The following is a 72,089-nucleotide window of genomic DNA, read 5'->3' on the forward strand; positions in this document are numbered from 1 at the left end:
TGAGGGAGTGCCGTCTTTCGAATGAGACATATAACTGCCAAGTCAGGTGGACGTAAAAGATCCCACAGCACTATTTAAAAAAGGAGCAGGGGAGTTCTCCCCGGTGTTCTGGCCAATACTTAACCCTCAACCAACATCACTAAAACAGATGATCTGGCCATGATCACATTCCTGTTTGTGGGACCTTGCTCTGCACAAATTTGCAGCATTTCCTACAATAGTGACAACACTTCAAAAGTACTTAATTGGCTGTAAAGTGCTTTGGGACATTGTGAGGGACACTATATAAATGCAAGTCTTCTAATATATGTGGGGTGGAGGGAGTTTCAAAGAATGGGAAGATTGCAATGAAGATGAGCAGTCACAGAAGGAGAACAAAATGAGATTAGCATCTTTAGTTTGCATTGTCAGGACTTGTATAAATGTTCACAAACAAAATTGTCCTCCACAAAAATTGTAAAATAGTTTTGCCAAAACAGCAGTTATATACAAATAATTCTGATTTAATAAAAATTCTCTCCATTATTTTCTGCTGATTTTTGATTTTGTTTTAAGTATCAAGGGCTAAAGTTACACTGCTGGTAACATTGACATGGGGAAAAACGACAGCGCTTTGCAAAAGCATATTCATATGTGGTAAATGGAGAACTGCTTAACTGCAGCTTAATAATTGAGAACAGTTGACAAGCCACAAGTTAAATGGAAAATTAGCATAATACCAGTTCCAAAGGTGCAGTGTAATATCCACCGCACACTGGCAGCTGCAATACAATAGCACTTAAATGTTACAACTTTAACTATGTTAATTCCACTGCTAGTGGCCAGTTCAGCAATATTTCTGCATAACTATCCCAGTGCTTGCTATTTAAACAAAATGATAAAACATAAGAAAACCTTATTAAGGGTGCTGTTTTACTGCAACTATTCGTCTCCAACCCATATCTGTAATATGCAATGTGCGGATGCAAGTCACACTTCTGATTGAACTGCTCGCTAAGTTCTCTCTCTACTGCTTTGAATGTATACCCAGGGCTCCGCTCAGCAGCTGGCTAATTTTTATTAATGTGAATAATGGAGTGTTCTTTTAAAACATTGAAACAGTTGCTTCAGTGAACTCCCAGGCACTTGTGAAATGTAGCTTTGGACTGGGCTGCATTGATAGTGCACCCAGTACGATTCAAAGCAGCACGAGATTCTTTTGCCAGGAGACGGTCTTGCATCTCTCAGTTTAGTGCACTAAGGAATCAGGAGGTTGACCTGACTCTTTAGTGGTACTATCACCACCATGTCGCTGCAGATCTGAAACCGTGGGTTTTATGTTCAGGTTTAAACAACATATTTTTTTTCAGACTCCCCCAAGAAGCTGTGGATGTTGGGTCAATTGAAATTTAAGTCTTGAGGTCATCAGATTTTTGTTAGGTAAGGGAATCAAGGGATGTGGATCAAAGGCCTGAGTTGAGATACAGATCAGCCATTATCTGACTGAATGGCACAACAGGCAAGAGGGGCTGAATGGCCTACTGTTCCTATAAGATCTCGTGTTTACAAACATACCCACGAGTGGCTGCTACTAATACAACTTTAGGGGTTTCTATTTACTTACTGGATTTTGTAAAGGTTTGATATATCTTACAAAAGATTAAATGGAGTTGAGGTACAGATCAACCATGATCTAATTGAATGGCCCACTCCTGTTCCTATGTACATACACAAAATGTAAATGTTTACAGTGCACCTCTGAAACCTTGAACTTAATCTGCAAGTATCAATTGACAGATATGGCTCAATTTCCAAAGCATCATAACAATATTCTGTACTAAATTTAGATTACAGCTGAATTTGTTAGTTGACATTTAGATTCACAATTGAGTGTAAATGGTTTGAATTCCACAAGCCGTTAAAGTCTTTAAAAATGGTGCATCACAGCAGCTTTAAATGCAGTCTACTATATGTTCCGAGGCCATCAAGTGATTGTGAACCATAAAATGAAACTGATCAAGCCCTGGAGCTTCACTGCATGCAGCACCTAGAAAAAAAACAATAATTTCAGGAAAACACAGTTGCAGTTAATGTAACACATCAGAAATAGGCTTGTTATTTTTAACCACCTAGTAATTCTTATTAAATGTTTCTAATGGTTTTGAGTGGTACATAATTCTAAGTGAATTAGATTGAATGGATAATATTATTTTAAGTTAGAAGTCAATTTTTAAGTATTTGTACAGTTGAATGTAGCGGCTGAAGAGGTTCCCCCCACCATCACTTAAACCATTTTCAAGAGTGTTTTTGTCTTCCTTTTAGTGAGCAACTATATATTATTGATTTCTGACTAACATGCATGAGGCAATAATGAGCTTTCTCAAACTGGCTCCAATGTAACATTGCCTGAAATTTAAAAGTAGCAATGTATATCAAGATGAAAAGCTGCTGCCCCTTGATAATCAATAATACTGATTATTAGCCATGAAAGTTGTATTATGTGAATAAGTTATAAAGCTTACTGATGAGACAATAAGCACAGTATGCAGTAGAATAGTATATATACTCTGTGCAATTGCTTTGATAATCCATCTGGTTCAGCTTTTATTTGTACCAGATAATCACTGTCTAATGTCAAAGTTCAATTTTCTCTCCACCTGGGCAAACATCATTTGTTAAGAAATTTCATTGGTAAGAAGATAGAGAATTGCATAAAGCAGCTGTTTCAAAAGTAAGCTTTATTTTGCAGTACCTATTAAACAACGTGGTTATGGTCGACAGTGATAACCTGATCCTAGACCTGCTTTTTCTGCCTGTCCTGATCAAAATCAATCAGGGCTTTCTATTATCCAGTAACCCCCACTGGAATCAGCACATGTAAACATTGAGTGAGAACATAACTGGGCTCCGTTATAATGCTCTTCACTGTCAAATATATAGATTCACTCATAAAGAAAGGCCAGTTGGACAAAATGCTGGAGAACTTTAAAAAAAAATATTCTCAGCACCTGGGTGACACTGGCAAGGCTGTATTTACTGTCCATCCCTAGTTGCTCTAAGAAGGTGGTGCTGGCACTTCTTGAGCTGCTGTAGTCCAAGGTGATAGTGCTCTCACTGTTGATGCCTGTGGATCTGTAACCCAGCCATAGTAACCCTTCAGCAGAGGAGGGGAGAATGCAGTGGTGCAGGTACTGCCTGGGATGATTGGAAATGACCTGAACAAATCTTAATACCCATGCACAAACTCAACGTAGTATTCAATCCAGCCAACTTCCCCTGCCTCCTCACCATTTAAATTGCATAGCTCAGGACCAATGGAGTGGGATATTCTCACATCTTGCAAAGTTGCAAATCTTAGTCTACATGTGACTGTACAGCAACTTTATAGTAAATCTGGTGCAAGGAAAAAAGGTTTTGGAGAAACCTCACTTTTAGAGATCAGTGAGTCCTCCTCTATACTCAAGTCTTGATATGCTAACCTTACAAGACCCATGAGAGTTGGAAGCTCAACACAGATATGATGTAATAAGGGCTAAGTAGTGATATGCTGTAAGTAATGGCACTGTCTTAGTATAACACCTTTTTGGATATCACTGTTGTAAAATTAAATTCTCAACATATCCTGCAAATACAAGGACAAGTAAGTTACAACCTGACTGTTCAGATTGTCTTTTGTTGCACATTTAAGAGTCACAGTCTGTGTTGACAGCTTGGATCAAGACTCTATGATCTCTTGGGGGGGACCTACCAACTTATGCATCCGCAACCCAGAATGTAGTTTTCTAGCCTATTGGTTCATAATGCACTAAGAGAATTGGTTGAAGGAGGCTGTGGATTTGAAATCTAAGATTTATAAACTGGGTAGTTCCTGAGCAGAACACAAGGAAGGCCATGTAAACACGTTACAGTACTTTCTATTGCCACTATGGGATTCAGTGATATTGATATGTCACACCTCAATGCCCTCTCAGGTGGCAGGAGGGTGGGAAATTTGAAGTATTATTTCACTATAGAGTAGATCAATACTTAAGCTAGAGCCACCCAAAATTGTGTTTGAAAATACGGCTTTGTGATTTGCTGAACACTGCCTGTTTCAGGTGATACCCTCATAAATCAATGCCTTTAGGGCATCTTCAGTGGCAATGTAGCATTCAGCTTCAGCAGTCAGTCTCTCCACACACATACAAATAGGATATAGTGCCCATGTGCAGAAAGGGAAAAAAGGTAGGGTTGCAGTCACTAAATCTTAATGTATGCTAAGGTCTCTTCCCTAGTAGCTATAGTTCATGCTTTGTTCTGGACCACAGTACTGTTCTCTAGAAGAGATATACCTAGGTTAACTCTGTGCAAAAACCCTTAACTGCAAAGTCACAATTTGCTTCAGTTTTTTTTTAAGTTTCTGAAAATTAGTGCTAGAAAAAGGTGGTAGGTCTCCCTGCCCCAGTAAAACTATATACTAAAAAAAATTCTAATGGAAGGTTGAACAGAGCAAAACTTCTACAGCTGCATAGAATAGTCAGGTGACATCATTGTTGGTTTTGTGACTGGGTTATTTAGATTTTAACTCAAGTGCTAAGAGAATCAGAAATGCTGTGTTCTTTTCTTAACCCATTAATGAAAATGGTGAGAAAAATGTCCAAGAACATTTAATCCAGGTTGATAAAAAATTCTAAATCCAGAATATCATGCAGCCAATGTACCATTCTCTGGCAATACCTCTATTAATCTGAGTCCAGCATCTACTTCATTCTTTTGACAAAACCTTCTTGTTACAAAATGTCACCTTGATCAAAATATAGTTGATTTGATATTCAGATCCCAAATACTCTATCCTGTGGTGTTGCCATAGTGCATTAACGCACAAACATGTGGGTTTGTAACAAATTCCCAACAGATAGTGAATAGCATGAGATAGTTAATCAGAGAGCCAGCATGGATTTGTGAAAGATAGGTCATGCCTGACAAACCTGATTGAATTTTTTGAAGAGGTGACTAAAATAGTGGACAGGGGAATGTCAATGGATGTTATTTATATGGACTTCCAGAAGGCATTTGATAAGGTCCCACATAAGAGACTGTTAGCTAAGATAGAAGCCCATGGAATAGAGGGAAAAAGTATGGACTTGGTTAGGAAGTTGGCTGAGCGAAAGGCGACAGAAGGGATAATGGGTAGGTACTCACATTGGCAGGATGTGACTAGTGGAGTCCCGCAGGGATCTGTCTTGGGGCTTCAATTATTCACAATATTTATTAACGACTTAGATGAAGGCATAGAAAGTCTCATATCTAAGTTTGCCGATGACCAAGATTGGTGGCATTGTAAGCAATATAGATGAAAACATAAAATTACAAAGCGATATTGATAGATTAGGTGAATGGAATTCAATGTAGACAAATGTGAGGTTATCCAATTTGGATCAAGAAAGGATAGAACAGGGTACTTTCTAAAATGGTAAAAAGTTAAAAACAGTGGATGTCCAAAGGGACCTAGGGGTTCAGGTACATAGATCATTGAAGTGTCATGAACAGGTGCAGAAAATAATCAATAAGGCTAATTGAATGCTGGCCTTTATATCTAGAGGACTAGAATACAAGGGGGCAGAAGTTATGCTGCAGCTGTACAAAACCCTGGTTTTACCGCACCTGGAGTACTGAGCAGTTCTGGGCACCGTACCTTCGGCAGGACATATTGGCCTTGGAGGGAGTGCAGCGTAGGTTTACTAGAATGATACCTGGATTTCAAGGGTTAAGTTACGAGGAGAGATTACACAAATTCTCTGGAGTTTAAGGTTAAGGGGTGATCTGATTGAAGTTTAAGATATTAAGGGGAACGGATAGGGCGGATAGACAGAAATTATTTCCACTGGTTGGGGATTCTAGGAGTAGGGGGCACAGTCTAAAAATTAGAGCCAGACCTTTCAGGAGTGAGATTAGAAAACATTTCTACACAAACGGCAATTGATACTAGCTCAATTGCTAAATTTAAATCTGAGACAGAGCTTTTTGGCAACCAAAAGGTATTAAGGGATATGGGCCAAAGGCAGGTATATGGAGTTAGATCACAGATCAGCCATGATCTTATCAAATGGCGGAGCAGGCACGAGGGGCCTACTCCTGTTCCTATCTTTCCTAAAACGAATTCAGGCAGCCATTCAAACTGTTTCTTTTCCAGCAGGTTTTCTTGTAAGGTATTTATTTGTGTTTCAATCTTATACAGTGAAAATACTTTGTAAAAGAACCACAGTAGATTTTCAGCATTTTATTGAAAAAATATTACAGTACACCAAAAAAGGTGAAACTTAACATTCCTTTATGTAGAGCTACATGTGCTCAATTATGCCTCCTTCCTTTCAGTATCATATTTCAGATTACCAGTGGGATTAGGGAAGTGAATAGAAATACAGTAGAGTACACCACATTTGGTATGTGCTCCTGTATAGCCAATTCAATTCACTCCACATATCAAGAAACAGCTGAGTGCACTGGATATAGCAAAGGCGATGGGCCCTGACAACATCCCAGCTGTAATGTTGAAGACCCGTGCTCCAGAACTAGCCGTGCCTCTAGCTAAGCTGTTCCAGTACAGCTACAACACTGGCATCTACCTGACAAAGTGGAAAATTGCACAGGTATGTCTTGTCCATAAAAAGCATGACAAATTCCAATCCAGCCAATTATCAACCCATCACTCTACCCTCAAATCATTACCAAAAAGTGATGGAAGGTGTTGTCGACAGTGCTATCAAGCGGCACTTGCTCACTGATGCTCAGTTTGGGTTTCGCCAGGACCACTTGGCTCCAGACCTCAATTCAGCCTTGGTCCAAACATGGACAAAAGAGCTGAATTCCAGAGGTGAGTGTGACTGCCCTTGACCTCAAGGCAGCATTTGACCAAGTGTGGCATCAAGGAGCCCTAGTAAAATTGAAGTCAATGGGAATCAGGGGGAAAAAACTCTCCAGTGGCTGGAGTCATACCTAGCACAAAGGAAGATGGTAGTGGTTGTTGGAGGCCAAGCATCTCAGCCCCAGGGCATTGCTGCAGGAGTTCCTCAGGGCAGAGTCCTTGGCCCAACCATCTTCAGCTTCTTCATCAATGACCTTCCCCCTATCACAAGGTCAGAAATGGGGATGTTTGCAGTGTTCAGTTCCATTCGCAACCCCTCAGATAATGAAGCAGTCCATGCCCGCACGCAGCAAGACCTGGAAAACATCCAGGCTTGGGCAGTTAAGTGGCAAGCAACATTCGTGCCAGGCAATGACCATCTCCAACAAGAGAGAGTCTAACGCAAGAAATAGGAGCAGGAGTAGGGCATATGGCCCCTCAAGCCTGCTCTGCCATTCAATAAGATCATGGCTGATCTTCAACTTCAACTCCACTTTCCTGCCCGATCCAGATATCCCTCGATTCCCCTAGAGTCCAAAAATTTAATCTTTCTTAGCCTTGAATATGCTCAATGACTCAGCATCCACAGCCCTCTTGCATAGAGAATTCCAAATATTCACAACCTTCTGAGTGAAGAAATTCCTCCTCATCTGTCGTAAATGTCCTGCGACTATGCCCTCTAGTTCTAGACTCTCATGCAGGGGAAACAGCCTCTCAGCATTTAACCTGTCAAGCCCTCTCAGAATCTTGTACGTTTCAATGAGATCACCTCTCATTCTTCTAAACTCCAGAGAGCATAGGCCCATTCGACTCAACCTCTCCTCATTAGAACAACCCTCTCATCCCAGGAATTAATCTAGTGAACCTTCGTTGCACCACCTCTAAAGGCAAGTATATCCTCCCTTAGATAAGGAGACCAAAACTGTACGCAGTACTCCGGGTGAGGGCTCACCAAAGCCCTTTACAACAGTAAGACTTCCTTACTCTTGAACTCCAACCCCCTTGCAATAAAAGGCCAATATGCTATTTGCCTTCCTAATTACTTGCTGTACCTGCATGCTAACATTTTGTGTTTCTTGTACTAGGACACCTAAATCTCTGAGCACCAACATTTAAACAGTTTCTCACCATTTAAAAAATATTCTATTTTTCTATTCTTCATACCAAAGTGAATAACCTCACAATTCCCCACATTATACTCCATCTGCCACCTTCTTGCCCACTCACTTAACCTGTCTACATTTCTTTGCAGACTGTGTCCTCCTCACAGCTTACATTCATAGCTTTGTATCGTCAGCAAACTTGGATACACTATCCTCGGTCCCTTCATCCAAGTCATTAATATAGATTGTAAATAGCTGAGGCCCAAGCACTGATCATAGAAGTACCCCACTAGTTACAGCCTGCCAACCTGAAAATGACCAGTTTATCCCTACTCTGTTTTCTGTTAACCAATCCCCTATCATGCTAATATGTTAACCTCCAACCCCATGAGCCCCTATCTTGCATCACAACCTTTTATGTGGCACCTTATCAAATGCCTTTTGAAAATCTAAAAGATACTACATCCACTGGTTCCCCTTTATCTGCGCTGCTAGTTACAGCCTCAAAAAACTAATAAAATTTGTCAAACATGATTTTCCCCTCATAGAACATCATGATATGATTCAGCAGACTCAACATGGTTTTAAGTGCCCTGTTACCACTTCCTTAATAGTGGATTCCAGCAATTTCCCGACGACTAATGTCAGGCTAATTGGCCTGTAATTCCATTTTCTCTCTTCCTCCTTTCTTGAATAGCGGTGTTACATTTGCTACCATCCAATCCGCTGGGACTGTTCTAGAATCTAGAGAAGTTTGCAAGATCATAACCAAAGCATCCACTATCTCTGTAGCCACCCCTTGGATGTAGGCAGTCAGGTCTAGGGGATTTATCGGCTTTTAGTCCCATTAGTTTCTCAAGTACTTTTTCTCCACTGATAATTACTTTAAGTTCCTCACTCAGAACACCTTTGTTCCCCACTATTTCTGCTATGCTTTTTGTGTCTTCTACACTGAAGACAGATACAAAATATTTGTTTAAACGCATCTGCTATTTCCTGATTCCCCATTATAATTTCCCCTATCTCAGCCTTTAGGGACCAACGTTTACTTTTGCTACTCTCTTCCTTTTTACATACTTGTAGAAGCTCTTACAATCATGGGAACACCACCACCTGCATGTTCCCCTCCAAGTCACACACCATCCCGACTTGGAAATATATCGCCGTTCCTTCATTGTCGCTGGGTCAAAATCCTGGAACTCCCTTCCTAACAGCACTGTGGGAGAACAGTCACCACACGAACTGCAGCGGTTCAAGGCGGCGGCTCACCACCACCTTCAAGGGAAATTAGGGATGGGCAATAAATGCTGGCCTCGCCATCCAGTGAACGAATAAAAAAAAAATCAGTTTTTATATTTATTGCTAGTTTACTTTCATATTCTATTTTTTCCCTTATCAATTTTTTGGTCATCCTTTGCTGGTTTCTAAAACTCTCCCAATCTTCAGGCTTACTACTCTTCTTGGCAACATTATAGGCCTCTTCTTTTAATCACTTTTCCCGTAGAGTTTTTATTTCTCAATGGAATGTATATTGAAATATTTCTTTAAATGTTTGCCATTGCTTTTCAACCACCATACACTTTAATTTAATTTCCCAATCTACCTTAGCCAACCCTCCCCTCATACCTATATAATTGGCTTTATTTAAGTTTAAAGACTCTAGTTCCTGACTTAAGTACATCACTCTCAAACGCAATGTGAAATTCTATCATATTATGATCACTCTTCCCCAGAGGATCCTTTACTGAGAGATTACTAATTAACCCTGTCTCATTACACAATACAAGATCTAAAGTAGTCTGTTCCCTGGTTGGTTCCATGACATATTGCTCTAGGAAACCATCTCAAATGCATTCCATGAACTCGTCCTCCAAGCTACCTTTGCCAATTTGATTTGCCCAGTCTGAAGAATAAAGTCCCCCACGATTACTGCATTACCTTTGTTACAAGCTCCTATTATTTCATGATTAATACTCTGTCCAATGGTATAGCTACTATTAGGGCCCTATAAACTACTCCCGCCAGTGTTTTCTGCTACTTGTTATTTCTTATTTCCACTCATAACCGCCTCCCCTTGACATTCAACAGCATTACCATCGCTGAATCCCCCATCAACATCCTGGGGGTCACCAGTGACCAGAAACTTAACAGGACCAGCCACACAAATGATACAAGAGCAGATCAGAGGCTGGGTATTCTGTGACTCACCTTCTGACTCCCCAAAGCCTTTCCATCATCTACAAAGCACAAGTCAGAAGTGTGTTGGAATACCCTCCCACTTGTCTGGATGAGTGCAGCTCCAACACTACAAGAAGCTTGACACCAACCAGGACAAAGTAGCCCGCTTGATTAGCGCCCCATCCACCACCCTAAACATTCACTCCCTCCACCACCGACGCACCGTGGCTGCAGTGTGTACCATTTACATGGTGCACTGCAGCAACACGCCAAGGCTTCTTCGATAGCACCTCCCAAACCCACAATCTCTACCACCTAGAAGGATAAGAGCAGCAGGCACATGAGAACACCATCATCCGCGCATTCCCCTCCAAGTCACGCACCATCCTGACTTGGAAATATATCACTGTTCCTTCATCACCACTAGGTCAAAATCCTGGAACTCCCCACCCAACAGCACTGTGGGAGAACCTTCACCGCATAGACTGCAGCTGTTCAAGGTGGTGGCTCACCACCACCTTCTCAAGGGAAGTTAGGGATGGGCAATAAATGCTGGCTTTGCCAGCGACACCCACATCCCATGAATGAATAATAAAAAAAATTGTCAGCTAAAACAATTCCTTTTGATTGGGGAATAGTTACACTCCAAAGTAGTCCAAACAATCTTAAATAGAAACCTTGATGAAACAGAAGTAGTTCCAAATGAAACAGATTTGCAAGTCTTTAGTGCAAATCCTAACAAATTTGTTATTTGGAAACAATTAGTACTAAATCAAGTAGCTTTAAGTTCTGTAACGCTCCTTAAATTCAATGCAGCATCTGCTCAGGTGGACGGAAAAGATCCCAAGGCACTATTCAAAGAGCAGGGGAGTTCTGTGTCCTAGCCAATATTTATCCCTCAAGCAGATGAAAAAAAACTTGCATTTATATAGTGCCTTTCATGACCTCAGGACATCCCAAAGCACTTTACAGCCAACGAAGTGCTTTTGAAGTGTAGTCAGTATGTTTGTACTGTAGGGAATCTGGTCATTTATCTCATTGTTGCTTATGGGATATTGCTGTTCGCAAATTGGTTGCTGCATTGTCCTACATCACAACAGTAACTACACTGCAAAAATACTTCATTGGCTGTAAAGCACTTTCGGACATCCTGAGGCTGTGAAAGGCACTATATAAATGCAAGTTCTTTCTTTACCCAATGTTAGTCATCAATGCAATTCATGCTAAAGTTCTGTAGAGCTAGCTGGTTTAGCAATTCTCTGCTGCCAACAGTAAATTAGTTGTAAACGTAGCAGCTTATAGTAAAGATATCCATGTAGATCAGTACAACCATTTATTTAATCAAACACCATGTAGTCCCAGATAACAAGGGTCAAAGCTTACCTTGCAAATTCTTTCAAAGTTGCTAAATCAGTTTCCAAGTCCAGATGTATACAACATTTCCTCCCCAAAAACAAGTTGCATTGCCTTAAAATAATTTATATTTAAAAATATTTTAAATATTAAATAGTCCCAATTTAATAGCTCTCAGCATTTATTCTCCAACATTTTTAACAGCATCATTTAAATCTTGTAATCAGAATTCAGTCCCCTTTTAACTTTAACCTTTGAATGAATCTTTCAAAACACTTATTGTTGTACAATCACTGGAATAAAAAGATTATCTCAACTATCTACCAACATGAAACACAAACAGTCTGGATGTAGAATGCCATTGGTCCCTTAACCTTCCAGAACATCAGCCTTTCCATTTTCTCACTAGGAACTAGCTTGTTCTTAAAAATGAGCCCAGAATCCAGACTCCAGATACCCTTTCTGCCTTGAACAGAGCTCTGTACTGCTTCAGTATGAAGTCAACTCATTTGGCAATATATCCCAACATCCTGTTCCAAACAATGTAGGCCAGAAAACAAGGCATGTGGTGAGTGTCAAGTCCACTAGCATCCTTAAGTGTCTCAACATCCCCTTTGGCACTTGGTACACGTAGCTCCTATTTTTACTGCCAATATATACTGCCTTGCATTGTCCATTGTGAATTTCATTGACCACTGTTCAACCCTATTGAGCCTTCTTTCGAAGATCCTGGCTGTCTCCAAGTCCATCCCAGACCCATGGGTACCCATTGAATACCCTGTCCCCATTTCGACCTAGATCCCCTTATGCTTACCCTTTATTTCCTTTCTATTAGCCAGCTATCAAGCCACGTCTTACCCTTTATATCCACTGATCTTATTTATAAAGAATCTCACAGGACTTTGAACAAAGGCCTTCTGGAAGTCCAGGTACTATGCCACCTGATCTCTCCCATCCACCATATCAATTTGTCATCGCCTCAAAAAGTCTATGATGTTAGTCATGCAAGATCTACTCCTGAGGTTTTGTAGGCCACCATTTAATTGTCTTGCGAACACCAAGAAAACATGAATTTACATCATTGTATATCTGGGTGTCAACGGTTTCACTGCACTTACGCACAGGCCAAACAGCAAATTTCAACTACAGTTAAAGTCAGTTAATCAAAATGTTCCTCTAGACATCATTGTAAAGAGGCTTGTAAACTGGACAAGTGTTGTAGTCTTTCACAATATGAATTTATTTTGTAGACATTCTGCTCGATATAGTTAAGTTCAAGAAAAGTTTACTCAAGGTTATTTATGTCCTGTATGGCTTTAGCTTTTCTCTCAAGAAACTGGTTTCAGGCATCTTATTAACAGGTTTTATTTTAAAGACTTACCATAACTCCCAGTTGTGTTGGCACAGATAAGTGCACCAAAAAACTTTGGGTAATATTTTTGAATTCTTGCAATAGCCTTCTGGCAAGCTGTTGTTGGGTCAACCCCTAATCTCATATATTCCACTGCTTGGTAGCTAATTTGAAAGGCAAAAACATCAAACTAAGATAATGCCCACATTGAAAACATACTTGAACAGCAAAATCACACATTCTGCAGCACAAGCTTACCAAGCATATTTAGTCTACAGTCAAGCACAAGACAAATTTCTATTAAAGCAGTAACATGGAGCCCATTATGATTATGAGAGCAGGCATTTGACTTGATCCCAGGCCACAAACGCTGCTTCTTTAGCATCAAAGCAGACTGGGTGATGTACAGTCCAATATCCCCAAGCCTTCTCTGGGAGCATGATTGAAATTGGAAACTTGTGTGGAGAATCCAAGGTGCAAACCCACTTCCTACCCTCCATAGTGCAACATATTGGGCTGGATCTTGCTGGAGTGGGACATGTCGCAGCATACACTGTTAGCTAGACTGTTTCCTGCATCCTTCAGCTCAAAATGTGTGTGCCGTAATTTGCTGGAAATGTGAGCTGATAACGGCGCGGTGAGGGCAACTGGGACCTTAGTGAATGGCAGGGCCAACAGTGTATCTCCTTAACCAATGAGATTTAAGGATCAAGAAAGAAACAGGAATGATGGAGAAGGAGGGTGAATTAGAATCAAATCAGATACAGAAAGAAAGATTGGATTAAGGAGATAGGAAGAGAGAGAAAGGGTAAGAGTTTTTTTTAAATTTGACATTTTTAAAATCACAAACAATTTACTACATGCAGGGATGAGATTGAACAGTTTAAAACTGTTCCCTTTCTGGGTTTGGCATTGCATTAACAATTATCATGTCGGTAAAAAGGTACTTACGCTGTAAGTTTCAGCCCTGACTTTCTGCAGCAAGTTTAATCGTGCAAATCCAATCAGTTCTTAAAAATAACGGGGAGGCTGTGGGCGAGATGCCCTGTGTGTGAAGCAAATGATGGAGCGGCATTAAATCGACCAGCAAGTCCTGGAGACTCTCAACTCACAGCGTATCTCTTAATCCCCTGGACTTGCTGGCTGCTTTGCACATTAGTGATGGCTTGTGTTGTTAACACGCCGTTACTTTTTCCAGCAAGATTCGGCCCAATAGCATACCAATATCCTACAACACTTAAAATTCTTGTTACCCACCTGTGATTATGGTTAAATAACCTTTTGTTCCCATGATGATCACAGTGTAGAAATGTGACACAGTTACATACTTAAAAAGGTTACTGCTGCTGCTCGGTCTATTAAGGAAGTGAAATTTATACAGTAAATCCAAGCCATGCTTTTAAACATTGGCTTCACTTAAAAGAATGATGAGTAGTTAAATGTTGCAGCTTTATTCAGTCACCTCATTATGGTGACGGGTTTTAAAAACACATCTTCCACTAAAAGTAAATTTGAGCACGACATACCTTGGCAGAAATCGCATCATAATATCTCCAATTCCAGTAGCAGCTGCAGCTCCAGCTGTGCCATCAGCATAAGCACCTGCTCCAGCTATTGGCGAATCCCCTACGCGGCTGTAAGAAATACAAATAGAACGTCCGATGATAATTATCATTTTAAACAAATGCACATCTGGATTGCCCCAGAGATAAGATTTCACTGTTGAAAGTTTATCAACCTGGTGCACCAAAGCATGTAGCATTGAGCAAGTTTCCACCCCCCCCCCACCACCCCATGATTCCCTAAGCATAGAGTGAATCTCTCCAATCTCAGCAGAAATTTGGGGGTTGGGAGAAGCACCAAATGTACTCAACGATTCACCAAGCAGTCACACCACACTGTTCCCAAATGGTCATATAACACTTACTCCAGAGGCAGATTTAGTTGAAACTGGGACAGAGGTGCACTCTAAATGGGAAGTCAAATATTAGCAATATTGGGCTCCTATCTAACCTTTTTATTAGTCTCAATTACAATGCCAGAGTTTTTTTTTTGAAGATAGATTTTATTTTCATTTTCTCTTGCAATATATTGTCCTACCATTATTAGTGGTTTCTCTTTCATTATCCCAACAGAAACTATTCTATTAGAGTGAGGGAGGAAAAGAGAATGGAATTATTTTTATATACCAGGGTAACTTCTCTCATGTCCCACAGTTCCAAAGATTTGCATGCAGAGGACTGGGTGTATATCATCTGTTTCTCCACTTTTTTTTTGTTCTTAGGATGTAGTTAACAACTATGACACACAGTCACACTTATTACCCATCCCTAGTTGCTCCACGAATATTTGAGTGGCTTGCAAAACCACTTCAGGCAATAACTAGAGTCATATGTAGGCCAGGCAAGGGTAACAGATTCCCAGACATGAGTGAACCAGTTAGCTTTTCACAATTATTCAGAAGCTTTGATAGCAGTTGTTTTCTGTAACTTGCTCATAAATGATCAGATTTATTGATTTCAACAACTTGCTATGATGGGAATTGAACTCAATTCTTCAATTAATATACAAGATAAATGACAATATTACAGATGCTGTGACATAAAAGCACATAGAGGCAGGGCAGTGCTGAGTTACTGGTACCATAACTTTGATACCCATTTCACTGTCCTCTTCAGTCCAATGTCCATATACATGGACTTGCAGCAAGGCTGGGTGGAGGGAGGAAAAGAGATGGCTATCGGCCAGGAGTAGGAATCTTGGTACAAGGCTAATTGCAGCACCCAGCAGCAACCCTGGCTATGACCTTACTACTACAACTACAACTTGCATTTAATAGCACTTTTAACATAGTAAATGTCTTGAATGTATTAAAACATCCCAAGGAGCTTCACAGGAGCATCTACAGACAAAATCTGACACTGAGCCACATAAGGAGATATTAAGACAGGTGATCATAAGTTTGTTCCAAGAGGTAGGTTTTAAGGAGCATCTTAAAGGGAGCGGGGTAGAGAGGCGTAGAGGCCTAGGGAGGGAATTCCAGAGCCAAGACAGCTGAAGGCACGGCCACCAGTGGTGGAGCAATTAAAATCAGGAATGCACAAGAGGAATAGAGTTCTTGGATTTTATTAACTAAACACTAACTAGGGATTGAACCTGGGACTTTCCTGACCTAGCTACTCAAAATTTTTAACAAGCTAAGTCGTCAGGGGATGTTAATACTAAGTTTTAAAATCAAATTCTTCAATAAATATGCAAGGTAATGACACTATTACAGATGCTGTGATAATACAAGCAGTGCTGGGTTCTTTTCAAACCAATTTTAGGGGCACAGTATTATTCATTAAACAGTTCTAAACACATTTAGAAACATATGTTGAGACCAATAAACAGCCATAGCCTTATAAAGTATGATCAGTTTTACAATATAGGGTAATTTTCAACTTTGCTGCCTGGGAAGTAATGTGGTGGAGCAGACTGCCCACCAGATTTTCACTCCATAGTATAACTGTCCAATCAATTTGGTTTTACATTTCTACTTAGTTGCAGCATCATCATGCCAGTACTGGTAGCTGTGATAAAAGTACAAAGTAAAAGAAAATACATTATAGAAGTAAACCACTAAAGATAAACTTGCAAGAAGTCATCTTACCGCAACCCATAATCCAATAAAGAATGACATTTAGCATGTTGCTTACAACAAGTCAACTCCAAATATTGACTGAAGTTTATTCAAAATTGTTAATATTAAGATAGGCAAGGATATAGTCTTAGGTGGAATAGATCTGGCCCAAAAGATATCGACTTGAGGGTCCTCAAGCGTGGGTGAAAAAGAGAGACGTTGTTCACGAGAAGCTTTAACAGAGCAGGCTCGAGGGGCTGTATGGCCTACTCTGGCTCCTATTTCTTATGTTCTTAAACGCAAGAATACATACCCTGGGATTTTATGCCTTAGACCGTTAGTAGACGTCCCCGCAGCTATGCTTCCGCTTTTATCAATCACAATCATACCTAAATTAAAAATCAGTAATTAAGTGAAATCACACATGAATCTCCAAGTCTTCCTTACAACTGCAAAGTGTCTTCATGCTAAAAGTCCCATTTACAAGAGATAGAAGAAAAAGGACTTACCAATGGTGTCGTGGTTGTGAAAATTGACCTCCTGTACTGGCATTCTCTGTCTTTTTGACCACAGCCCTTTCATTCGCTTGTATGGTCCACAAGAAGTTTTAGCATTTGGAGACACATTCTATAAATATCAATTGTTTTTCCACAATAGGTTATTAGTTGACAGTAATCTAAAAATCTGTTTCTTTATTTCAGACCTGGCAGCACATCTTAAAAGCATCTAAAATATTAAAGTAGGCCTTGTCCTTCATAGAAATGACACTCACCTTCCAGAAATTGGGCTGGCACTTTTTGCCCAGCCATTCTGAGTGCATGGACAGAGATGTATTCATTGTTAATTCTTCACTTAGGAAGCCCATATTCTGAGCAAAAATAGATGCTGTTGAAAAAATATTGTAGTTATAATGGAGCATTTAAAGATGTCTGGATACATTAATATTGTTAAATGCATTAGTATTGCAATGAACTTTCTAATTCACTGCCTTTTAGCCACTTAAATATGCTTTGGAAGCACGGTATTTTTTCATATGGGAAAAATACTCTGGGAGACACTACTTTTTGTTTGAAAGTACTTCCCCCAACCCTTTTATACAAGATGATATTAGCCCAGGAATGTTCATTTAGCATTTTTAAATATATCAATTTTCTTACCACCATGAAGACCTTGGAGTAGAGCCTTGGCTGTCTCAGCCATGTTACCAGTGAACATCCCTGAGCATTGGTATAGGATACGGCAAGGGCCATAAATTCATATTAGCCCCCCCCACCAAGAGCTAATTCAGATCTGTTTGACCCCAGGAAACCAAACATGCTGAGGAGGCAGATTCCCAAGATTGTAGCAAGATTTCCTGGGTTTGAACAGTTCTAGATCGGCCATTTCCCTATGGACACAGTTGGGAGCATTGCCCATTAATACCATCAATACAGCCCATCAGGAAAGGAGACCTGACCCAAGTAAATTCAACATAAAATCGCTGTCAAAGCAAGTCAATTCCACTCTACTGTATAAAATATTTTTCTTACATCAATAGAGACAGCAGGCAGAGTTTTCACAGAATCATTAAAGCTTGTGTCAACTACCTATTATCTCACTTGATTAGTTAATTATTAAAGATCTGTTTCTAACCTAATTACCAAGATCTTGAGTAAACATTTTGGAAACATCTGGAGATTATATATAAAAACTTAATACAAGCACTATACTATAGCATATGATTGATCATAATTTGCTTATGTTTTACCATTTTATAATATGAATCTTTATCCTTTACAAGACATTATACCCCACATATTGTTTCAAAAAGGTCATTCTGCCTTCCAACTGTATTATTTGTTGATAGTTAATTTTGAACTAGTCTCCTTACTACGTCTGCATATTCCGTTAAAAAGAGTATCCTCACAGGAACTGACTGACTCTGGGAACTTAAAATACAAATTGCCATGCCGCATAAATGAATCCGTTATGTTCCCATAGCTTTAATGTTAAAGTCACTCCAATAAAAAAAAAAGTTAAAATAAATTGCAGCTGGCCTTTTTCTTTTGGACTAGTTAATACATCCATTCAGTAATGAAATCTAAAATGAGAGATTTTGTTTTGTCTTGAATTAACCATTTTTTTTTTAAAACAATCATCTTTTATTTAAATGCCTCTCACAGTATTAGCCGTGGCTCAGTGAGTAGCATTCTCACCTCCGAGACAGAAGGTTATGGGTTCTATTCCCATTCCAGAGACTGGAGCATAAGATCTAGGCTGACACTCAGTACAGCACTGAGGGAGAGCTGCACGGTTGGAGGTGCCATCTTTCGGATGAGACATTAAACTGAGACCCCATCTGTTTTCTCAGGTGACATAAAAGATCCTATGGCACTATTCTAAGAAGAGCAGGGGGTTCTCCTTGGTGTCCTGGCCAATATTTAATCCCTCAACCAACATCACAAACAGATTATTTGGTCATTATCACATTTCAGTTTGTGGGACCTTGCTGTGTGCATTTCCTACATTACAACAGTGACTACACGTCAAAAGGTACTTTGGGACATCCTAAGGTTGTGAAAGGCACTATATAAATGCAAGTTCTTTCTTTCTCAAAGAACAATGGGGACTAGGGATTACCTGCCTCCCCCACCAACAGTGAATGACTGCTGTGTTCCATCACAGCTCGAGCAACACTGATCGCACTTTTAATTCTTCGAAGGTTTCCAACTGCTCCAACCTCGATCGTGTTACTGAAGAAGAGTTTTTAAAAATATATTTAATTAGTGATGAATCACAATATTTTATAACATTATCTGCTGATTAAATTATTGAGAGTTTTCATTCCCCCTACATTTTCACTCTGGCCTTGACATTCATGTCTGCTGTACTCTCATTAAAAATGTTAAATCATAAAATGTCACATCACATGAAATCTAGTGTACAAATCACATGTAACATTCATACAAGTTGCATTTAATACCTTGAACTGCTTGCAATTAAATTAAAATGCATTTCAAAAATCAAGAGTGCAGTCACATACAAGAAAATGGAGAACATCAGAAGCAATTCTAGGATTTGGACATAAACTGTTTCAAAAAAAATTGAGCAATGCAGAGAGAGAGAAGAGAAAGAGGAAGCACACCCTCATCGTACCATCCGGTGATTGCACCCACATTGAAAACTAAAGTAGTGGACTGAAGCAAAACAGCGAAGCAAAGATATTGAAAACTGATTTTAATTTTCACAGGTATTTATAAAAGGTTAGTGGCCTTTTGGGTTATTACTAAAGGGCAGTCATGACAACAAGTGTAATTCATTGCATATTTGGCCTTAAAAGCCAATTTGTAAATAGATACATTTCCCAGTATTCAGCACTGATCAGGTACATTACTTACCCATTCATAATCATAGCATCCAGTGTTGTCTCTCCATGTTCATCTGGGCTTCCTCCATATCCCACAGTACCACCACACTGGTCAATTTCACACTGACTGCAACCTTTTTCCACTGCATCCAAAGCTGAACCTCCAGACTGAAGAGTGCTCCATGCTAAATGCAAAACATTTAATCCAAAAACAGTAGAAAGCAGTTTACACAGGGAAAATAAATTTCAACTGGTTTAAGAACGTGTGTGACGCCCTTTTAAAAAAAAAACACGTCTTGTCCTGGCAATAAAAGTATGAAAATTAAAAAAAGAGAACCAGTTTCAAAAGGAAGTCAAGTTTCAACAGTTGACAATATGTGCAGTATCTTTTTTTAAAAATAAAATCACCATAGCACATCTTATCCTTGCAGCAAATGGGTAAAGAAATAATCATTTAATTAGCTAGTCACAGAAGCAAAAAGTACAGCTTTATGACCAAAGCTCTTAAGTTCCCCACTATTCGACTGACATTATTTAATGGCGATATTAAGGTAGCTCGAACCCCATAGCGCAAGCACCATCAATGTAAAATGTAAAAGAACAGATCAGGCAAATCCGAATCAGTGATTAGTTGATGCCAAGAATGGGTTTTAAAAGTCTGTGAATATTGGACAAGAATAAGGAAGACAGAAAAATAGGAAATTCCACAATTTCAAGAGCCTGGAAAAGAATGAGTTAGTGTGGAAGACAGTGGCGAGCCTGAGTATTAAACACAATAATCCCATACGGAAGAGAAAGTGCATGTAGGGCAGCATAGAAGCTTAGAAAGAACAGAGAAAAGTTTAGAACACTAACTATAGTAATAGATGGAGAAAGGTTTGAAGTCAAGTAAGAGGGGAAACACTTCTCAAATGAAAAGCCCCTTTTCTTTTCTCTATCTAGGAGTAACAGATGCAAATCCTTCCAGTTATAGGAATAATCAGCAGCAATTTCCTCAGCTTCTCCTAGACTAGAGAGTTTGAGGGAAAGGTATTCTGCATAGGTAATAACAGTTGTCTCTAGTCGACACTAGGTCGAATTTTAGAGTTACTGTTAGCATCAGCTCTAATGTGACAGATGATACTTTGCCATTATAGAAGTGTTAATATCCCTGAACATGACAAAAAGAAACTTCTGTGCTGATATGCCACAGTTATACATGCCATTAGTTCAATGTTGAAATGCCGATTGGAATGGAAAGAGCATTGTACTATGAAGAATGGATGCCAGGAGTATAGCTGTTTGTGATTACTTTCAATGGAGAGTGTATTTTTTTTTAAATGGTTCCTTTATCAAAAAAAAAATCACTACCTCACCTTTTCTGATCTTCACCCTGTACAAAATCCTTGCAATACTGCTCGCTTCACTTATTTTATTTAAAACATTTCAAGCCGCTCCATTAAAAAAACGCACACGCTTGGACTTAACACAAGAATGTAAAAACATTCACCTCATTAGTGAGGTCTGCTTGCTGAAGTTGCTCAGACCATTTCCATCTTATAGAATCGTATAGGACAGGAGGCCATTCAGCCCATCGTGCCTATGCTGGCTCCCATTAATCTCACTCCCCTCTCCCCTGTTCTTTCCCTATAGCCTTGCAAAATTTTCATTCTCAAATATTTATGCAATTCCCTTTCGAAAGTTACTATTGAATCTGCTTCCACTACCCTTTCAGGCAGTACATTCCTGATCATAACTCGCTGCGTAAAATAATTTTGTCCTCATCTCCCCTCTGGTTCTTTTGCCAACTACCTTAAATCTGTGTGCTCCCACTCATAATAGTAACACCACGTGTATTTATGGACCAATTTACAACCAAAAAAACCAAAAACAACTTGCATTTATATAGCGCCTTTAACATAGTAAAACGACCCAAGGCGCTTCACAAGAGCGTTACCAAACAAAAAATTTGACACCAAGCCACATAAGGAGGTATTAGGACAGGTGACCAAAAGCTTGGTCAAAAAGGTAGGTTTTAAGGAGCATCTTAAAAGGAGAGTGAGATAGAGAGGCTTAGGGAGGGAATTTCAGAGCTTAAGGCTTAGGCAGCTGAAGGCACGCCGCCAATGGTGCAGTGATTAAAATCGGGGATGTGCGAGAGGCAAGAATTGGAGGAGCGCAGAGATCTTGCAAGGTCGTAAGGCTGGAGGAGGTTACAGAGATAGGTGAAGCCAGAGAAGGATTTGAAAACAAGGATGAGAATTTTTAAAAATCGAGGCGTTGCTGAATGGGAGCCAATGTAGGTCAGCGAGCACAGGGATGATGGGAGAAAGGGACTTGGTGCAAGTTAGGATATGGGCAGCAGAATTTTGGATGAGCTCAAGTTTATGGAGGGTGGAAGATGGGAGGCCAGCCAGGGGAGCATTGGAATGGTCTGAAGGTAACAAAGGCATGGAATGAGGGTTTTAGCAGATGAGCTGAGGCGGGGGCAGAGACAGGCAACATTGTGGAGGTGGAGCAGATATGTGGTCAGAAGCTCATCTCAGGGTCAAATAGGACACCAAGGTTGCAAACAGTCTGGTTCAGCCTCAGACAGCGGCCAGGGAGAAGGATGGAGTCAGTGGCAGCGACCAAAGACAATGACTTCGTTCTTCCCAATATTTAGTTGGAGGAAATTTTTGCTCATGTCAGACCAGCAATATGACAAATGAGAGACAGTGGAGGGTCAAGGGAGGTGGTGGTGAGGTAGAGCTGGGTGTTGTCAGCGTACATGTGGAATATGACTTGTTTATTAAAACTAAAAATTCAAGGGTGGGGGGGGCGCATATTGTTGAGAAATTAGTTAAGTGTTTGGAAGAGGACTGGGGTGTTAGTGAGTTACTCCACTATATTTTGACAGCTTTGGGACCAAAGTGTCTTCTCTCAGATAGCTTCAATGTTGCAATTTTTGTCACTGGTTCTGTGATGCTTGGGTGATAAGTTTGCACATCTGTAAATAGGGTTTGTGATTGCTGCATATCAGGGTTAGATCAGGACACGAGGACCTCGAAATTAGTTTGCGCTGATCTGCTGGCGAGTACGGGAAATGATCCCTGCGCCTGAACGGGTAGGCCCATGGCAAACCTGATATTGGGCCTCAGGCCTCATTTAAATGAGACCAGTGATCTGCGAACACCTGCTCGGTGTCGCAAGGCAGCTCGTTGACGAAGAGGCTTCGTATTTTGGGCTGCTGCATCGCCAGAAGCTGCCTTCAGGCAATTCATTAAAGTGGGAGGGAGGCGACTTGGAAAGGGAGGGAAATTGGGAACGGGTCGATTGGGAGATGGGGGGAGCTTGGGAGAGGGGGGCACAGTGACTAACAGCAACCGCAAATTTTAATGTGGAGTTGGGAGGAACAATCCTGCACTTCACGGCTCCACATTCTGGTATTTTTAAAACAAACTTACCTTTTTGGTGGCAGCCTAAAGTAGTCCCTTTAAAAAGGACCACCAGTTGGGCAACATGTAGATCTGTTTTTTTTTATTGCAGCTAGCCAGGCACTGGTCCCATTCAGGGCAACCCAATTTTGAACAGGGGGTCCCACAGGAGTTAGGCTCCTTATTTACATACGCAAAGGACTAAATACCTGTTTCAGGCGCAGATCCTGGACGCCTATTTTATTACCATCATCAATAGGGCAGGTGGCGCGCTTCTAGTTAATAGTCTAAAAATTCTAGCACTTCCTACCCGCCATATTTGAAGTTTGAGTGCTCGATAAACAGACGTGACACCATCAAATTTCTTGGTCGAGTTTCCTACATAGCAGGAGGGTTTATTAACACTGCACCTATCAGTCAGACTGGTAGCCGCAATTTGGGTTCCAAGCTACAACATTACCCAACACCTACTTAGAATGAACTAAATCAGTCTTGTCCAGGAGAGCGCTGTGTCATAGCTCTCTCCCAACAGTTAAAAATGAAAATGTTTAGAAAGCAGGGAGGAGTGAATCCCATTATCTAAACATTTTAATTGAAGTTAAGTGGATTTACAAATTGTCCAGAGGACCCAATAGACTATGTAAACCAGGTTTGATACTACATTGGATTCACATTCCATCCATTGTGAAACCAATGCAGTCCAAGACTATCCTGCCAAGAAGTCTCATGAGACAGCTTCTGACACCAGATTTACAGATCACCATAGTATAAATGTACCATAATGCATTTCATAAGGTGACTCCAGAGGCTTGAGTACATAATCTAGGCTGACACTCCAGTGCATTACTGAGGGAGTGCTGCACTGTCAGAGGTGCCATCCTTCGGATGAGATGTTAAACTGAGGTCCAGCCTGTTCTCAGGTGGATGTAAAAGATTCCACGGTACTATTCAAAAGAGCAAGCGAGTTCTCCCAATGTCCTGGCCAATATTTATCCCTCAATCGACATCACTATAACAAATTATCTGGTCATGATCTCATTGCTTCTCGTGGGGCCTTACAGTGCACAAATTAGCGGTTGCGTTTCCCTACATTTACAACAGTGACTGCACTTCAAAAGTATTTCATTGTCTGTAAAGCACATCCTAAGGTCGTGAACGACGCTTTACAAAGGGCAGTTTAGTTGACGTAGCCACATTGCCAGTACATCACTCACTGGCCACTGACAAACTCACCCAATCATATTACCCACAATATACAAATGACACGGACTGGAGAGAACTGCTGCACTTGTGCTTAACAGTAACTGCCACATCATCATCCCGAAACTCGTGGTTAAACGTGTTGACAGTACCACACATGCTCATTAGAAGTAATCCTAACCACTCCTAGAATTTAAACAGCTCCGTTTTGCATCGCCCCAAAATAACTGGATTAAAGACCGCAAAGTAGCAAACTAGTGCATAATAACTACCACGATACAAATGCATGTGGTGTGTAAACATACACAAATGGAGTCACTTGGTTTCCCCGCTTTGCTTTGCTTTGCAGTGCAGCGCAGTGCCTGGCTGTCACTCACCTCGCTGCGTTGCGTCTTTAAAGGGCCAGGTGTTGATGACGAGGGGCAGCTGGGCGGCCGCGAGCGAGCAGCTGGCGCTGAGCGCGAGGATGACGGGGAGGCAGCCCGGGAACCCCATAGCGGCGCGAGCCCGATCCCAATCCCCGGGCACAGTGAGAGCCCCCGCACCGCTTATCACTACTTATACCAAGAAGTTCCTCGCTTCCTACCACACCCACGTACGGTGGCTGCCAACGGACGGCGAGGGAGGCAGTACTTCATTCTTAAAAAAAAAATCAAACTGCCTGCTGAGCAAGACTGCAAGGTCTGCTCCTCTCCAGCTGTCATCGGATCCCCTTCCCCATTATGATTTTAGCATGTTCTAATTTAATGGGGAAGGCACGTGTGTGTTTGGAGTTAAAATGGTACTTTTATTGCAAATGTAATATTCCTCTCAGAGTAATTTGACTTTTATGTATCTCTCCAAGTTAATTTAATAGATTTTTAAAAAAATCGACTTTCAGTTTTAGAATCTGAATAGCCAGTGTCCTGGCCAATATTTATCCCTCAATCAACACCTAAAAACAGATTATCTGGTCATTATCACATTGCTGTTTCTGGGAGCTTGCTGTGCACAAATTGGCTGCATTACAACAGCTGTGTTTCCTACATTACGTGGAGATGCCGGTGACGGACTGGGGTTGACAATTGTAAACAATTTTACAACACCAAGTTATAGTCCAGCAATTTTATTTTAAATTCACAAGCTTTCGGAGGCTACCTCCTTCCTCAGGTGAACGATGTGGACATTTCACATCGTTCACCTGAGGAAGGAGGTAGCCTCCGAAAGCTTGTGAATTTAAAATAAAATTGCTGGACTATAACTTGGTGTTGTAAAATTGTTTACAATTTCCTACATTACAACAGTGACTACACTTGAAAAGTACTTCCATTGTTTATAAAGTGTGTTAGGACCATGTGAAAGGTGCTATATTGATGCAAGTCTTTCTTTTCCCAGTAGGGTTGCCAACTCTGGTGTCAGATATTCCTGGAGGATTGATCACATGACACTAACCCACAGTTTGCACATGTTATTGCATTTACCTTATGGCGGTTGGGTCCCCTGTAGTGGAGTATCTTTGCTCGCGGTTTTGCGCCTGCAGCTGTCACGCGAGAAGCTCCGAGAACCAGGAGGTCGCTCGTGAGCTGGCGAAGAAAGTATGCAGGCACAAACCACAGATGCAAACTGCAAGCTATACTTTTCTCCCGAGTCACTATCAGCAGTGTCATGGAGATTAATCTTCCATTCCAGGCAATCCAGGATGGTTGGCAACCTTACCCCAATGCTGATTCCTGCCCACTGACCCGGGATAGAGGGAGGGAATATCAGCCAAGGTTCCTGCTCCTGATCACTATCCAGTGACCCTCTACTGCAAACCATCAGTGGATGTTGGGCGAGGACTGGATCAGGGTTAGCTGTTACGACTTTCAAGGCGAATAGTCTGCTGGACTTCAAACACTGATAAGTGAGTGCCTGGGTAAGATACGGGGTGGAGGGAAACAAAGACAGGGTAGGGTAGGGTGGGGTGGGGAGGGAAAGAGGTGAAAAGGAGGAGAAAATGATTGGGGCAATGGATAAGGGAGGAGAAACAGAGAGGGGAAGAGGAGACACCAATGGGGGAGGGTAAAGGACTAGAATCTGAGGGGAAGGAGGGTAAAATGAAGGTGGGAGAGGGAATTGCAGGGGAGGTGTCAGGAGGTGGGACAAACTTTGATTCCACCAGTAACTAATAATTAATTACTCACAAATTGCACCGGTAACTAAAAAGTAATATTGTTAACACTCAGATTCCCCTCAATCAGCAGCAATAAAATAACTCACTGACAGTCTATATAACACCCCAATATCCTACATGTAACTAGTATTAATCCTATAACCCTTTGATATTCGCCAAGTAACTACAGCAAGAATTCCCCTGCACTGCATAAGGTGCAGTTAGGCTTCCTAGTCAATGCCACTTTTAACAGGCCCCGTCATTCTCCCTACCTCTTTGGGCTACGGTTCTGTGCGAAGATGACAAATCTAAACTGGAAGCCTCAGTCAGAGCTGATCTGTACTTAGACTTTACAGGTTGAAGGGGAGGAAAACCAAAATCGGCCAATACAGACCGACCTGAACCGAACTGTGAGATCGCGTAAAGGGGAGCGGGTTCGATGTTTTGGGCACTTCTCAAAGGGCACAGCCTCCCAAACTCAACCCAACACCATCATTTTTAAACCAGTCCCTGGACTCAGACTCGTTAAACGGAGAGTTTACAAAGATTAATAGAAATTGCAGCACAGGAAGTGGTCATTCGGCCCCAGTGCCTGTGCTGGTGCTTTGACTGGAGCTCTCTTCTCTAATCGTATTCCTCCTCTGATCCTTTTATATTCCACCTTCATAAATACTTATCCCATTCCCTCTTAAATTATGTTATAGTTTCTGTCTCAATAGCCACTTGTGGTGAAGCACCCCATGATCTAATAGCCCTCGATGTAAAAATCTTCCTTCTCTAAAACATAATAGGACCAGGAGTGGGCCATACGGCCCCTCGAGCCTGCTCCACCATTCAATCAGATCATGGCTGATCTTCAACCTCAACTCAACTCTCCTGCCCAATCCCCATATCCCTCAATTCCCCTACAGTCCAAAAATCTATCTATCTCAGCCTTGAATATACTCAACGACCCAGCATCCACAGCCCTCTGAGGTAGAGAATTCCAATGATTCACAACCCTCTCAGTGAAGAAATTTCTCCTTATCTCAGTCTTAAATGGCCGACCCCTTATCCTGAGACTATGCCCTCTAGTTCTATACTCTCCAGCCAGGGGAAACAACCTCTCAGCATCTAGCATGTCAAGTCCCCTCAGAATCTTATAAAACCCCTTCATGCCCTACCATTACCTTCATAACTATTTTGTACACATGGGAAAACTGGCACCCATCGAATAAATGCCTCTTCCTCCTGTGTTTCTAGATTTTAATTCAATCAACAAATGCAATTTATAGGTTGACAGATGTGGGTAGAGTAGCCCCCTTCTCCCTTGGTTCTTCCCTATGAGATTCCTCAGTCTTTATCCTTTTGTTCCTCATACGCCCACCATTGGAAACAATCTTTCACTATTTACCCAGAGTAAAGTCCCCAAGTTTCATTCCCCCATTTACTGGCTGCTCCTCTTTTGGTACCACTCTCACTCACTATGTTACTGCTGCAGGAAATTCTGGGCCCCAATTGCCCTGATTCCTAGTCTCCATCTTTCTCTCCCCCTTCCGCCACCCAGCAACCCACCCCCTGAGCCCTAAACCCCTGACCTCCAGTTTTCCTCTCTTCCACCCCAAGCTCCAGTCCTCCAGCCCTCCATGCCCCAGTCACCCTCTCTCCCCAACCCCCAGTCCTCCTCTCCCTCCTCCCCCACCCCACCAGAGGCCCGATCCCCTAACCCCATTTCTCCCCAAGTGCTCAATCCCTGAGCCATAGCCCACTGTTGCCCTCTTTCCCACCCCCAGCCCCAACCCAATCCCCTGCCCCCTAGTTCTCATTTAGCTTCTTCCAGCCCAGCTCCACCCCTCTCCCTAGTCTGTCTTCCCCCACATGTACATATCTATCTTTCTTGAGTCGGCTTGAAGTAAAGAAAGGCAGACAGACTTGCAATTATATAGTGTCTTTCACGACCTCAGGATGTCCCAAAGCGCTTTACAACCTTTGAAGTGCTTTTGAAGTGTAGTCACAGTTGTGATGTAGGAAACACGGCAGCCAATTTGCACACGGCAGCCAATTTGCACACGGCAATATGATAATGACCAGATAATCTGTTTTAGTGATGTTGGTTGAGGGATAAATATTGGCCAGGATACCAAGGAGAACGCCCCTGCTCTTCTTCAAATAGTGCCATGGGATCTTTTACATCCACCTGAGGGGACAGCCAGGGCCTCGGTTTAATGTCTCATTGCAGAGAGGTGATGTCACCGAGCGGGAGATGGTCTTACTGCTGTGGCAGCAGAAGGTCGTCATGTGGACCTTCCTCATCTCTCTGTTAAAATGATCAAACATTTATCAAATGACAAGCCTCTTTCCCCCCTGTCAAGGAGTAAGAGAAGTTCACAAAGGCTCCCCAGGTATAGAGATAATAACAATTCCCTCAGGGCTTCTATTGCTCAGCCATCATAAGTAAACAGGGTTTCCGCCAAAGTTACGGCAACAGTGTGAGAAAACCCTCAGGGAAATTCCTGATGAATATTGTAGTCTCGGATGGACTTGAGCTTTGGAGAGAGAGTTTTTGAAGGGGAAATTATTCTGTTTAGGACGTAACAAAATTACCACTAGTCGGCACCATGGGTAGAATTTTACTGTTAGCATCAGCTGTAATGTGACACAGATAATACTTTGCTATTATAGATGTGTTAACATCGCCTACCATAACAAAAAGGAACTGATGTGCCATAGTAATCTATGCCGTCAGTTTAATATTGAAATGCCAATTTGAATGGAGAACTAGAGCATAGTTCGGATGCCAGAAGTATAGCTGTCTGGGACTACTTTCACTGGCAAGTGTATTTTTTTTTTAAATGTTCTTTTATCAAACAAAAATCACACTACCTCACCTTTTCTGATCTTCACCCTGTACAAAATATTGCTTGCTTCACTAACTTATTTCATTTAAACATTCCAAGCCCCGCCATACAAAAAACAACACAATTGGACTGAATAATGAACGTAGGAAGCCTCATCTCATTAGTGAGATCTACTGACTGAAGTTGCTTAGATAATTTTCATCTCCTTCCTAACTTTTGCTAGTCGTAGCAACTCCATGTGCATTTACCGACTGATTCACTAACATTAAAATTAAAAATTCAAAGTGTATTGTTGAGAAATTGAATGTGTTTGGAAGAGGACTTGGCTGTTACAATGGGTTAAATCCACTACACGTTGGCAGTTCTGGGACCAAAGTTTATTCTTTCCTGATAGCTTCAATGTTGCAATGATATTGCACTTTTGTCACTGGTTCTGTGATGCCTTGGGTGATAAGTTTGCACATCTGTAAATAGGGTTTGTGATTGCTGCATGTCAGTGATACATCAGGAGGCTTATGCCTAGAAAAGGCCAGCACAAACTGGGTGCAGGGATCGACCAGTACTATTTTGCTACCTACACCAAAATGGCAGGTGGCACACTTCAGGCTCATAATGATCATGCACTTCCTGCCCACCATATTGGAGGCTTAGGCACTCGTTTGTCACCCAAAAAACACACAGCAACATCAAATTTCTTTGCCTAAGATCCTACATGGCAGAAGGGTTCATTTACACTGCACCTACCAGTCGGACTAGCAGCTGCACCATGGGCTCTCTCCAGTTACAGCATTACCCAACACTTACTTAGCAGGAACTAAATCAGTCTGGTGCTGGTGAAAGCGGGCGGTGTATATACCTGGACACAGAAGGGAGCATTACTCTCGTCCCAACAGTTTAAAAATGTAAATGTTTAGAAAGCAGGGGAGGAGAGAATCCTCACCACATTTTAACTGAAGTTAGGTGGATTTGTTAAAAGCTAACAACTCCCCCGAAAATAACCGGATTAAGGACTAAAAGTAGCGTCTGGTGCACGAGTTTATAATAACTATCACGATACAAATGCAAGTCACGTCTAAAGAGACCCAAGCGTGGGCTACTTTGCAGTGCCTGGCTGTCACTCACCTCGCTGCACTGCGTCATAATAGGGCCAGGTGTTGATGACGAGGGGCAGCTGGGCGGCCGCGAGCGAGCAGCTGGCGCTGAGCGCGAGGATGACGGGGAGGCAGCCCGGGAGCCCCATAGCGGCGCGAGCCCGATCCCAATCCCCGGGCACAGTGAGAGCCCCCGCACCGCTTATCACTACTTATACCAAGAAGTTCCTCGCTTCCTACCACACCCACGTACGGTGGCTGCAGAAGAACGGCGAGGGCACCACCTCCCCGTATATACCTTTATTGCAAATTTAATATTCCTCTCCCCAAGTTATTTTAATACAGCCCTTTCCCCAATTTACCATAGAGGTATTGGGCAGTTTTAGTATCTCCTTCCAGAGACTCGACATTTTGGTTTCTTTCGGCCGAGGTGTTACTCCCAGCGATGACGTGAGGTTTCTCTAAAAGTTCTGCTGTTGCAAGATCATCTTTTAATGTTGATTTTGGAGTTGTATAAATTGGGTAAAGTTGTACAGAAGGGAGGGAGAAAGAGGAAAAGCGAAATGTTGAATAGTTCTCCTTTATAAACCTTGTAGTGTTGATAGTTCCGGGCAATTCAGATCACGGACTGCTTACACAGATTTCCCTGCAACTGCTCATCAACTAACTCATCAACCTCACCATTTTTAACTTGCTCCAAATTTTGTGGGTTTTCTAATTAGAATGGTATTTTGAGTCGGAGCATAATTATTGCTCTGCGTGTTAAACTTGCTATCTATGAAATAAAACAGCTTAATTATTTTGTATCTGGTCTCATCTTACTAAGTGTTTAATTGGTTTGTTTTTGAAAATATTGAAAAAGCACGTGAGAGTACATGCTATTCTCTACCTCTCTCTTTAAGAGGCTCCTTAAAACTTATCCCCTTGATCACCTGTCCTAATCTCTCCTCCTTTAGCTCGGTGTCAATTTTTTTTGTCTGATTACTCTCCTGTGAAGCCTTGGGATGTTTTACTACGTTAAGGGTGCTATATAAATGCAAGTAGTTGTTATGTCAAGGGGGATTTATTGTTGCATCCCCTGGATTATGCTATTGTGTAGTAGATATTAGGTATGGTGAGGCAACTCTGGCATGTGAGGAGTGTAGGATTCACTTACAGGAGTAACTGATGTCACTAAACCCAAGGAGATATCTACAGCAAACCTGAATTTGTAACACACAGAAAGAAAATTTGGATTTATATAATGCATTTTACGACCTCAGGACCTCCGACTTTACAGCCAATGAAATACTTTTGAAGTGTAATCACTGTTGTAATATAGGAAACCCGGCAGCCAATTTGCACACAGCAAGGTTCCACAAACAGCATTGGGATAATGACCAGATAATCTGTTTTAGTGATGTTGGTTGAGGGATAAATATTTGCCAGGACAAAATCCCCTGCTCTTCTTCAAAATAGTGCTATGGGATCTTTTATGTCCACCAGAGAAGGCAGATAGGGCCTCAGTTTAATGTTTCACCTGAAAGATGGCACTTCTGACAGTGCAGCACTCCCTAGGAGTGTCTCAGTGCAGCACCCTCTAGGAGTGTCAGTCTAGATTTTGTGCTCCAGTCTCTGGAGTGGACTCAAACCCACAACCTTCTGACTTAGAGGCGAGACTGCTACCAGTGAGCTACAGTTGACACACATGTATGTTAAGAAGAGCCCAGGCATAACTTTACCTATTTCTGAAGTTTATAAGTATAATTAATATAATACAATATAGCAGTTTTTATTTTTGTCATGTGTCTGAGTAGCACCTACAATAATTACTGTTAGAACAATCTGGTCAAATAACAGTTTAAAAACTGCAATGTGTTTTCCTTTTATATATTAGTCCTGATGAAACTGTTGCTCACTAAGCAGTAAAGGTTGTCTGGCAGAAAGGTTGAAGAAGCAAAATATTTTTAAATGAAAACATGTACAGTCCTTCAAAGGTGAACAAAAATTGTATCATTTTGTTGGCATTGCATTACCACATTTCTGAATCAGCTGATCTCAGATCAGCTTCACTGACAGGTGCAATAGTGTGCTAGTGTTATCAGTTGGGCAGACTGTAAAACAGGATTAGCTTACAGATGGGTAGTGGTGTGCCACTATATTCTATTGTCTTCCTACATTCATAATGGCAGCCCTGTCAGGGCAGGTGTGTGCTATTCTATACTGAGAATTCATTTTTGATGATAAAACCACGATAGTGAAGGTCCTTTAAATATTACTTCCATCACAAAATGGCCTCGTGGCTGTACTGTAGCAATGCTGTATAAATGACTTCTAAAATGGTTGACATCCTCAGTTGATGTCATGCAGTGTGCTAAATGGCATAAAGGATTTTAAATTCCATGTCCCTCTCGAGGTTACAGCCTTTTGACGACGGGAAGAGTAACTGCTGTTTTACAATCGCAACACTATCAAACACGTCAGTTTAAAATAAATTTAATTAAATTAATTTCAAGCTTAAATTAAATAAGAATTTGTTCACTTAAATATTGCCTGCCATAAATTACTTGTATGCACTACTGAAATGTGTATTACTTCATCAAAAATAATGTACTTGTGACATTTTAATAATTGTGCATAAAATGTTAAATATGAAATTTAATGAAATTTGAAAATGTTAAATAATACTTTGACAGAACTTATTTAAGAACTAAAATATATGGTTTTCATTATTCATCCGAAGTAATGAAGCAAATGGATATATGAGTTGTGTATCAAAGGCTATCATTGAGTTGTCAGCCTGGGACTGATACCTACTGGCTGCAACGTGGCATCAGCAAACCCATGTTATTCTGCAGACCGATCTGAGTTTGACCAGCACTAAGGTGCGAAAGCAAGAGATCTCTGCCCATCTTCAACACGTGGTTGGAGCTCCATTCTCCTGGCTGCTTATTTTTAAAGTTAGTCATGGGATCTTAAATGTCCACCTGAACCACTGGAAAAGGCAAATGGTGCCTTGGTTTTGCATAATTTCCAAAGGAGGGCACTTGTGACAATGCAACACTCCCTCAGTAATGCATTGGAGATAGACAATGATCTTGAAGTGTGATGAAATTCCAGTTTCTACTTTGTTTAGCAGTGACCATGGAGCCTTTTGATGTTAATTGCTCTATCTAGTTTTAGATCAATGTTTAGATAGTTTTCCCTTCTTTCCTGATGATGAACCAGGAACATATCATCCTTTTTCATCTTTAATGGCCTAGCTCTGAGTCAATGGCCTACATAACCTCTTTTTCTCTATTTTGCAAACAATTGGCATGACAAGTTAAGAAGCTTGATTTGCAGTTTTTGACAAGCTAGAAATTTTTCAATAGTTCAAAGGGGCATTGCTTTGCAGTTTTGTAAGAATTTTGTGAAGCACTTTACCTCAGCATTGAATTTGCACCAATGTAGTATGACTTTTCTATCCCTGGATTTGAGGTTGTAAAAGTGGCTGTTCCACAGGTAAGCAGCTGGGATGGGAGACCTTGAAAGATCTGGTGAGGACAAGAGTGTCAAAAGTGAAGGCAAGGCAGATGTCTACCAGGTCCTCAGAGATGTCATGTCTGGAGGACCACAGGAGGGGAGTTTGGAATTAGAGAGGGTGGTAGTGAGAAAGCTAGAGTAATTTTTTCCAAGGCCAGTGGGGAAGGGTGGAGGTTTGAAGACAGATAGGATATGGGTGGTGAGGAGAACAAGGAAGTGGTCAGCAACTACCTTGCTAATGATTGAGACTTCAGATGTGGAGAGGCCTCCGGTGATGGTGGTCAAGGTAGCCGTGCAGAGTTGATGTACAGAGTGAGGTTGGGTTAGGACAGGAGGATACAGAAGTTGGAGGAGAGGGGGCAAAGGGAATTTAGGTATAGGTTGAATTTAGCTGTAGAGAGAGACAAAAAAGAAGAGCACCCATTGCTACTGAACTTCACATCTATCCAAGCCTCAAGGTTTCATTAATAAAGCCTGAAATATTTAGGGCACAGATGAGTTTATTATTCCCAGAGCTATTTAAATATGTACATAATGTACTATATTAATGGCTGCTTCAAAAGGGGTACAAGTTCTCTTCTGTGAGTCCCTGCAAATCTTGTCATTCCAGATGGACAATCTGGGAGAGGTAAAGTATTCCCCCAGATGAAAGGAAGAATGGTGGTTAGTTGAGTCACCCCAAAATGTTCTTGTAGTTACAGAACAGTGATGATAAAGACTTACTGGGAAACTTACTCAAAGAATTCTACATGTTCTGTGAGAACTCCTAAAAAAGAAAACTTAGTAAAGTTTGAAGGTGATGTCAATGTAACCTTGGCAGTTGCTTTAAGTTTTCTCAAGTCATTGTACAGAAGTTTAGTTTCAGTACACATCTCAACCCAAATAAAATGAGGAAAACAGCCCGATGGCTACCAACAGGCTTATAATTGTCAAAGTATATCAAAGTGTTTTGAATTTTAAATAACTTTTAAGTCTTCTGTTGAAACTTTAAATTATAGTTTTAATTAATGCCCTGCATTACAAATTTAAATACAAAGCACTTTCCTGTTCATTGAATATATAAATATTGTTTTACAGTACTTCACCACACTGCCAGTTGAAATAAAATGTATCACTTGTACCTGTCAACCAAATTGCAGTTTAGCTTCTAATTGGTAAATACCAGCCGAGCAATTGACATCCTGTTGAAGCCCAAGTGTCCAAGATCTTCATTAAGTAGTGTGTCAAGTTACAATGTCGTATTACCCAGAGCCAGACAAGTTAATTATAAATATCCGATTACTTTTCAGCAGTCAACTGACACCAACACATTTTATTCATAAGGGAGGATTTTTTTTTACCATAATCTGCACCAAATTATTTTACATTACAAGAATGTGTGAGTCTAGTGTAGCCTGTATTTCCTATACACTGCAGTTACTTGCTACTACTGATGAATGAGGCATATTTGTTTTTTGCTGGTAGAGTTTTTATTCCTGTAAGTTCACCAACAGTTTTTGCTGCCTTACTCACAACCCAGCACATTTTGTAACTTTCACATCTTGCATCCTTATCTTAAAAAAAAGTTCCAATGATCTACATGCAATTATATTGCAATTGTCAATTGTTATTAATTCATCTTTTGAAAAGGCTATAGTCCGGAAATAAGTTAGTAGATCTGTATTAATCATCTCTTTGAAGTTTGAAATACCTCGTTCCAGATTAAGTTGATATTAAGTTTTTGTATTTCTGCATCAGAGACCGAAAGTTGCTAATTGCTGGACATTGCCTCCAGTATTAAGTGTTTGGTTTTCATGTCATCCCTGATAATTATATACAATGTAAACAAAATATAAACATTCAATGAACAATTGGCATTTGTAAACTTCATGATGTTGAGCTCTGTTCTTCCAGCCTAGCAGCTGGATTAATTCTTTGTTCTAGACGTATAATCAAACATGGATTCTGTTTTCACTGCTACAAATAAGAAATTTGAGCATTATCCTGGTCTGCGTAGGAATACAGGAGCTGAAAAGTCACAATCTGTTCATTCTAAAACATAAGTGAACAAATTTGTGCTTACTAAAACAATTCTGTATTCTTAAGTCAATGAGTAAAAGAACTAAGAAGATTTTTCACATGTTATTTTGGGTTCACGGTTTTCATGTTAAATCTATATGAAATTTTTTAATTGTTACTTGTTCGTTAACACAAAAAGGAAACTAGAATGCTACATATGGTGGAAACACTCAGCAAGTCAGACAGCAGCTGTGCAGAGAGAAACAGAGTTAAGTTTCAGGTCGATCACCTTTCAAAGGTCATTGATCTGAAATGTTAACTCGGTTTCGTGCTCCAACCAACAAGATTTGCTATTTAACTATAAATGATTTCAAATTAAAATATATTAAATTAAGTACAAAATGTGTAACTTTAAAATGGAGGCTGATTTTCTTTATTAGTTCTTGGATTATGGACAACACTGGCAATTCAGTATTCATTACCAATCCTTGGTTGCATTAAGAGTCAACCACATAGTGGGGGATTGGAGTGACATGTAGGCCAGAGCAGGTAGCGGTGGTAGCTACCTTCGCTGATATTACTTGGGTTTTTATGACAATCCAGCAGCATGGTCGTTTTATCTGGTGCTAGCTCAAAAATTAGCAGATTTATTGTATTCAATTTCACAACTTGCCCCGTAATGGGATTGAAACATGTGACCTCTGGGTTACTAGTCCAGTACTATAACCACTAGGCTACCGTACCTGATTATAGCTGTGCGTACAGGTCTAATTATCCCGTGCCCTCTAACCCCACTTCACCTGAAGACTACAATTGCTCTTGACATCCTGGGATAATTTTTACTTTCGGTAATGGTGTAAAGCAGGCAATCTTGGATATACAGACCGTTCGATTTTCCTTTCCACTTTACGCCATTGCTGAAAATTAAAACTACCCCTCCCACCCCATGTGCAATGCCAGGGAGATGGCTTAATAAACAGAGCTCAAGCTCCCAACCCTGATTCTCTGCTTTATGGCCCTCCTTACTTCAATGCTTACTCCGCCCAGACTGAAAATTGTGAAGCTGATATTTAAGAGAGTCTGCCGTTCACCTGATTTTACTCTGATATTTTCTTTTTATTGTTAAATAAAAAAATTAACTAGTAAATTATCGAATTTTGCGCAAATGAAAATTTGCCACAAAAAAAACACCAAAGCCCCAAGGGTTTCTCGCTCAGAACTGAAAATGCTGCCTAGATTTTGCACTCTAGTTTCATTAACTTATCCAATGAAACTTGGGCAGAATTTGGTGGAAAATTCATTGGAAGGCAGTTACCCGCTCACCCCTGCCACTTTTGGCTTTTACTACCACAAGTGAAGGACAGCTTAGACTACATCCAGGCAAATATGGGCAGATGTATTCAAATATGCTGCAAAAGATAGGAACATATCACATGACATAATTTGCACCTTAACCAAACTAGGTGCAAGGAATGGACTCTGGATGGGGTGGGTTGATGGACCAAATAACCTCTTGCCACTTTGGACCTTTTTATCTTCGTATACTTATGCCGTATGAAATATGTTCTATTATAGAAATAGTATTATTTTGTGATCGGTCATGGCATTGCTCATGGATAGTTCAGGTCTAGCATACAGTTGTGATGTTTAGTTGCTAACCTGGCCTGGTCTTTTAAGATCACTAATTTTAATTGGAAAATTCAGAATCTACTTACTGATAAACTTCAATCAGAGGGCAATTGTAATTCATTTTAAGTTTCAGGCTCCAAGTCAATGACTGACTTTTTTATTTCGAAGTTTATTTTGCATCTAATGCAATATGATGTCCGTTATGTGATGGGCAAATGATACATGCAAGCGCCAGTAATTTCTGCAGGGTAGTTTCCTGATCTTCTGCCTTAACTTCAATAGAAACTCCGGACAAATGGTAACCTTCTGCTGAAATTACGGCGGGAGATCAGGAGAACCCCCAAGCAAATTCTACATCAAGATTTTTAAAAATTTACTTGCAAATCTCCCCTGACATTGCTCAAAGTAAGTCACATGACACGCTGAGGGTAATTCTGACTTTAGGCGATAGTGTAAAACGGGCGATATCGGATGACTTCAACAGAAATTAAAATAGAGAGCGATGTATAACGGGCGGCTAATCCGATATCACCCGTTTCACACTATCAACCAATGTCAAAATTACCCTCACTGTTTTATAAGGATAGAATGATACAGAACTGAAGGAGGCCATTCGGCCCATCTTATCTGTGTCAGCTCTTTGAGAGCTGTCCAATTACTCCCCTGCTCTTTCCCCATAGCCCTGCAAGTTTCTCCTTTTCAAGTATACATCCAATTCCCTTTTGAAAGTTACTATTGAATCTGCTTCCACCACCCTTTCAGGCAGTGCATTCCAGATCGTAACAACTCGCTGCACAAAAAAATTTCTCCTTATTTCCCCCCTGGATTTTTTGTAAATTATCTTAAATCTGTGCTCTCTGGTTACTGACCCTCCTGCCAGTGGAAACAGTTTCTCTGTATCAACTCTATCAAAACCCCTCAAGTTTTAAACACCTCTATTAAATCTCACCTTAACCGTCTCTGCTCTAAGGAGAACAGTCTCAGCTTCTCTAGTCAATCCACACAACTGAAGCCACTCATTCCTGGTAACATTCTGATAAATCTCCTCTGCACCCTCTCAGGAATGTTAGATCATTTAACGCACATATGTTATTCTGTTACAGTAGAGTTATGTGTTATTAAGCCAGCAAAGTCTTATTGTTGTTAAGTAGAAACTGACAAGCATTTTACAAGTTGCAAATTTACTTAACCAAAAATCAGTTAGAGGCCACTCAGAGTTTGCCATCGTTTGGTCAGGCAACTTTGCAAATCATAAAGTTTTCATCAGCATCAGCTATAGATAGAAAAACCCAGCACTAAAGAACTGACTTTTTTTCAAGAATGTTTTGCACCTGTATTACTACAGCATTGCTCAGAGTAAGTCAGATGATACACTGTTTTATAAGGACCATGGGATATCATGTAATGCAGAATGTATTACTCTCGATTTTCATCGTTCCATCATTGGAAGCCGTGCCTTCAGCTGCCTAGGCCTTAAGCTCTGGAATTCCCTCACTAAACCTCTCTGCCGTTCTACCACTCTCTCCTCCTTTAAGATGCTCCTTAAAACCTACTTCTTTGATTAAGCTTTTGGTCGCCTGTCCTTACATCTCCTTATGTGGCTCCGTGTCAAATTTTGTTTCATAACGCTCCTATGAAGCGCTTTGGGATGTTTTACTATGTTAAAGGTGCTATATAAATGCAAGTTGTTGTGGTGGTGGTGGTGGTGTTGTTATTGCTGCTAAGGTGAAATTGCATACCTTTAAGGCCACAAAGCCTAATTGCTATTAAGTAAACAATGGATGAGGTCAGAGTTTAATTGCTTTTCAGGCTGCAAGTCACAATCTTGATTTTCTTTTTTTTTGTGTGTAATTTGTAAACTCATTCTAAAGATTATCTTGGGCATAACAAATTCAGACAGTTAATAGTAACAGATTATTAACAGAGCTAAACGTAGGCATAACGACAGAGCACATGGAAGCTCCTCTGAAACTTCAAAACGTGCAGCCTGAAGAGCAATTAAGCTCTGACCTCATCCATTCTTTACTTAATAATAGCAATCTTGGTTAGAACACTTTGTAACACATACTGTTTTGCATCAGTTACTATGTGACTCAAATTGTTCATTTGTATATTTTTAATTCTAGTATGTATTATATCAGCCAAGAGATTAAGTCACAGAGGGCAATCATGCTAATTTTAAAAATTTTCCTCCCACTGAAAACAATAGTAATACTAGTCTAAGTGTAAAAGTCATCAACGCTGACTTTCCTCCGTTGTGCGCTTGGAAGGCTCAGTTCCCAGGCGCAAAGCAGCGGAAAAGGAGGTTGTGAGGGTTAAACGTCGTATACCAGGACTCCACCCCCCCCCCCCCCCCATTGTATCGCCCAGAACTTTCTTGGGGTCCCGCCGGGGGTGGGGACAGCACAGCTATGTCCACATCTGGCATAACCAGGGTCATATCATGCAAATGAGGCAGAAGAAACGTAGCAGGCCCGCCCATCTCATTTTCCTGTTGGAATGCTGGGTGGACGCCCACTGGAAGGAGCGCCCAGAAGAAGTGGGCTTCGGCTTTGCGTCCAATCCTGCTCAGATCCTCTGACCTGTTGAAGCCGTGCAGAAGGTTTTTAAATTTTAAACATTTTTATTTCCAGCTGGAGGAAGAAGAGGTTAAGAGCTCAAACCTTCTGGCTGCTGTTTTTTTTGGCTAGCAGCCAGAAGGCCCTCACCCTGCAGCTATTGCTGCAGCTGCAGGCCTCTCAGCTAACATCCCTTCCCCACCAACAGGTGGTAGGTGCTTCCAGAGGCAGGCCTGCTCTAGGGGAATGTCCAGCCTATGGAAATGACCTAAACTGTAAATACAGACAGTTTCAGGATATGTCAGACGGAGCACACTTTGGGTGCACTACACCCGAGTGGAACCCAGATTGGGAGGTGAGAAAAATTGTTCCTTCCACCCCTCCCTCCTGTAGTTGTGTTAATTGCCCCTACCGGTGCAGTAAAACGACAGGTTCTGCCAGCTACCACTCACCACCCCCCACCCCCCACCTCTCCACTCTCTTGAGGCCCATGGCTGTCGTCTGAGTTGGCCAAACTTGCAGTCCCCCATGTCCGGTGAGTTGCCTCTTGGACTGTGAATGGTGCCTGCAGCTTACCGCTAATGAGGTCGGCAGACCAATTTGCCGTGGTCCTCTCGCCGGTATTATCAGCATGTGCTACACCAGGATTGTGCTCTGATTCTGGGGTGTCATCCAATTTCTAGGCCCTAGTTTTTCCAAGATTTTAGCTCCCTTGTAGTGATGATGAAAAATTTCCTAAAATTCCAACAGTGTAAATTTATTTGGCTATTAGAAGCAACTTTATTTTGAATACATTGTTATATCACCATAACTGTGCTTAGAATTTTAAAATAAAAAAAACTTTTAGTGGCACTAAACAAGAAAGAGCAGGGAGTTCTCCCATTGTCATGGCCTATATTCCTACCTTGACCAAACCAACAAAAACAAATTCATTGATCATTTTCTCATTTCTGTTTATAGGATCTGCTCTGTGCATAATGGTTGCCATATTGTGTACAACAGTCACTCTATTTTAAAGTAATGTATGAAACGTGAAACATTATAATGTCTCTGAGAGATATGATAAGATTCTTTATAAATGGAAATTCTTTCCAGTCCTCACTTTTGTATCCATTTTTAATACAATGGCCCAGAATTTACTGTGAAAATAACAGTGAGGCTAACAGCAGTCACTGCTTTTTATTCGCAAATCGGACAGCAACTTCAGGCGAGCGCACATGCGCCATTAAACGCAGGAATCCGTAAGTTGCTGTCTGCTGTCAACTTCACGAAAATGGCATCTCGCCGTCTGACTCACCATTCAAATATATTGAATGGCATGAGGTTCCTGTACTTGTGTACTCGCCACAAAAAGTTAGGGCTTATCTATTCCTGTCTAAGTGCCCTTTTAATGGTATGGTAAGTTTTAATTACTGCCAAACAACCTCTCTGGCACTGAAAATTAACCTTTACAAGTGTGGAGTCTCATTCCTTCAGCTTTTAATTATTGTTGGAGCTTTAAAGAAAATTTTAAAAACTTTTTTTACTTTTTCTTTCTGACTCTCTTTTCTCTCTCTCTTAATCCAGTCTTTCTTTCCCTCTCTTTATTTCGCTTTCTGTACCTGATTTGACATTGAATTCACTATTCTAATTTACACTTCCTGATTCAAACTCTGTGCTGTTATTAATGATTCTTCAATCTGATTTGTTAAGGAGATACACAGTTGCTTCATGCTATCATAGTAGGTACAGCACAAGAGGAGGCCATTCGGTCCATCGTGCCTGTGCCGGCTCTTTGGAAGAGATATCCAATTAGTTCCAGTCCCTTGCTCTTTCCATGTGGGCGTCGCTGGCAAGGCCAGCATTTATTGCCCATCCCTAATTGCCCTTGAGAAGGTGGTGGTGAGCCGCCTTCTTGAACCGCTGCAGTCCGTGTGGTGAAAGTTTTCCCACAGTGCTGTTAGGTAGGGAGTTCAGGATGTTGACCCAGCGACAATGAAGGAACGGCGATATATTTCCAAGTCGGGATGGTGTGTGACTTGGAGGGGAATGTGCAGGTGGTGGTGTTCCCATGTGCCTGCTGCCCTTGTCCTTCTAGGTGATAGAGGTCGCGGGTTTGGGAGGTGCTGTCGAAGAAGCCTTGGCGAGTTGCTGCAGTGCATCCTGTGGATGGTACACACTGCAGCCACGGTGCGTTGGTGGTGAAGGGAGTGAATGTTTAGGGTGGTGGATGGGGTGCCAATCAAGCAGGCTTCTTTGTCCTGGATGGTGTCGAGCTTCTTGAGTGTTGATGGAGCTGCACTCGTCCAGCAAATGGAGAGTATTCCATCACACTCCTGACCTGTGCCTTGTAGATGATGGAAATGCTTTGGAGAGTCAGGAGGTGAGTCACTCGCCGCAGAATACCCAGCCTCTGACCTGCTCTTGTAGCCACAGTATTTGTGTGGCTTTTCCCTTCAAGTATTGATCTAATTCCCTTTTGTCTGTTAACGGCAATACCATTGATGTACCTGAAGTGCCCATTTGTAAATTGAAGCAAAGTTGAGCAGGCTCTTTGACACTGAAGGCATTTGTGTGGATAACAAGCTAATATCAGAAGTGGGACCTAGATGCCCTGTAGATGCGCTTTTTGGATGTCCCGCTGACAGCAACTTGCCGTGCAAAACCCCTAGAAAATCTATGGGCAAATGCGAGTCTAATAAACGGTAGGCGCCGTTTGTTCGCCACTCACAGTAAATTCTGGCCCATTAACTTTTTTATATTATTTTTTATTTATTCTAACTTTTACTGGGCCTTACTTATTACCTGCAAAGGTTCTGTGGCTAAATTCAGACCGAAATAGATACAGTTTTCAGTCAGCCATGTCTCATGATTTAAAGACTGACCCTATCACAAAGATAAATGCAGATGAGAGACTCTATCTGACCATCAGATTCATGTCTGTCCCTTGAAACCCAAGGTTCCCACCTCATCACCGCATATAACTGCTTCAAGAATGATCCATTGATCTCACTGAAGTGACTGTGATGCTGGTTTTTGCAGTGATGTTGGGCACTTAATGCCAACTTAATAAGACAACTCGCTGGCTACTCAGTGGAGCAGGCACCACTGAAATAAATTCAAATGTTGGGATTAAACACCATTTATTAACATTTCGCTCAGATAACAGTCACTATGCTTCAGAAAGTAATTTATTTTGTGTAAAATTACTTTGAGATGTTTTAACATGAAAGACATTATATAAATGCAAATATTACTATTATATCACAGCTTACAGTTGTCCTATAATGCTGCATACTATTGAGTACACCTATCATTATACTATGCTGAAGAAGGTACATATCCAGCATTCATTCTTCATTATTTTATATATATTTATATATTTTACTATGATAATTATAAAAGTATTAAAGCCACATCATTTTGATGATTGTTTTTAGTAGAGTTTTAATCATTTGTTTCACAAATGTATGATGTAATCACAAAAATACTCCCCAAATTTTACATTCCTTTTGCATGGGCTTTGTGAAAAAATTGATGCAAAGCCCTTTTGGCTCTTCTTCCTTAAACAACTAAAAACAGGCTTGACAAACACTTTTTATGAAGACATTGCCCCTTTTATAACCGATTATTAGAGGCTATTAGCATTGGTATCGTGCCACCTGTTAACAGAACTCGGTCATGACTAAGGTCTGGATATGATTTTTCTATCCTGTTATTGGAAAGAAAGAAAGACTTGCATTTATATATTGCCTTTCATGACCTCAGGATGTCCCAAAGTGCTTTACAGCCAAAGAAGTACTATTGAAGCGCAGTCACTGTTGTAATGTAGGAAATGCAGCTGACTATTTGTACACAGCAAAGTCCCACAAACAGCAATGTGATCATGACCAGATCATCTGTTTCAGTGATGTTGGTTGAGGGATAAATATTGGCCAGGATACCAGGGAAAATTCCACTGCACTTCTTTGAAATAGTGCCATGGGATCTTCTACATCTAACTGAGAGGGCAGGTGGGACCTTGGTTTAACGTCTCATCTGAAAGACAGAACATTCGACAGTGCAACACTTCCTTAGTACTACGCTGAAGTGTCAGCCTAGATTTTGTGCTCAAGTCTCTGGAGTGGGACTTAAACCCACAGCCTTCTGACTCAGAGGCGAGAGTGCTACCACTGAGCCACAGCTGACAATTAGATAAGTACACAGACTGTCAATCTTCAAGGGAGCTGTATATGAGCATTTTATATTGAAACAAGGTGAATTCATTGAACTATAAACAAAAGGAATTATATTTGTAATTTTCTATCTTATGACAGTTTATATAAATATACAAATTAATAATTGTCCACTTAATTTCTTTATTCTGTATTTGGATGTCCTATAATTGGTACTTTTTTGCTGTATTTGTCTGGGTTTTTGCCCTTAGTACCCCAAATGAACCCATTAAATGCTAGTTATCATATTTGTTGTGTTAACTGCACTTGGAGTGAAATTGCATTGAATGATATTAATAACTAAGTTGATATGAAATTCCTTTCTCTGGTATTTCAAAAGAGGCATAAATAAATGTTTTTAAAAAATGGGTTAAACCATTGTTAAAATAGAAATTTTGCACAAATGTGTTCAGTACTAAAGAAAGAACTTGAACTTGCCTCAAAATTTTTCTAGCACTCTCATCTTCCAACCCCACGTGGGCCCCACTTCAACCCCTTTTGGCCTGAGCAGAAGCAATTTAGACTGAGATGATTAAATCCTTCAAGAAGGAGTTGTATCATAATTTGAAGACAAAATGGCGGCAATCTTGTTCTCAGAAAGAGCATTTATATAACGCCTTTCACGGCCTCAGGACATCCCAAAACATTTTACAGCGATTGAGGTACTTTTAAAGTGCATTCACTGTTGTAATGCAGGAAATGCGGCAGCCAATTTGAGCACAACAAGATCCCACAAAGAGCAATTAAATAAATAAGCAGATAATCTGTTTTTGGTGGTTTTGGTTGAGGATAAATATTAGCCGATGCATTGCAGATTGTTTCCAGTGATCACAGAAATTACTCCGATGGGACAATAAAATTTACAACAGGAAATGACCATGATGACAAGTGACCTTTCTGCCCATCCCTAGTTAAAATTCAGATTTAGCTGCCCTTCAAATATATAACGAAAAATAAATGAAGACACAAACTTTACACTTAATACTTGCTGTAGGTCAGAAAGTCGGGGCAATGAAAGAAATATTGAGACCTTTGGAAAGAGAACATTTTAACCATGAGTTTAGTCAGAAATACTTAATGTGGATTAATATACATATTACATTTAAACAAATTATTTCTTATGCTGATCCAATCAATGCCCTTATAAAATTGTACAGGCACAGTATTGTACGGGTACTATATCATTGTATATCACAGGGACTGCTCTGACCTTTAGAACGGCAATGCAGCAAATTTCATGGGAAATTACTACATTTGTTAAGAGATACTGCAGTGGTTCATAATGAATGTTCATAACACCAGCCCGAGGAAAAAAATGGGTTGGTATTTTAAAGGACAGTTTTGAAGCAACTAAAATGTGTCTTCCTCACAGAGCATGCAACCACATTACCTTGATGAAGCAGAAAATTATTTAATTTGTAATTACCATTCAGGAATATGGTACTGTAATGCTTATGGTACAGGAGTAACAGCCTAAAGGTTAACAGTTCAAATCCCAAATTGTGCAATAAAATTCAATAATCATGAGTTGAAGAATGACTGTGGTAGCTTTTTTCTACAGAAGCCCAACTGGTTCAGGGAAGGATCACCACCATTCCTGCCTGATCTAGCCTACAAAATAGTGATTGACTCTTAAAGGTCTCTGACTGTTTTACACCCAAGTAAAACAAACAATCACTTCAAGAAAAAGGACCACCACCATCTTCTCGGGGGCAACGAGGGGTGGGCTTGCCAGCAACACCCACATCCTGAAATCAAATTTTAAAAATTGAATTTGGTTCAGATGGTTGACACTAATAATTTTTCATGGGAGAAGAAAATGTTTTTATGATAACTTCGAAAACAAATTTATGCGTCCAAGTTTGTATTTACTGATTTAATAAGAGGTGAAGATTCTACAGTCTATTACATGCTTTTTCTTTGTTGCTGTTACTAATGTGCTGCCACCGTTTGGAGAATCTCTTTATCACCCTTTCTGTTTGTTCTACATAGGACCACACCAACCACAGTAGAGGTAAAGCAGCTATGGCTATGTGAGTTCTCATCAATCATACTGGATATTCACTGCTGTACAAGGAAGAGCCTATCGGTCTCTACCTTTGTGACAAGAGGTGATAGGTACAGGATGAGGAAGAGAAATGAACAGACATGCTTGATTCTACCTTCAAGAAAATGGTGCTTTTATAAAGAAAGAAAGACTTGCATTTATATAGCACCTTTCACAACCTCACGGCATCCCAAAGTGCTTTGCAGCCAATTAAGTATTTTTGAAGTGTAGTCACTGTTGTAATGTAGCAAACACATCAGCCAATTTGTGCACAGCAAGGTCCCACAAACAGTGATGTGATAACGACCAGATAATCTGTTTTAGTGATGTTGGTTGAGGGATAAATATTGTCCAGGACACTGGGGAGAACAGAATGTAGAGTGGAGATACGCTAACTTCAGTTTGTAGTACAAGTTTGGTTCAATGGTAGCACAGCTCCACGGTGCTAATCGAAGATCGGGCCAACTGGTTATTTATCTCATTTGCTGTTTGTGGGACCTTGCTTTCATAACAATAGTGACTACGCTTCAAATTCATTAGTTATGAAGTGCTTAGGGACGTCCTGAGGATTTGAAAGGCATTATATAAATGCTAGTTCTTTTTCAATGCAGGAAAGCATGCAGGACCTACGTTTGACCTTGTACAGTGACATAGAGTGGTGGAGATTAGCAAGCAGGATTTGAAAAGCTCTTTAACAGACCTGTATAGTGTTTTGGATTTCCAGTTGGCAAGAATTTAGTCCACTATAGAGGATTCATGAAACTAATGTGGGTACAGCATTGCTGTTCGCTGTCCAGGTTAAGTAACCTGTATATAGACTGACTTATAACCTTCTCTTCTTATTGGTTTTATAGCCTAGATGCTTAAGCACAATCTGCACCACATCGCTGTTTGGCTGACACAGATTGGAATATATTCTGCTTGGCAGACATTAGGAGTGATTTTAGGATGTCATCCAGAGTGGTTTCAGCCAAAATATATGACCACCTGGCTGTGTGCGACATCCCATATACTTGAGTTGGAACCTCTGAGACAGAGGCGTAGTATCTAATGAGCATGAACATGGTGTTAATTTTAAATTTAAATGACAGCTCGTTGGAAGCTATCACCGAAGACATACTGCTCTACAATCAGCATACCAGCACATTGATGCATTTGTATGAGATTCCTCAGGCTACTATTTTAACAAGGGCATTAACACATTCAAAGTAAATAGGTTCAGGCCTCCATTAAAGTAGTGGGCCAGAGGAATTTCACACTAATGAGCTCATATAAAAGACTCAACAGGCTGCGGCTCTTTTCTCTAGAAAAGAGAAGGTTGAGGGGTGATCTGATCGAGGTCTTTAGAATTATGAAGTGATTTGATAGGGCAGGCGTAGAGAAGATACTGTGGGAGTATCCAAAAATAGGGATCATAAATATAAGATAATCACCAATAAATCCGATAAGGAATTCAGGAGAAACTTCTTTACGCAGAGAGTGATTAGAATGTGGAACTTGCTACCACATGGAGTAGTTGAGGCGAATAGCATAGATGCATTTAAAGGGAAGCTACATAAGTACATGAGGGAGAAAGGAATAGAAGGATATGCAGATAGGGTTAGATGAAGTATGGAGGGAGGAGGCTCGTACAGAGCATAAACATCGACATAGACCAGTTGAGCTGATTGGCCTGTTTGTGGACTGTAAATTCTATGTAAAATCTATGTAAAATGTTAACATCACATAGCACAATTTCACCCTGATCAACTCGAGAGAATTTCAACACAACAATTTCTCAAATAAATATCAAAAACACTGGCAATGCACAGGAGGCCAATTAATACTGTAAAGAAAGTTCAGGACCCTTCTCGACTAATAGATTTCTCGGTTACTTTGGTCATAGACGCACGATGATAATTGTTTTAATTGATGTTTTTAATCAACATACGCTCTTCCTTTTGAAAAGCTGCCGCAAAGAATGCAAAGTAGCAGTGTTTAACAGAAGTCGTGCTTTACCACCAGAACTAACATACAGCAGTTCAATATATTACTCCACACCGAACAATCCAGGAAATTGATACTTGATTAGCCTTTTTTGCATTGGCGAGCATAAATCTTAATGAGCAAAAGCATTTTTTAAATCATATCGAAATATTTATCTAAAAAATCTTTGTGTGGAAATTTCGTACGAGGTTGTTCCAGCTGAATGGCAGATACACAAATATTATTGTTGTATATTGAAAGTCAGATTCCACAGTTAATAGAGACTTTTGATAACAATAATAAAGAGGATACAACTATCAGGAAAGATAGAAAATAGGAGCAAGAGTAGGCCATTCGGCCCTTCGGGCCTGCTCCACCATTCAAAATGATCACGGCTGATTGTCTAACTCTGTTCCCTTTAGCATTAAGAAATATATCTATCTCCTTGAATACATCTAATGACTTGGCCTCCACTGCCTTCTGTGGTAGAGAATTCCACAGGTTCACCACCCTCTGAGTGAAGAAATTTCTCCTCATCTCTGTTCTAAATGGCATACCCCGTATCCTGAGACTGTGACCCCTGGTTCTGGACTCCCCAGCCATCGGGAACATCCTCCCTGCATCTAGTGTATAAAGTCCTGTTAGAATTTTATATGTTTCAATGAGATCACCTCTCATTCTTCTAAACTCTAGTGAATATAGGCCTAGTCGACCCAACCTCTCCTCGTACGTCAGTCCTGCCATCCCAGGAATCAGTCTGGTAAACCTTCGTTGCACTCCCTCCATGGCAAGCACATCCTTCCTCAGATAAGGAGACCAAAAATGTACACAATACTCCAGATGTGGTCTCACCAAGGCCCTGTATAACTGCAGTAAGACATCCTTGCTCCTGTACTCAAATCCTCTTGCAATGAACGCCAACATACCATTCGCCTTCCTAATTGCTTGCTGCACCTGAATGCTCGCTTTCAGCGACTGGTGTACAAGGACACCCAGGTCTCGTTGCACTTCCCCTTTTCCCAATCTATCACCATTCAGATAATAATCTGCCTTTCTGTTTTTACAACCAAAGTGGATAACTTCACATTTATCCACGTTATATGTATCTGCCATGTTCTTGCCCACTCACCCAACTTGTCTAAATCACTTTGGAGCCTCTTTGTATCCTCCTCACAGCTCACATTCCACCCCAGCATTGTGTCATCTGCAAACTTGGAAATGTTAAATTCCGTTCCCTCATCCAAATCATTGATATATATTGCGAATAGCTGGGGCCCGAGCACTGATCCCTGCGGTACCCCACTAGTCACTGCCTGCCACCCGGAAAAAGACCCGTTTATTCCTACTCTCTGTTTCTTGTCTGTCAACTAATTTTCAATCCATGCCAATATATTCCCCCCAATCCCATGTGCTTTAATTTTGCACACTAACCTCTTGTGTGGGACCTTATCAAAAGCCTTCTGAAAATCCAAGTATACCACATCCACTGGTTCTTCTCTATCTATTCTACTAGTTACATCCTCAAAAAACTCCAGCAGATTTGTTCAGCACGATTTCCCTTTCATAAACCCATGCTGACTTTGTCCAATCCCGTTAATGCCTTCCAAGTATTCTGTTATCACATCTTTTGTAATAGACTCTAGCATTTTCCCCACTACTGATGTTAGGCTAACTGGTCTGTAATTCCCTGTTCTTTCTCTCCCTCCTTTTTTAAATAGTGGGGTTACATTTGCCACTCTCCAATCTGTAGGAACTGCTCCAGAGTCTATAGAATTTTGGAAGATGATCACCAATGATCACCACTAATTCAAGGGCCACTTCCTTTAGTACTCTGGGATGTAGATTATCAGGCCATGGGGATTTGTCAGCCTTTAGCCCCATTAATTTCCCTAGCACTTTTTTTTTTACTAATACTGGTTTCCTTCAGTTCCTCCCTCTCACTAGACCCTTGGTACCCTAACATTTCTGGGAGGTTATTTGTGTCCTCCTTTGTGAAGACAGAACCAAAGTATGTGTTTAATTGTTCTGCCATTTCTTTGTTCTCCATTATAATTTCCCCCATTTCTGACTGTAAGGGACCTACATTTGTCTTCATTAATCTTTTTCTCTTGACATATTTATAGAAGCTTTTACAGTCAGTTTTTATGTTCCCTGCTAGTTTACTCTCATACTCTATTTTTCCCCTCTTAATCAATCTCTTTGTCCTCCTTTGCTGAATTCTAAACTGCTCCCAATCCTCAGGCTTGCCGCTTTTTCTGGCAATTTTATATGTCTCCTCTTTGTATCTAATACTATCCCTAATTTCTTTAGTAAGCCACGGTTGAGCCCCCTTTCCTGTTTTATTTTTGTGCCAGACAGGAATGAATAATTGTTGTAATTCCTGCACACATTCTTTAAGTATTAGCCATTGCCTATCCACCGTCATCCCTTTTAGTAAAGTTCCCCAATCTATCATAGCGAACTTGCACCTCATACATTCGTAATTTCCTATTTTTAGATTCAGGACCCTAGTTTTGGATTCAATTACTTCACCCTCCATCTTAATGAGGAAATTCTATCATGTTATGGTCGCTCTTCCCTAAGGGATCCCGCACAACAAGATTGTTAATTAATCTTTTCTCATTGCACAATAGCCAGTCTAGGATCGCCTGTTCTCTAGTTGGTTCCTCAATGTATTGGTCTAGAAAACCATCACGTACACACTCCAGGAATTCCTCCCTCACAGTATTATTGCTAATTTGGTTTGACCAATCTATATGTAGATTAACGTCACCCATGATTATAGTTGTACCCTTCTTGCATGCATCTCTAATTTCCTGTTTAATGCCCTCCCCTACATTTCTACTACTGTTTGGGGGCCTATAGACAACCCCCACCAATATTTTCTGCCCCTTGGTGTTTCTTAGCTCCACCCACACAGATTCCACATCGTGATTTTCCGAGCCAATATCCTTCCTCACTATTGCATTGATTTCCTCCTTTACTAACAACGCTACCCCATCTCCTTTCCCTTTTTGCCTGTCCTTCCTAAATATTGAATACCCCTGGATGTTCAGTTCCCATCCTTGGTCACCCTGCAGCCATGTCTCCGTAATCGCAACTATGTCATAACCGTTAATATCTATCTGCGCTGTTAATTCATCTAGCTTATTGCAAATGCTCCGCGCATTTGGACACAATGCCTTTAGACTTGTCTTTTTAAGATTGCTAATTATCTTAGTTTTATTTTGCACTATGGCCCTATTTGTTTTTCGCCCTTGTTTTCTCTGCCTTCCACTATTGTTTCTTCCCTTTCTGTCTTTTGTTTCTATCCTTGTTTCCCCCTCCTCTGTCTCCCTGCTCAGATTGAATGGACAAGGGCTCTTTACTCTAGACCTGATAGAGGTCTTTAAAATTATGAAGAGTTTCAATAGGGTAGATGTAGAGAAGATGTTTCCACTTGTGGGGGAGTCCACAACTCGGAACCATGAATATAAGATAGTCACTAATAAATTCAATAAGGAAATGAGGAGAAACTCCTTTACTCAGAGAGTGGTGAGAAGGTGGAATTCACTACCACATGGAATGGTTGAGGCAAATAGCATAGATGCATTTAAGGGGAAGCTAGATATGTACATGAGGGAGAAAGGAATAGAAGGATATATTGATAGGGTGGGATGAAGTAAGGGTGGGAGAAGGCTCACATGGAGCATAAACACCGACGTAGACCTGTTGGGCCGAATGGCCTGTTTCTGTGCTACAAAATTCTATGTAATGTGACGAAATATGAAATGAAGGAAAACTTAAGGCTGATGCACTTGCTTGAAATTTTGCAAGCCTTAAAAGCCATGGTACATCTATATAGATATAATCCAGCCTTTCATTTCTATGTACCATTTCTCCAATCCATCCTATCCACTCTGGCCTCTGCATAGTTAGTAATGATTGTTTCCCACAGATAGCTGTGCATACCGATTTGTAATTACATTTTTTCTCACGTATAGATAGAGCCAATGAAACCCATTTTTGAAAAGAAATTATGTTTACATGAACAATGCATTTAGAAGGCCTAGAACCTTTGCAGCGGAGATCGATATCAGTGACATTGTAGGCTCTTGCTCATGCCACTGATCTCTGTAGTTTATCCTATGTTCCTGCCAATCAAAAAGATAGAGCGTAGAGCTGAAGACTGAAGGTCAGTGCCATTAGTGCCCATATCGATCTCCATTGCAAAAAAAAGGCCAAAATATCTTCAAGGTAGGGATTTGTGCGGAAATTCTTTTTCATGAACACTTCCATTTTTTTTAGACCTTACCCCACAAAAATACCATTTTGAGTGATTGCTGCTTTTAAGAACAGAGTTTGGGATTGGGTTTTTCTTTGGTTTTTCATTCCAAATTTCCTTGATGCTGTATTAAATTTGCTTGAAATTCGCAAAATAATTTTGTTCATAGCTATGAATGGAATTGTTGAAAAAAACAGCAACCTCTCTGTACAAGGCAGAAGGGAGGTGGAATTGGCTTGTCCAGGTCTTACATACAAACTTACATGACAGAACAAGGTAGATTGAGTGACACAAAAGCAAAATATTGCAGATGCTGGAAATCTGAAATTAAAAAATGAAAGAAAATTTTCTCTCAGACAGCAGGTGCTGGTAATGGAGGATGGCTGCACCAGAGCCTCTGGGAGTGGAGGAGGCGTGGGCTGGTACTTAGGGTGGGGATCCCCTATCGGTATATGATGGGGTGGTCCGCACTCCTGGGGCCTACCTGCCTTTCTTTCCCCATATTCTTGAGCCGTTGGAGCCTTCCCTTAGCCAGATTTTTCATGCTTCTCTCTTCCTCTGATATTGTGCTGTAACCATTTACACCTCCTCAGGACTCACGTTTTGGTTCTATACTTGTCTCATTATCACTTCCTTTTGCCTTGCATCATCATCACTTTCGTCATGTAATCATGCCCTCCACCCTACTACAGACCTTCCCCTTTGTTCATTATCTAACCACCCCTCCCCCTTTTCCGTGGCTCTGCAATTGGTTAGAAGCTGTTCATCTTTAACGCCTTGCATTTCCGATGAAAGGTTGTCGAGATGAAACCTTAACTCTGTTTCTCTCTCCACAGATGCTGCCTGATCTTCTGAGTGTTTCCAGCATTTTCTGTTTTTTAAGGTAGATCGAGCGGCTTTTATCTTGTTCCTCTTCTTGAAAAAGATATCCTTTTGCACACGGTGTAGCAAAATCATGGATTGTTTAGAAAGAATAGTTTCACAAATTAGTTTCACTGAACTCAGAAGATCTTACAGCTTAGATTGTTATGAGATTAGTATGTTACAAAAGAACACCTGATATCTTTACTTTACAGCGCCAATTTGACTTCGTTAGTAGGGCTCTCACCTCCAGAATCAGAACGTTGTGGGTTCAGCCCCATTACAGATTTGAGTACATAATCGCGGCTGATGCTTCAGTTCAGTACTGAGGGAGTGCTGCATTATTGGAAGTGGCACATTTGTTTGAGATGTTAAACTGAAACCCTAACTGTGTACTTATCCCTTAGCACTATTCAAAGACGAGCAGTGATTCCTCGCACCGTCCTGGCCAACATTCCTCCCACAACGCCAAAAACAGATTCCCTGGTCATTCACGTATTTCCTGTTCCTACATATTAAAAGTGACTGAATGTCAAAAGTAATCCATTGGTTGTAAAGCACTTTGGGACATCCTGAGGACATGATAAGGCACTATAATGAATTAAAGTTTGTTCTCTCTTTCTTCCTTCCTTTCTCATATTCTGAGAATTGCATTTAGGTTTCTGAAACTTCCACATACACTCTCTGTAGAGGCCCACTGTACTGAATTATTTGCAGTGCGAAATCGTACAGATTCTATGCTGTAATCTGGAACTTTGAGCTAATAAAAGAACATGGCTATCACCTTATGCTTGAGTTAACCTTCTATTCCTATCATATCCTGCAGCCATAATGAAAAAGACAGAATAAAAGTACAAGAAGTGAAAAACGCTTCCTCATTTATTTCTCAGATTTGTCAGTCTGTATGTTGTCATAGGTAGAATGACAATTCACCTTTCGGAAATTGCCTGATGTTCGTGAAGTAACATTCGCACCAGACAAGTGCCAGGCAACGACCATCTCCAACAAGAGAGCGTCTAACCACCTCCCCTTGACATTCAACGGCATTACCATCGCCAAATCCCCCACCATCAACATCATGGGGGTCATCATTGACCAGAAACTTAACTGGACCAGCCGTATAAATACTGTGGCTACGAGAGCAGGTCAGAGGCTGGGCATTCTGCGGCGAGTGACTCACCTCCTGACTCCCCAAAGTCTTTCCACCACCTACAAGGCATAAGTCAGGAGTGTGATGGAATACTCTCCACTTGCCTGGATGAGTGCAGCTCCAACAACACTCAAGAAGCTCGTCACCATCCAGGACAAAGCAGCTCGCTTGATTGGCACCCCATCCACCACCCTAAACATTCACTCCCTTCACCACTGGTGCACTGTGGCTGCAGTGTGTACCATCCACAGGATGCACTGCAGCAACTCGCCAAGGCTTCTTCCACGGTACCTCCCAAACCCACGACTTCTACCACCTAGATGGACAAGGGCAGCAGGCACATGGGAACAACACCACCTGCACGTTCCCCTCCAAGTCACACGCCATCCCGACTTGGAAATATATCGCCGTTCCTTCATCATCGGTGGGTCAAAATCCTGGAACTCCCTTCCTAACAGCACTGTAGGAGAACCTTCACCACACGGACTGCAGCAGTTCAAGAAGACGGCTCACCACCACCTTCTCAAGGGCAATTAGGGATGGGCAATAAATGCTGGCCTCGTCATCGACGCCCACATCCCATGAACGAATAAAAAAAAACTGACTGGCCTATAGTTGCTGGGTTTATCCTTACACCCTTTTTTGAACAAGGGTGTAACATTTGCAATTCTCCAGTCCTCTGTCACCACCCCCGTATCTGCGGATGTTTGGAAGATTATGGCCAGTACCTCCTCAATTTCCACCCTTACTTCCCTCGGCAACCTAGGATGCATCCCATCCGGACCAGGTGACTTATCTACTTTAAATACAGCCAGCCTTTCTAGTACCTCCCTTTATCAATTTTTAGCCCATCCGATATCTGAACTATATCTTCCTTTACTGAGGCTCTAGCAACATCTTCTTCCTTGGTAAAGACAGATGCAAAGTACTCATTTAGTACCTCGGCCATCCCCTCTGCCTCCATGAGTAGATCTCCTTTATGGTCCCTAATCAGCCCTACTCCCCCTTCTTACCACCCGTTTACTGTTTACATGCCTGTAGAAGACTTTTGGATTCCCTTTTATGTTGGCCGCCAGTGTATTCTCATGCTCTCTCTTTGCCCCTCTTATTTCCTTTTTCACTTCCCCACTGAACTTTTTATATTCTGCCTGGTTCTCACTTGTGTTATCAACATCTGTCATGCGCCCCTTTTTTCCGTTTCATCTCACTCGCTATCTCTTTTGTCATCCGGGGGCTCTGGCTTTAGTTGCCCTACCTTTCGTCAGCTTCGTGTACTTCCAACATTTTCTGATTAGGATTCAGAAGCATTACTGGGGAGCTGGCTTTTGTGCTACACAAGAGGTGATAGAAGGGTGGGTTGGTTTTCTTTTCACTGGGCTCTATTATTTTGCGTAAATGCAAAAGACCAAACGTCAGTATGGTATTAAAGCTATTAGGCCAAATAAATACTGACACCATTTATTTTTGTCTTGAAAAATATTCAAGTGGTTAAAAGAAATGTTCGGGGTAATATTATAGATAGTACATATGTATCTTTCAAAATACACAATGCAAAAGGAAGCTCGAATTACTTCAGCACAGTGACATTTTATTTCTATCTTTACGAACAGAACGCCCAATTAATTTAGCCAACTCCAGTAATCCCGCTGCTAGGGATGCATCTGTATGAGGAATGATGATTGCAAGCTGTAGGGGAGGTGGCTTACGAAGCTTGTTGGAAGGATAATATAACACGCTGGCAGCCCACTTTCCAAGGTTCCTAGACTAGGCTAATAAGCTGACAAGACATTACATGTGGATCGGCAAACCATTACCATACATAAGGCACTCCACGGAGGATCAGAGATTTGTACAGCAGTATTTATTAAAGAACTGCACAAAATTCTTCAATGACACAGGCCACTGTCAAAATGTCTATTTTTTTGCTCTGTTAACCAACCTTTGTAGAATTAGTTTGCTCTTGTCAAATCTGGAGAAGATTAAGGTCTGCTCAGTTGAAAGTCATGGGTAAAACTTTGGCTTGCTGAAAGAAGATAGTGGCTGGTCCCATTGTCTCAGAGTCCATTCCAGGATCTGAATGTAGATGTGTTAACCTCTCTCCAGGCAGGCACGTGTGATTCACAACTGTGCGCAGTCTGCAGTATAACTCAAAGTGCCGCTGGCCAAGTTTTGCACTCGACAAGCCACTGGTTTCAGAGAGGTGGTGCGGCATGACTGCAGCGCACGTAACAACTACTGAGAGAAGGCAAATTACTTTGAAAAAGGAAATAATTATTTACAATGACATTTCACTTTTTTTTTTCTTCATTCATGAGATGTGGGCGTCGATGGCGAGGCCAGCATTTATTGCCCATCCCTAATTGCCCTTGAGAAGGTGGTGGTGAGCCGCCTTCTTGAACCGCTGCAGTCCGTTTGGTGAAGGTTCTCCCACAGTGCTGTTAGGAAGGGAGTTCCAGGATTTTGACCCAGCGACGATAAAGGAATGGCGATATATTTCCAAGTCAGGATGGTGTGCGACTTGGAGGGGAACTTGCAAGTGGTGTTGTTTCCATGTGCCTGCTGCCCTTGTCTTTCTAGGTGGTAGAGGTCGCGGGTTTAGGAGCTGCTATTGAAGAAGCCTTGGCAAGTTGCTGCAGTGCATCCTGTGGATGATACACACTATAGCCACGGTGCGTCGGTGGTGAAGGGAGTAACTCGCCGCAGAATACCCAGCCTCTGACCTGCTCCTGTAGCCACAGTATTTATGTGGCTGGTCCAGTTAAGTTTCTGGTCAATGGTGACCCCCAGGATGTTGATGGTGGGGGATTCGGCGATAGTAATGCCGTTGAATGTCAAGGGGAGGTGGTTCGACTCTCTCTTGTTGAAGATGGTCATTGCCTGGCACTTGTCTGGCGCAAATGTTACTTGCCACTCATCAGCTCAAGCTTGGATGTTGTCCAGGTCTTGCTGCATGCGGGCACGGACTGCTTCATTATTTGAGGGGTTGCGAATGGAACTTAACACTGAGCAATCTTCAGCGAACATCCCCATTTCTGATCTTATGATGGAGGGAAGGTCATTGATGAAGCAGCTGAAGATAGTTGGGCCTAGGACTCAGCCCTGAGGAACTCCTGCAGCAATGCCCTGGGGCTGAGATGATTGGCCTCCAACAATCACTACCATCTTCCTTTGTGCTAGGTATGACTCCAGCCACTGGAGAGTTTTCCCCCTGATTCCCATTGACTTCAATTTTACTAGGGCTCCTTTGTGCCACACTCGGTCAAATGCTGCCTTGATGTCAAGGGCAGTCACTCTCACCTCACCTCTGGAATTCAGCTCTTTTGTCCATGGTTGGTCCAAGGCTGTAATGAGGTCTGGTGCCAAGTGGTCCTGGCGGAACCCAAACTGAGCGTCGGTGAGTAGGTTATTGGTGAGTAAGTGCCGCTTGATGGCACTGTCGACGACACCTTCCATCACTTTGCTGATGATTGAGAGTAGACTGATGGGCCAGTAATTGGCCGGATTGGATTTGTCCTGCTTTTTGTGGACAGGACATACCTGGGCAATTTTCCACATTGTTGGGTCGATGCCAGTGTTGTAGCTGTACTGGAACAGCTTGGCTAGAGGAGCAGCTAGTTCTTGAGCACAAGCCTTCAGCACTACAGCCGGGATGTTGTCGGGCCCCATAGCCTTTGCTGTATCCAGTGCACTCAGCCTTTTCTTGATATCATGTGGAGTGAATCGAATTGGCTGAAGACTGGCTTCTGTGATGGTGGGGATATCGGGAGGAGGCCGAAATGGATCATCCACTCGGCACTTCTGGCTGAAGATGGTTGCAAACGCTTCAGCAATGTCCTTTGCACTCACGTGCTGGACTCCGCCATCATTGAGGATAGGGATGTTTGCAGAGCCTCCTCCTCCCGTTAGTTGTTTAATTGTCCACCACCATTCACGACTGGATGTGGCAGGACTGCAGAGCTTAGATCTGATCCGTTGGTTGTGGAATCGCTTAGCTCTGTCTATAGCAAGTTGCTTCCGCTGTTTAGCATGCATGTAGTCCTGAGTTGTAGCTTCACCAGGTTGGTACCTCAGTGGTGGGGAAACTTTTAGAAACAATAATCCGGGACAGAATTAACAGTCACTTGGACGAGTGTGGATTGATTAGGGAAAGCCATCACGGATTTGTTAAATGCAAATCGTGTTTAACTAACCTGATAGAGTTTTTTGATGAGGTAACGGAGAGGGTAGATGAGGGCAATGCAGTTGATGTGGTGTATATGGACTTTCAAAAGGCATTTGATAAAGTGCCGCATGGTAGGCTTATCATCAAGATTGCAGCCCCTGGAATGAAGGGAGCGGTAGCTACGTGGATACAGAAGTGATACGAACCAGAGATTAGTGATGAATGGTTGTTTTTCGGACTGGAGGGAGGTGTACAGTGGTGTTCCCCAGGGGTCGGTGCTGGGACCACTGCTTTTCTTGATATATATTAATAATTTGATAGAGGTATTCAAAATCATGAAGGGTCTAGACAGAATAGATAGAGAGAAACTGTTCCCATTGGCGGAAGGGTCAAGAAACAGAAGGCATAGATTTAAGGTGATTAGCAAAAGGACCAAAGGTGACATGAGGAAAAACTTTTTTACACAGCGAGTGGTTAGGATCTGGAATGCACTGCCCGAGGGGGTGGTGGAGGCAGATTCAATCATGGCCTTCAAAAGGGAACTGGATAAGTACTTGAAAGGAAAAAATTTGCAGGGCTACGGGGATAAGGCGGGTGAGTGGGACTAGCTGGATTGCCCCTGCATAGAACTGGCGCGGACTCGATGGGCCGAATGGCCTTCTTCCATGCTGTATCTTTCTGTGATTCTACGATTCCATGGTTCTATACACAGCAGATCCATCAGCCCCTGAAAAGAAGGCATAATATTTTGGGTTGAGACTCTAACCAGAAATATTTCAGCGTTTTTTTCAGCTTTCCCTCATTTGCTGTTTTTATGTTTTTACATCTATTGTTTTTGAGATAGTCAGCTGGCTAAAATAGCTATCCTGGAGCAAGCCATCCATTTGGTGCAATGCTGAGTTAGCATATGTTTTAGCACAAGCAATATTTTCTCTGTTGTGCCAACACTTGTGGAAATAGAGAATAGGGGCTGATTATCCTCGGGACCACGTGTCTCGTCACTGGACTAGCACAGCACGCATGAACTGGGCTGTGCCTGTCCGAACCGAAGTATGTCTGAATTTGATGAGCTTATTTGTAGCCAGATGCAGGCCCATCCCCTGCCGGTGGCTTGCACTGGGAAATGGGGCAGAAGCAGGAGCTCAACTACAGGCCTCTTACCACCATCTTCGGAGCCTGCAGGCCTCCGGGGAGCTGTTGGAGAATAGCTGCCAGAAAGCCCGGATATCCGTTGGGTACTGAAAAGAAAATGTAGGTGATTTACCCTGCCGGCTGTCTTCGCCTTGCTCCCTGCCTCTTCAATCTGAGCGGCAACCAGGGTCAAGGCCTACTGCCATCTTATTGGGCCTCCACTGAAAATGGGCATAAATTTGATTTTATTGTTTTAAGGGAGACTCCTTTTTGCTAAAGTGTTTTCTCTCTTTACTTTCCCTGGTTTCTCCATACCACACATCATCTGTAATCAGGAGGGCAGATGAACAACCTGCTCCCTGGCATTCACAAATGCCACTCAAACTGGCCACTGAGTTGCGCAGAAGAATGACTTGGATGCACTTTCCTCTCTGTTTTCCTCCCTCACCCTGGAAAGGTATCTACCCTCTGCATACCACCTCCCTAAAATGTACTGCGGAGATTGTTAATGAAACATGTGGAAAATTGTGTGCACTAATCCAGTCCCACAGCTATTTTTAATGGTATATTTTTCTATTATACCACATACATGGACTCAATATCGCTGGTGTAGTGTACTGATCCATTCCATGCTTTGCACCTGACTTTTGGCCGTAGATTTTCCGCAACATTACCGCTCCATATCAGGCAGTAGCTGGGTGGTCAGCATCTGGCGATGAGTGGATGTATTCAAATTAGACATTAGCGGCAGGATTATGTCACCTGACAGATTTTCTGTCATCCCAGCATCCAGTTTTGCATAAGTGATGGGGGAGAGGGGGAGTTTAAAAACAAAAGAGCCACCTTATCTAGTGCAAACAATCGCCGCGTCATCTATTTCACCGGGCAAGGAGAATAGTTCAAAGATTAAAATATTTTCTTCGGTCAAGGCCATACTATTAAGTGGCAGGTACCACAGCCATTTCCCTCTTTGATGTGGAGATGCCGGTGATGGACTGGGGTTGACAATTGTAAACAATTTTACAACACCAAGTTATAATCCAACAATTTTATTTGAAATTCACAAGCTTTCGGAGGCTTCCTCCTTCCTCAGGTGAATGTTGTGGAAATGAAATCCTCGAACCCTTCGCATTTATAAATCACAGAACAATACCTGGTGATTACAGATAGTCTTTCCTTGGCTGCCTTGGCAACGGGCAGTTGGAAAGATCCACTGGGGTCAGCGATAACTGGGAAGGGTGTTGCAAAGCTTGGCCACTCACTGATCTGTTGGGATTCCCAGTAGATCGAAAAATCCAGCCCCTGATGTAGTAGATTAATCTATTCCACGTTTTGCATCTGATTCTAGCTCAGTCTGATTAAGAAATCGAATAGTAGGCTAGAAACAGCAAGTACTGGACTATCTGCCTAAGCTGAGATCGAAGGTCAGAGTGCAGGAGACTTGTAGAAACCAGTTGATACTGGCTGGGCTGAGAGTTGTTTGAGTAATACTGAACTGAATGAACTCTGGAGCTATCTGTGTCCTAAGTCTTTATGCGCTACAGATGGTACACATTTGGTGAATTATTTCTGAAACCACCTCTTTTTATGATTCCTGAAATCATGTGATGCAGCACATGCATGACATAAAAACTATTTTCCCTGTGCTGTAATTTTCCACCGGTCGCAGTTATTTAGTGACTGCTGCAACTTGAACTGGAAGCAGATTAACAAATAACAATGAACCGTTCAGTATTTTGTGCTGCAGAGTGCAGCCAGCGACCAGCCCATCTCCACATCGAGCTCATCAACTGCCATGTGATCAGGTCACAGTTTATCAAGACTCATGAGAAAAAAGAACAGAATGGAGAGCAATGTGAAGGAAGACAGCTAGCATAGTGAAACACTAGGGCAAAATAAATAGATGCATATGGAGAGAAACAGAGACTACCCCAAATAAAGTGAATAGGCGAGTTAGACAATGACTGGGTTGGAACAGGGAATTTGCAGCAACATTAGTTCCAACAGTGATGTCTAAGATCTGTAAGCAGGACCACTGGAAAATCATGATGACATTTTTATCAAGGACCCACAAAAAAAATCACCATAGCATGAAAATCTCATCACCTGCTCCATTTCCCCAACTTACCCCTTACTGCCACTCTCAGCTCCTCTGTAACTTTAAACTGGTCCTAACTGGAGAGCACTGATCATAATGCAACATCTGTACTATAGATTGTAATACTCTATATATCTGCAAGCAAAAGCAGTTCATATTGGCCCCAAATTTCGTGGATCGCACTTAGGCAGAAATTATGCCAAAAAAATTTTGGTGCTGATCTTACAGATGGGAATTGGCACCGAAATTTCCTGCGAAGCTCATTTGCCGACTGGAATGTAAAAACCAGTATAAGACAAGTGCAAATGCAGCATCACCAATAGGGGGTGGGTTGCTGTTTTCTGCCGCGATGCCTCACTCTCAGCTCTTCTTGCCTCTGCTGTTACCTCATCCTCTTCTATTATTTGCTAAAAATAGATAATAGGGAAAATCTTCCCACCCTATTTACAGTGTTGCTAACACATAGCATAAATATAAGAACATAAGAAATAGGAACAGGATTAGGCCATACGGCCCCTCGAGACTGCTCCGACATTCAATATGATCATGGCTGATCTTCCACCTCAACTCCACTTTCCCACGTAATCCCCATATCCCATGATTCACTTAGAGTCCAAAAATCTATCTATCTCAGCCTTGAATATACTCAACGACTCAGCATCCACAGCCCTCTGGGGTAGAGAATTCCAAAGATTCACAACCGTCTGAGTGAAGAAATTCCTCCTCATCTCAGTCCTAAATGTCCGGCCCCTTATCCTGAGACTATGTCCCCTAGTTCTAGACTCTCTAGCCAGGGGCAATATCCTCTCAGCATCTACCCTGTCAAGCCCTCTTAGAATCTTATATGTTTCAATGAAATCACCTCTCATTCTTCTAAACCCCAGAGAGTAAAGGCCCATTCTACACAATCTAACCTCATGGGACAACCCTCTGATCCAAGGAATCAATCTAGTGAACCTTCGTTGCATGACCTCTAAGGCAAGTATATCCTTCTTTAGGTAAGGAGACCAAAACTGTACACAATGCTCTGGGTGCAGTCTCACCAAAGCCCTGTACAATTGTACTCCAACCTCCTTGCAATAAAGGCCAACACACCATTTGCCTTCCTAATTGCCTGCTGTACCTACATGTTAATTTTCTGTGTTTCGTGTACAAGGACACCCAAATCCCTCTGAACGCGAACATTTAATAATTCCTCACCATTTAAAAAATAGTCAGTTTTTCTATTTTTCCTACCAGAATGAATAACCTCACATTTCCCCTTATTATACTCCATCTGCCACCTTCTTGTCCACTAACTTAACCTGTCAATATCCCTTTGCAGACTCTTTGTGTCCTCCTCACAGCTTACGTTCCCACCCAGCCTTGTATCATTAGCAAACTTAGATACATTACACTCGCTCCCTTCACCTAAGTCATTAATAGACATTGTAAATAGTTGAGGCCCATGCATTGATTCTTGCGGCATTAGTTACAACTTGCCAACCCGTAAATGACCTGTTTATTCCTACTCTCTGTTTTCCATCTGTTAACCAATCCTCTATCCATGCTAATATATTACCCCCAATCCCATAAGCCCTAATCTTGTGTAACAACCTTTTATGGGGCACCTTATCAAATGCCTTTTGAAAATGCAAATATATTACATCCACTGGTTCCCCCTTTTCTGCCCTGCTAGTTACACCCTCAAAAAACTCTCATAGATTTGTCAAACACAATTTCCCTTTCATAAAACTGTGTTGACTCTGCCCAATCATATTTTGATTTTCTAAGTGCCCCGGTACTATGTCCTCAATAATAGATTCTAGCATTTTCCCTACTACTGATGTCAGTCTAACTGACCAACAGTTCCCTGTTTTCTCTCTCCCTTCTTTCTTGAATAGCAGGGTTACATTTGCTACCTTCCAATCCATGGGGACCGTTCAAGAATCTAGGGAATTCTGGAAGATCAAAATCAATGCATCCACTATCTCTGCAGCCACCTCTTTTAAAACCCTAGGATGTAGGCCATCAGGTCCAGGGGATTTGTTGGCTTTTAGTCCCATTAATTTTTCTAAAACTTTTTCTTTACCAATTGTAATTACTTTAAATTCCTCCCTCTCATTAGATCCTTGGCTCCCCACTTGGTATATTTTTTGTCTTCTACTGTGAAGACAGATATAAAATATTTGTTTAACGTCTTTGCCACTTCCTTATTCCCCATTATAATTTCTCCTGTCTCTGCAAGGGACCCACGTTTACTTTCAATAATCTCTTCCTTTTTATATACTTGTAGAAGCTCTAACAATCTGTTTTTATATTTCTTGCTAGTTTACTCTCATATTCAATTTTCTCCCTCTCTATCAACTTCTTGTTTATCCTTTGCTGATTTCTAAAACGCTCCCAATCCTCAGGCTTACTCCTCTTTTTGACAACATTGTAAGCCTCTCCTTTTAATCTAATACTATCCTTAACTTCTCTAGTTAGGCACGGTTGGATCACTATTCCTGTGGAGTTTTTATTCCTCAAGGCTATGTATATTCGTTGGGAGTTATGAATTATTTCTTTAAATGTTCACCATTGCTTATCTACTGTCATATCTTTTAATCTAATTTCCCAATCTACCTTAGCCAACTCACCCATCATACCTACATAAGGGCCTTGTTTAAATTTAAGATCATAGTTGTGGACTTAACTACATCACTCTCAAACTAAATATGAAATTCTATCATATTATGATCACATTGCCCCAGAGGATCCTTTATTATAAGATTACAAATTAATCTTGTCTCATTACAGAATACTAGATCTAGAATAGTTGGTTCCTAGACATACTGTTCTAGAAAATTGTCTCGGATGCATTCCATGAACTCGCCCACCAAACTATTTTTGCCAATTTGGTTTGTCTAGTTTATATGAAGATTAAAATCGCCTATGACTATTGCATTACCCTTATTACATGCTCCTCTAATTTCCTGATTTATACCCTGTCCAATACTATAACAACTGCTAGGGGGCCTGTAAACTGCTCCCACCAGTGTTTTCTGCCCCTTGTTATTTCTTAGCTAGGTCCAGACTGATTCTACATCCTGATTTTCTGAGCTAAGATCCTTTCTCACTGCTGTCTTTATCTCATCCTCTATTATCAGGGCTACCCCCTCCCGCACCCCCCCCCCCCATTTTCCATTTTTGTCTATCTTTTCTAACTGTCAAGTAACCTGGTATATTTAGTTCACAACTTTGGTCATCCTGCAACCACCTCTCAGTAATGGCTATTAGATCAAACCCATTTATCTCTATTCGTGCCATTAATTCATCTATCTTGTTACGAATGCTTTGTGCATTCAGAGACAGTGCCTTTAATTTTAACTTTTTACTTTTATTCCCTGATGCAACCTTAGTCACTAATGCCCTATTAACTTTGTTAAACTCTCTGTCCCTTTCTGACACACTCTGCTTGTTTTTACACAAATCTGCTGTACAGCCTTGACGTTTCTTTTTAGACTGATAAAATTACCCTTCCCTGAACCCTCCTCCCCTCTCAGCAACTAGAGGAATTCTTTCCATTAAGGCTGTCAACAAATATGTACTTCAGTGAAGCCGCTTTACTTCTGCGCTTAGCTCCTTGACCTGGAGGTTACGATGGTGCTGGATCACCTAGCTTCAAATCTTGGTTAATCGAGAATTTAGGTCAAGTATTCCTCAATTTGGGGACAAACCACTTTGTAGATTCTGAAGGTCTATATAGAAAATGAGGTTGTTGTTATTAGTGGACATCAGTGATCACATTTAAAAGCTGATTTAATTTAACAGGAAATGGAATATTGGTAATAGCATGCTGGTGATTCGATGACATCAACAGTACGTGCTAGCCTGGTTTGGGTGAAGCAGAATTGGCCATTCTCAGCACTCAAAGAATTAACCTTGCTGTGGTCAAAAGATGAACTTAAAGGTCAATTAGATTTTGACACAACCTTTTAACATCTTTTCCCATCTCGCTTTATTTATAATTTGTCATTTCATTTTCAACCAAATCAGTAGCTCTACTTAGTGGCAGCTGCAGCATTCAGCATTAAGAATAGTCAGATAATGGAGAAAACCACATAACCAATCCATTAGTGTGTCAGGGATGATGCCAAGGAGCAAGATTTTTGATAACTGCAGGATAATTCTAAATTCATCGCAACTGGTTCATGCTGGGGCTTATGCTCCACACGAGCCTTCTCCCTACTTCATCTAACCCTATCAGGATATCCTCTATGCTTTTCTCCTTCGTGTGCTTATCTAGCTTCCCCTCACATGCATCTATTTGCCTCAACTATTCCTCGTAGTAGCACGTTCCACATTCTTGCTACTCCTTGAGTAAAGAAATTTCTCCTGAATTCCCTATTGGATTTATTAGTGACTATCTTATATTTATAACCTCTAGTTTTGGACTCCCCCACAAGTGGAAACATTTTCTCTATGTCTACCCTATCAAACCCTTTCATTATCTTAAAGATCTCTATCAGGTCACCCCTCAGCCTTCTGTTTTCTAGAGAAAAGAGCCCCAGCCTGTTTAGTCTTTCCTGATAAGTATATCCTCTCAGTTCTGGTATCATCCTTGTGAATCTTTTTTGCACCTTCTGCAATCATCCAAACATCCTTTTTATAATATGGAGACCAGAACTGTGCACAGTTCTCCAAGTGTGGTCTAACCAAGGTTCTATACAAGTTTAACATAACTTATCTGCTTTTCAATTCTATCCCTCTAGAAATGAATTCCAGTGCTTGATTTGCCTTTTTTATGACCTTATTAACCTTCGTCACTACTTTTTGTGATTTGTGTATCTGTACCCCAAGATCCCTTTGCTCCTCTACCCCATTTAGACTCTTATTATCCAAGCAGTATATGGCCTCCTTACTCTTCCTACCAAAATGCACCACCTCACACTTATCTAAATTGAAATTCATTTGCCAATTACATGCCCGTTCTGCAAGTTTATTAATATCTTCCTGCATTTTAATGCATTCTTCCTTTGTATCGACTATACCTCCCAATTTGGTGTCTGCAAATTTTGAAATTGTACTTCCGATTCCCGAGTCCAAATTGTTGATGTAAATTGTGAACAACAGTAATCCCAGCATCGATCCCTATGAAATACCACTTCTCACCTTTTGCCAGTCTGAGTAGTTACCCTTAACCCCCTACTCTCTGTTTTCTGTTTTGTAGCCAGCTTGATATCCATACTGCTACTTGTCCCTGACACCACATGCTCTGACCTTAGTCATGAGTCTACAATGTGGTACCTTATTGAAGATCTTTTGAAAATCCAAATATACTACATCTACTACATTACCCTTGTCTACTCTTACTGTTACTGTTACTTCTTCAAAGAATTCAATAAGGTTGGTCAAGCATGACCTTCCCTTCTGAAATCCGTGTTGACTATTCTTTATTATATTTTTGTTCTCTAGTGTTAATTGTATCCATATGATTTCTATCAATTAGTGTTAATTGTATTCAGGTGGCGTGCATCAACTGGGGACTCTCTTGTATCCATTTATATGAGAGCTTATCTAGATGGTGCACAGAGGGTAATGTGGATCTCTGTGAATAAAGGCTTGGAAGTTACTGAACACCAGGCTCTAGGATTCTATCGTTCATCACCTGATTACCCAATTTATTACATCTAAATGTCTTTCTATTATACCTTTGAGTAAAGATTATCCATTTTCTTTCTTATCACCAACATTAAGCTAACTGGTCTATAGTTCCCTGGACTTGTTCTATCTCCCTTTTTAAATACAGGAATAACATTAGCTGTCTGCCAGCACTATTCCCTTTTCTAATGATTTTTTATATATATGTAATAGTGCCTCTGCTATCTCTTCCTTAGCTTCTTTTAATATGCATGGATGCAATGCAATCCATCTGGACTAGGTGTTTTATCCTCTAAGTTTGATTAGTTTAGCAATTGTATCCCCCCTTTCTATCTTAAATGTCTTTATACCTTTTTTGATCTCCTCTTCTAATGTCATACTCACCTTATAAGTCTCCCTGATAAATACTGAAGCAAAGTAACTATTCAATATTTCTGCCATTTTGCTGTCATTACCTGTGAGTTTATCTTGTGCATTCCTTAGTGGCCCTATTCCTATCCTGATTTTCTTGTTATTTATGTGTCTGTAGAATACTATTTCTTTTTATATTCCTTGATAATTTAATTTTGTAGTTACTCTTTGCTTTCCTAATTATTTTTTCAAATCCTTCCTAACCTCTTCAGATATCCTTTTTCACATCCCCTCCTTTATTGTCTTTGTACTTAAAGTATGCTTTTTTTAGTTTCAATGTTACCTTTATCTCTTTATTCATCCATGGTATATCATTATTGGCTAGTTTGTTCTTGTTTTTTGAGGAAAATATTTCTCCTGAACTCTACTGATCACCATTTTAAATATTTCCCAATGCTGTTCTATCTCTTAGAATCATAGAATCATAGAAGTTACAACATGGAAACAGGCCCTTCGGCCCAACATGTCCATGTCTCCCAGTTTATACCACTAAGCTAGTCCCAATTGCCTGCACTTGGCCCATATCCCTCTATACCCATCTTACCCATGTAACTGTCCAAATGCTTTTTAAAAGACAAAATTGTACCCGCCTCTACTACTGCCTCTGGCAGCTCGTTCCAGACACTCACCACCCTTTGAGTGAAAAAATTGCCCCTCTGGACCCTTTTGTATCTCTCCCCTCTCACCTTAAATCTATGCCCCCTCGTTATAGACTCCCCTACCTTTGGGAAAAGATTTTGACTATCGACCTTATCTATGCCCCTCATTATTTTATAGACTTCTATAAGTAGGAGGTTAAGGGAAGTACCCCTTAACCTCCTACTCTCCAGGGAAAAAAGTCCCAGTCTGTCTAACCTCTCCCTGTAAGTCAAACCATCAAGTCCCGGTAGCATCCTAGTAAATCTTTTCTGCACTCTTTCTAGTTTAATAATATCCTTTCTATAATAGGGTGACCAGAACTGTACACAGTACTCCAAGTGTGGCCTCACCAATGCCCTGTACAACTTCAACAAGACATCCCAACTCCTGCATTCAATGTTCTGACCAATGAAACCAAGCATGCCGAATGCCTTCTTCACCACCCTATCCACCTGTGACTCCACTTTCAAGGAGCTATGAATCTGTACTCCTAGATCTCTTTGTTCTATAACTCTCCCCAACACCCTACCATTAACGGAGTAGGTCCTGGCCCGATTCGATCTACCAAAATGCATCACCTCACATTTATCTAAATTAAACTCCATCTGCCATTCATCGGCCCACTGGCCCAATTGATCAAGATCCCGTTGCAATCCCAGAATTTTTTTCTAGTTTACCTTCCTCAGTACCATTCTCATCCCCTCAAAATTAGCTTTTTTCTAATCTATTACTTTGGTCTTTGTCTTATTTATGTCTTTCTCAATCATTATTTTAAACCTTATTATGTTATGATCGCTATTGCCTAGATGTTCCCCTTCGCTTACTTCTCTTATTTACTCCGGTTCATTTCCCATTACTAGATCCAAGAGTGATTCCTCTCTTGTTGGGCTTCTCACATACTGGGTAAGAAAAGAGTCATGTATACACTTCATTCCCCTTTCCCCTTTCCCTACCTCTTGTCAGTTTATTTGGGGGTTGTTGAAATCTCCCATGATTATTATTTGATGTTTTTTACTCATTTTTTACTCATTTCATAGATTTGTCTACATATTTCTTCCTCCACTTCCCTTCCACTATTAGATGGTCTATAGAATATACTTATTAATGTGATCGATCCCTTCTTATCCATTGTCTCAATCCATATGGATTCTGTTTCTATCTTAATATTATTATATCCCTTTTTTCTATTGCCATTATGTTTTCTCTAATTAGTACAGCTACTCTACACCCCACCCCCCCCCCCCCCACACACCTTTTGCCTTCCCTATCCTTTCTATATACATTATATCCTGCAATATTTAACTGCCAGTCCTGTTCTTTATGTCACCATGTTTCCATTATCCCTACCACATCTAGCTCCTCGCTATGAATTATTTCCTCCAGTTCCCCTGTTTTGTTTCAGATGCTGTGCACATTGCTGTATAGGCCATTTAATTTGTTTTTAATAATTGTTCCCCTCACTTTATTTGTAACAGTCATTTTGTACTTATGTTCTATAACTGTATTTGTTCCTGGACCATTTATGCTACCCCTGTTCCTTACCTTAGTCTGATCTTTACTCTCATCTCCTACTTCTTTTATCTTCAGACTTATGTTATCTTCACCAGGTCCCTCTGCCTGTTTTGTGTTATGAATGAGTATTATCCAATACTATAGTGAGCTGCAACATTGTTGATTAGACCATGCTAATAACCTAACACCATTAATGAATCAAATCCCTATGAGAACATATAAGGCAACCTAAAAAAAAAATCTACTGTAATTTTTAGCTTGCCTGTTTCTACATTTCCTGGTACTGGGGGATGTGACAGTAAGTGGTATGTGAGTTTTTGCTATGGGTCCTTCTTGACTTGAGATTTGGGGAAGAGCAAAATAGGTGGAGGTCAGCCAAAGGTAAGAATGATCTATCTTAAATTACCAAAGATTGAATAATTCTGTGCAAAAAAGAAATTTAAAAAGCTTGTTAAAATAAATGTGTGGGTTTCTGAATGAATGAGGACATGTTTGTGGTTGTGTGATTGGTGAGTGCCCCAGCTCCCTTGCCCCATTCTCTCTCAGCCCCAAACCCCTCCCTCACTTCTAACTTAAGGAGCGACAACGTAATTAATGTGGCTATGATAGGGTCAGAGCCCCAAGGCTGGCTTTAAGTATCCAAGGAAAGAGGGGAGAGGGAGAGGCATGTAACGAGAAGTGAAGAGAAACTATGTGAGAGGCATCCAAAGAGAGCTGGGGAAATAAAGAACAGATACAAACCAGAGGAAGTAGAAACTTACAGAAAGAAGGGGAGTGAGCAAAACAGCCACAGAGAAACCGAGATACAGAAATAACAATGACAGTTTGCCTCTCATACATTTACAAAGAGAGAGAGAGAGCAAAAAAGAAAGGGAGAAAAAGAGTGGAAACCAAAGGAAAAGAGAGATGAAAATTAGAGAATGGAAGACAAGCAGAAAAACAATTATGGGAAGAACGTGACATGTAATTTTGTTGCCCGTGAGCAATGTCACAAGAGGTCAAGTGCTTATCAAATAAAATCTTGGAAGTAGAGCTATTGCGATATTATTTTTTTAATTAACTATGGAATAAAACTATTTCATTGAGTTAAAGGTTAAAGATGATGTCTGGAAGTTCTTTGTGTTGTACTTTTTCTGCAACCAAGGTTAAAGTTGGCTACAGTAGTCCCTGAGAGTCTGAATGTATTCAATTGAGAAATAACAACCCCAGGGAAGTTCAAAACATAAAAACACAACTTTTTCACTTTTAATTTGGAATCCTGTACCACTTGCTGATAACACAATAATAATTAATCAAATTGAGGAGAATAAAAAAAATGCCAAGTGTGATACTTAAATAATTTTCCGCTACAAGGCATTTTAATTTCGTAGAAATTGCTACCGTTTTGAGGGACAACTGGAAAAAAAATCCTGACGTCCACTTTCATTGGAATCACAAGCTAACCACTGGCATCTCTACAAAGTGCCAATCAAGTGCATCGCCGTACAAGGCAATCAACTGCAGGAAATCAAACATATTCCCAACCAGTAGAGCAGCTTATCTGATGGAGCAGTAAGCCATACACACCCACATTGAGTTACAAAGAGACTGTTTCACTGAGGCTGAAATCATGGTTATATTCATGAAACGCATCACATACTGTTTGTGAAGCTCCCTACCTTCTCATCAGGGGTTATATATGTTCACACTTCCATCAAGTGCTACAAAGAAGCCAATGAAATAAAGAGCCACCACTAAAATGAAAATCAGCATATTCTCAGTGATAAGGAATAAGTCATCATTTTTAAAATTGTGCAGAATAATCCTTTTAGCTGCTGTTGGAGGCTGATTGTCAAATTTTAGCAATCACAATCAGGACTACTGAAAATAAAATACA

General features: G+C 41.0%; 1 protein-coding gene across 3 annotated transcripts; it reads right to left on the reverse strand.

The window, feature by feature from the left end:
• Positions 1–380: 380 nt before the first annotated feature.
• Positions 381–30,688, reverse strand: aga (aspartylglucosaminidase). 3 transcript variants are annotated; one of them, XM_067982526.1, is made up of 10 exons: positions 24,788–25,002; positions 19,847–20,000; positions 19,089–19,201; positions 17,242–17,354; positions 16,979–17,096; positions 16,783–16,858; positions 14,374–14,481; positions 12,878–13,011; positions 11,527–11,610; positions 1,951–2,026 (listed from the first exon to the last, which is right to left on the reverse strand). In XM_067982526.1, the coding sequence occupies exons 1-9, from the start codon at positions 24,903–24,905 to the stop codon at positions 11,549–11,551; spliced, it is 996 nt and encodes a 331-aa protein (XP_067838627.1). In that variant the 5' UTR covers positions 24,906–25,002; the 3' UTR covers positions 1,951–2,026; positions 11,527–11,548. The 3 variants fall into 3 exon arrangements, with proteins under 3 accessions (XP_067838626.1, XP_067838625.1, XP_067838627.1); XM_067982525.1 differs by lacking the exons at positions 11,527–11,610; positions 24,788–25,002 and adding an exon at positions 30,501–30,688 and having other exon boundaries at positions 381–2,026; XM_067982524.1 differs by lacking the exon at positions 11,527–11,610 and having other exon boundaries at positions 381–2,026; positions 24,788–25,000.
• Between the last annotated feature and the right edge of the window lie 41,401 nt (positions 30,689–72,089).

This window comes from Heptranchias perlo, chromosome 4 (assembly GCF_035084215.1).
Source record: "Heptranchias perlo isolate sHepPer1 chromosome 4, sHepPer1.hap1, whole genome shotgun sequence".
Taxonomy (NCBI): Eukaryota; Metazoa; Chordata; class Chondrichthyes; order Hexanchiformes; family Hexanchidae; genus Heptranchias; species Heptranchias perlo.

Excerpts from the sequence above, each read along its gene's own strand:
- aga (XM_067982525.1), bottom strand. The coding sequence starts at position 30,618 with ATGGGGCTCCCGGGCTGCCTCCCCGTCATCCTCGCGCTCAGCGCCAGC. Across the intron at positions 19,202-19,846 it reads GATGCTATGATTATGAATGG|TAACACGATCGAGGTTGGAG; the intron begins GTAAGTAATGTA and ends ACTCTTCTTCAG. Across the intron at positions 2,027-12,877 it reads CAACACAACTGGGAGTTATG|GTGCTGCATGCAGTGAAGCT; the intron begins GTAAGTCTTTAA and ends TTTTTTTTCTAG.